Below are 72,089 nucleotides of genomic sequence, written 5' to 3' on the forward strand. Positions count from 1 at the left end.
GACCGGCGTGCGTGGTAGTTCCGTCGAGTCGAAGAAAAGTCAGTAGTGACGTGTGGGCCTGATGAAGCAGTCTGAGATCTCGGCGCGAAATCATAATCATGTGGCCGCATGTCGTCATGTTGCATAAGCTCACGTCGCCGGCAAAACCGCGCGACGTGGCCCGGGAACCCGCACGCGTAGCATATGGGGCGGTTGTCTGGAGTGCGCCATGGGTTTGGAAAATGTGGTGCCGGTCGGGAGAGCGGACGAGTGGTCTGGTGCACAGGCTGAGGCGATGAGACAAACGGGTTCGGGGGAACGTAGGGGTTCGCAGCGGGCAAACGTCGAGGTGTGACCAATGCTTCAGCGTATGTAAGCGGAGCAGTCACAGGTGGTGCAGGGGCTGCGGGTTGCACCTCGGCGACTTGCTCCCGAACGACACGTTGTATTGACGTTGGTAGCGTAGATGGGGCCCGATCAGGAATACATGGCAAAAGGGACAGCTGGCGCGCGACCTCTTCACGTACGAACTGCTTGATCTCTTGGAATAAAGCAGCGTGGTCCTGAGCAAGGCCAGTAGACGTCAAAGCGGCAATGGTTTCACCCACGGAGAAAGAAGTATTTGAGGAGGAGAATCTCTCGGCCGCGGCAGCGCGCGAGGGCGGCGCGATAGCGTCACGGCGGAATGCGGTTACGCCGAAGCACGACAGATGACGCTTTCGGCCTGTTGCCATCTTTTACATGCTCTTCTATGGGCGCGACGCATAAAAATCGTGATAGCGCCTCATACATTATAAAATTTCTAAGATTTCTGTCTGTAACATCAATAGGTAGATATGTCAGATACTTTAGCTGCAGTTACTAATCGATATTGCCGGAATTATAGGCCGTACAGCGCTTGAAACGAACTGCTAGTAGCGGCCCATGAGCAGACGACGTCTGCCGCCGCATGCACACGCCCCTCGCTCCTCGCTCGCATGTTCTGCGCGCGCATGCGTAGGTGGCCTTGGGAGGGAAAGTTCCCTTGGCGATTTGCTGGTTTTTTTGTTTTTTTTTTTCTCTTTAGCGCTCTCAGTGGCTTCCGCGCGTTGCGCCGGCGGAGCCGACTCCTCGATGTTTGCGCGCGCTTTTCACGCCGCGAAAAAGGAGAGTGCTTTGCAGATTTCGACCAGTGCTACTTCAGGATGGGGCGGAGATGTGTCGTGCCGAACTGCAGCAGTGGGTACGCGTCCTGCAAGGAGAAGGTAATTACCTTCAAAGTTCCTAGAGACCCAGTGAGGTTGGAAGCGTGGGCTCGCGCCATACCAAGAAATGACCGACAGCTGACGCCTCGTGACTACGTTTGCGAGAAGCACTTCTCGGACAGTGACATAGACAGGCGGCGCTATTATGGAGAACTTGGTGGCGAAGTTCTCCTTGACAAACCGAAACGGCCAGTGTTGTTTCGAGACGCCGTGCCCTCAATCTTTCCGCGCGCTGTCCCAGATACTTGTCTGCTGTTCTAAAAAAAAAAAGACAATGTGAAATTTCAACCACCTGGGGTTTTGTAACGTGCACCTAAATGTAAGCACACGGGCCTTTAGCATTTCGCCTCCATCTAAATGCGGCCGCCGCAACAACCTAAATCTGAATTGATGGCATATAGTCCCATCATTCGTTGAAATAAATTATACCTAACTCATTGAGTTGACGTTATCAAAAATTATAGATTTCACGTTGTACAAAATATATCACGCTGGTAATTTTCTTGTATGTGACGCCATTTCTCTCGTTAATTTACCGAAAAAACTTGGAGTGCGCTTGAGCTTCGCCTTTGAGAGTAGAACGCGATAGCGTAATCGGGCCCTGTGCGCATCGCCTTCTCAATTGCTAGCCACGCCGACACCGACGCCGACACCGGTATTTCTGCGAAACGGGCTCGTTAACGCTGTCGCGTTAAAACACATCCATTCGGGCGCGAACGGCGAATCGGTGACGAATGGCCTTGAACCGACGAGCTTCGTCGGAGAGCGCGGTGAGAGGGACGCGCGCATTTTTCCTTCTCCGCTGGCGGACTCTCACGACAGAGGGCGCGGGAGCGCTGTGCCCGATTTCGTGACTTTATTAGGGCGCCCGAGCGAGCGCAGTTTCGCCTCCTCAAGAATTCTTGCTCCGTGGTTTCACCTGACGCACTGGCGCGACGGGTGGTGTCACGTTGCTTCCAGAGTTCGTCATAGCTTTGGCACAGTTGTATGACTTCCGCTACCGTTTGCGGGTCCTTAGCGATGAGCATCTGAAAGGCATCGTCAGAGACACCTTTCAAGATATGCTTGATCTTCTCCGCCTCCGCCATTGATTGGTTGATGCGCCTGCAAAGGGCGACCACATCTTCAATATAGCTGGTGTAACTTTCACCGCTTCGCTGAGCTCGACCTCGCAGACGCTGTTCAGCACGCAACTTGCGAAGTTCCGGGCGGCCGAAAAGTTCAACGAAGGCCGTTCTGAAGGCCGACCAGGTAGTAAGGTCAGGGCTGTGGTTACGGAACCACAGCCTGGCGACGTCAGTTAGGTAGAATATGACGTTGGTAAGCTTGTGCGCATCGTCCCATTTGTTGTGCTTGCTTACCAAGTCGTACTCATCAAGCCAGTCTTCCGCGTCCTTGTCGTCAGTACCACTGAAGAAAGGAGGGTCGCGTTGCCGAAGGGGGCCGGAGCAAACAACAGTTGGAGGGGTCGTTGCCGAGGGGTCAGGCTGTTGGTCGTCGTCCGTGGCCATGAAGTCAACTGGAGGCAATGTTCTGCTCCGAAGTTCCAGGACGGTAGAATACCCCGCACCTCCACCAGTTAAAACAGGGCGTTTCGGCGCAGCACTTCTTTAATAAATAGTAGGAGCCGTCACGGCAGGCCAAGTAGCAACAGCCGAGCAGACGTGAGTGTCCCGATGCACCAAGCCGAACGTCGTCTTCTCTCTGCCTGAGAGTGGTACCCTCTACCTTTCGGAACGGCGCTGATCTTCTTCATTACAATATCCTTACATAGACACGAGAACTGCTGCTGTTTTGATTCCAATAAAATGTTACAACCACTGGTCCTTGTATCAATTGAAGTATGACTACTTGTCGTGCATGGAAATGAAAGAACTGAACTTGTGCATGCAAAAGAAATTGCTAAAACACTGTCTGCTCAATGGAACTACTCGTGTTTTATTACCAAACAAAGTTAACGGATGATTCACGCATTATGACACATTCTAGAGGAGAGATAGGCAACGGAAAGTTAGGCAGAAATCGTAGTGGCATAACTGAAGGTGCCTGTTGTATAAATAAATTTTAACGTAATATGCAGATGGACGAACTCATGTTTCTGTGTTATAAGTGTAAACTTCTGAATTGCGAACAAGCCAACCTGTCTGCTGCTGTCAAAATACCATAGTAGTAATTCAAAAGAACCATTATTTTCTGAATAACCGCTCTTTCATTGAGGAAGACGGTAATGACTATTTCTTAATTCGTACTACATCATCTGTGCAAGAGGAGTGCCAAGTACACATGGAAGTTCACAAGAGAGAAGTGCAAGCTCATTAACTTTTTTTTTACTTTGCAGGAGACCTGTCACTGGTAAACTTGGGGACGTTGTGCTTGATCTTGGGGCACGCGTTAGGCATTCGCTTTTACGCGAAGGCGTGCACCCTAACGAAAAAATTAATGAGTGAGATAGTATGTAGTCTTCGAGTATGAAAGTAACTAAATAGTATTATGAGTGCAAATCAGCGCAGCCGAGAGGAGGGGACAGAAGAGAGGACACAGAGCGCTCTCTTCTGTCCCCTCCTGTCGGCTGCGCCGATTTGCACTCATAATCATGTTGTACCAACACGCCCAATCCTACAGTCTTCTAACTAAATACTAAATATGAGTTATAGAGAACCAATGTATGCCGCGCTAAAGCGTCAATTGCGAATAAGCGCTAATTGCGGAAATAGATTATCGTTCAGCTGCTCAGAGCGAGCTGCTGCCCCTGCGTGCAGCTCGAGACAGTACGCGCGCATTAAGTGCACTTAATGCAGGCGCGTTACAATGTCCTTGTAAATCGGGCATCTGCGTGTGTAACTTTCATATCAGAACGCAGGCGGTCTTCGAACCGCTCAGAACACGCAGCCGCCTCTGGACGCGTGCAGTTCGGGGCTGCAGAAGTAACGAAAATTGCTGCACAGCATACGCTCATGGAATGTACATACGTTCGCTCATCTGAAGATACCTTTGTCACGCTGGTATTCACGAATTTCGGGTGAGCGAAGCATTGCCAATATATGGAGAAGCACTCAAGAGGGCACATGTTTATAATTTTTCTAGCGGAACGACACTATAAACCGAATAATTCGGAGCCGAAGGTGTTTACGTCGGCCTGCATGAAGCCCCACAAATTATGTATTGACCTTACGCAAGCGCAAGCACACGCCGATGGTATAAGTACAGTAGTTCGGAGTTCCGCCGACGGGTTATCAGCCGCTTTCTACATACATTGGTACATATATAAGCCCACGAATAAAGCACGCAAGCAAGTGGTGGTGCTGTAGTGTAATGGTTGTAGTGTTTGCTTTAGGTGCGTGTGGTCGCGAGATCGATTCCTCTTTCGTGCGTAGCTGTATACAAATGTCATGTTTGTACATAAATACATTATGTCTCTTTTGTATTATATCCTAGTGATGAATAGTAGCAGAAGTTGTCCGTGAAGCGATAATATAGTGCCTGAAATAAATTTTTTTTTTTCATTTCGCAAACGCTCTAGGGCCGCGTATAAAAGGGGGCTTTAAAAGCTCTCGAAAGAAGCAGAAAAACTCCCGATGCGCTCCGTTCAAGCCCCCGAAATGAGTTAAATAACACCCAATTTAACTTCTAAAGACTCCATTAATTCCATTCTGTCACTCCCTTAACAAAGCATACAAATAAAACTGCCTATCCATGCCCGTAGCCACGGGGGGGGGGGGGGGGGGGGGGGGGGCGTTTTTCTTAAACTAGGCGCTTTTTTCAAACATTCAAGGCTTTCAACTAGTAGCCCCCCCCCCCCCCCCCCCCCCCCGAAAAAAATTCCTGGCTACGGGCCTGCTCCTATCGCATTCATTGCTTCGCCCTTGCGGCGAAACTGAGACCTTTTTTTTGTGCCACTGAATTCAATTACTCTTTCGCCGTATGCATTGTAACACATTGGTAAGTTGAGGTTACCTTTTACAGCTCGCCCTGTCACAGCTCTGTAGAGATATTAAATACAGAGGCGTTTGAAATTTAAAAAAAGAAAGGAAGACCATCGGCGCTTCAGCTTCGACTTCGCATTCCCTTGATTGCTTTGCTTCTCTGCGTGCATCTCAACGTCTGTGACATTCGCCGTTCGAAACTCTCCTAGGGATACCCCCGTGATTACATAATTAAATGTAACTGCTACGCGTCTGCAAGGCAATAGCCACTAGCTGCACAGCGGCTGATGATGATGAGCGTGAAATGTTGTTCAGCCCTTTTATTGGGTGGGAGGCTTGACACCACTCACTCAGTGCGCAATTCACATGGTGTGACGCCTGCGCGATCCTACGCATCTGCCACTCAACATTGCGATCGTTGTGACGTGCAGGGTTGGATCACGTGATCTCGCGTTGCTCCGGCGAAGGGAAGCGGGCGGTTGAACGCATTGCTTCAAACTGCGATTTCTGGCGTTTCCCCTTTGAACAGCGTTGCTTTGCTCTCACTTCATGTGCGCGTACGCCTAGAGACTACACAATCTGGGAAAGTGCAGTCAAAGTTATCGGCGGCATGGTATTTTATACTGATCGGTACCACAATGCGAGCCTAGTGTGAGCTTTCACTTTCACCGTTACTCTGCTCTGCAAGAGCGTGATACCGTTGTCAACTGACATTCCTTTATTGTTATTTCCAGTTCATGGGGTTCCTTGATTACAGGGGATGTCTGTAGATCGAGCCCCTCCTGTGTGACTCCTTTATGTTGCGCTACAGGCGAGAACTTCGCCAGCCTAGGGATGGTAAAACCGATGAACGATTAATCGATTAATGGATTAAAGGTCCACAATTAATCGATTATTCGTCATCGATTTCCGCCTTTCGATGAATCGAATTAACCGATTAAAGCTATTCGATTAATCGATTACGGCATCCCCCACTCCCGCTGCCAACCTCCCCCCTTGGCCGGAGCGAATGACTTCGAGGCGCGCTATCCTGAGACGCAGATGCCGTGCACATCGCCTCTCTTTCACTGCTTTCACTACAGCGCATATTTCTGCGCTAGCAGAACGAGCCCGGAGCTGGCGGCGGCCATACCCCGTGGAGAAAGATATGAACTCGCCCTGAACTCCAACCATTCCCCAATGCTTCAAGCCCGGACAGGAGGCGGCTCTACCCCATCGAGCCAGAAATGAACTTGCCCGCTTCGCTCTGGCTCACAGTCTACTGCTGCTGCTGCTACTGCCTTCACGTTCTCTCCCTTAGGCTGGTTGAGCGTCGCCTGAGTATACGTGGGGCTTGCGTTGCTTGCGTGTTATATTGTGTAATTATTACACATTGGTGGTTATACTGCTACCTTTGGAATGCCATAATGCCGGGCAATCGGAAGAAGAGCGCAGTGTGGTCGTTGTTCGCTGAAGATGAGAAAACGAAGACTGCAAGGTGTAATAAATGTGGCAAGCACTTCTCGAAGCCAGCAACGGAGGCTCTAAGATATCACCAGCTGCACGCCCACTCTATTCACGTGCCAAAGAGCCATCTCCCAAAGAAAGGTGGTAACGACGAAGGTGACAGTGTTGAAGAACCCGATCCTGACGACAACAATCCGCCTCTTCAGGCAAGTTATCAGTATCTCGCTATTTAGCCAACAGCCATCTCCCGACGACGCACCCCTTGTGTCCAGTGTGCGAAATTGGGAATTTTCGCACACTGGACACAAGAAGCCCGTCGTCGACATTTTCGAAAGCGGGAATTTTCGATGGTCAGCGCGTCTGATAAAAAGGTTTGGATCCATATCAAGCACGAACGATGCCTCTCAAGCAAAGAGATATCGGTTTTAAAGCACCCATAAAAAATGTCAATTAATCAATTAATCAATTAAAACTTTCCACCGAAAGCAATTAATCCATTAAAGGCTAAATCGGTTAACGATTAACGAATTATCGATTAAAAAATTTTGTCGACCATCCCTAGGCCAGCCTCAAACATTGAATCACCTTCTATATCTGTTGGGGTTTCACGTCCCAAAGCCACGCTATGATTATGAGGGACACTGTAGCGGAGGGCTCCGGAAATTTCGACCATCTCCATTGGTTTCTTTAACGAGCACCTAAATCTAAGTACACGGGCCTCAAGCATTAATTCACCGTCTAACAGCATCCGCGAAGTGTCATACTGCTTATCAATGAAATTTTAAATGCTAGACACTGGTACGCTGAAACATAAAATTGGCAACACAGCTGTCTGACATAGTTGGAATCGGTTCATGCTTATCAAGCGCGAAAAAGAAAAGAAACAAAAAATACGAGGACGAAGCAGAGATACATACAGAACAAGCGCTTGTCCTGTATGTATATCTGCTTCGTCTCCGTGTTTTTCGCGCTTCGTAAGCCTAATATTGCCGTCTATAGACCATAATAAGCCACCCCTTGCAGCATGCTATGCATACAAATGCGCAAGGTAATACGGTTGGATGGCACACGGTGCATTTACTATCGCAATCGAACCCTATCGGGATCGTATTTTTAGATGGCGATTGACCCTTTTGTGCAAACTGCAGAACGGAGAATATTATCGAAAATTTTCACCCCGACGTGGCTCGGTGGCGATCGAAAATGCATCGATGCACCGTGTGACAAGCGTAGAAAATTCACTAAATGAGGAGCAACAGATAAATATTAAAATTGTGCCGCAGACAAACTCGTGCTCATATAAAATGTTGTCTAGCTACAACTCTCAATGAGGCACGCGCGTGCATATAGCTCTTGTGCGTGTGCATCCAATAATTTGAGAAAGGTTGCGGCTGCATCCAGCTCTAAGCATGTTGGGCTGCTTCGCACAAAGCGGAGAAACCGCTTGCATCGCGCTTTACAAGGCTATGCGTACTAAAGAGGAATGTAAATTTGCTGATGCCATTTTTTTCTCGTGTCAACCGCGACCCTTGTTTATGACGCGAACCTAAACGAATGAACTTACACGGTGGTGACGTTGCGCGCATCTCTTGCAGCCAAAGTATTGCAGCGGGTATGGGCCGAGCGAGAAGAAGAGGACGTGAACTGGTTGAGCCTACCGACGTCAGTCTTGTTAAGGCGACAAACAAAGAACCGTACCCGTAACAGTTTTGTGGTGGAGGTGCGGGATACATCGATCAAGACGACGGAGCCGCTGCCGCTAGGTCTACGCCGAAGCGACGCGTTGCTCGACTACCTCCGACACTACCGGATACCCCGATGTCGAACAACGGTGACCAACAGTCGTATCCGACTCCTGCGGCGCGGACAACCGGCGCCTGGATGCGTCGGATGGAGCCACGCCCTTTCTCTGGGAAACCCGGCGAGGACGTGGAGGAATGGCTCACCCACTATAAGCGTGTAAGCAAGTGCAACGTCTGGAACCCCACGGCTCAGCTGGAGCATGTCGCTCTCTTCCTGACAGACACTGCGCTGGTGTGGTTTGAGAACCACGAAGAATCATTAACAACCTGGGACCGCTTCGCTACTGAAATCACAGAGTGCTAAGAATAACAGAGAGCTGAGCTAGTTGGCAAGTATTCATTCTAAAAAGACAGGGCGTGCAAACACGGACACAAGAAAGAAGTCAGGACACCACAAACGCCGACTAACAACTGAAGAGACGCACAACGGCTGAAAAGAAAGAAGGCACGAAAACTTATCCGCGCATGCCCATGCAACAGGCGAACCTATCAATCCGGCACGCGTGGCGGTCTACGTGGAAGATAACTGCTAAGGCATTTGATTACATCTTTATGCAAGTTAATCGACGGTTGGCTCACGCATGCGCTACCACTATTCTCGATATGCCAAGCTTCAATCATCAGGCGCGTTTCTTCATTTCTATGCCGATACAATACTGCGCATTCATCAAATTTTGGCGTGCGCTTACAATCTCGACAATGTAAAGATAGATTAGAAGGTGAGCCTCCTGTTAGCGATCTCTTATGTTCCAACAATCTCTGGTTGATGCATCGGCCCGTCTGTCCTACGTAGAAGCGGTCGCAGCTGAAAGGGATCTTATACACCACACTCGTACGGCAATCAGTGAATTTTTTGGTGTGTTTTACGAAACAGATATAGGTCCGCTTCTTGTCTTTTACTCCCTCATTCTTCCTCTGCGCAGCGGCACAAATCTTACCCAGCTTATTGGCAGCCGTGAAAACAACATTAATGCCGTATCTACTTCCTACTGGAAGTTAGTCGGCGTTTGTGGTGTCCTGACTTCTTTCTTGTGTCCGTGTTTGCACGCCCTGTCTTTTTAGAATGAACAGAGTGCTTCGGAGATTCTACCACGAAGAGGAAGCGGGCGGAGCAGACATTGCTTTAGCGTGCTCAAGTGCCAGGTTAGACCTGTACCTCGTACGTAGAGGCGATCCTGAAGTTGTGCAAGACGGTAAATCCTCGAATGTCCGAAGAGGCCAAAGTTGGGCACCTTCTCTAAGGTATTGCCGAGGATGTATACAACTACTTGATTGCCTAGGAGAGTCTCGCCTCTGTCGCTGATGTCATGAAGCATTGCCGCACATTTGAGACATTGAAGCTACGCAGCATCACGCCCAAGTTCGGCAAGTTAGCAAACGTTGCGACTGTAGCAAGCGTTGAGGACAGCTACAGTTTTCAATTTAACTTTGCAGCAATTGTAAGGCAAATTGTCTACGAAGAACTCGAAGGACACATCAAATCGGCAGGTGTCGAACAGCCTGATTGTGCTTTTAACCAACACCGCGAACCTGCCTCGGCTGTATCCACATTGTCGACCATGTCAGGCGGCGCAGACTTTCGAGTCGACCCGCTGCGACAGCACCGAAGTTCCTTGCCTAATGACATGACGCACGATCAACGCACTCGTAGGGATACTACCACGAATCGGCATTCAGAAGACCGTGTTTTCTACACGCAGCGTCCCAGAGCTTATCACGAAGCCTACAACGTCGGTCGCCCATCGCCTGTCTGCTACAGCTGTGGTGCCGTAGGTCACATCTCTCGTTTTTGTCGCCGGCGATGCCATACACGATACGGCCCACCAGACTTGGCCTAACCTTGAACAAGGAATTTATGACGATCATTGGCCGACAGAACTTAAGGAAGTAAACACCACAGGCTCGCCACCCAGGAATACCTTCCGTCATTACAACAGGAGTGACTCGCCAGCTTCAGACCGTAGCCTGACGCCACCGACCAGACGCCAACGCCGTTCACCGTCACCATGGCGACGTTCTACGTCACCACCATCGTCGGGAAACTAGCCGGCACGGCCGATAGAGGTAAGGTCGCCGGCCAGTCTCCGTCTCTGCGAACTACTCCTCTTCCTATTATGATGGTCAAGAACAAAGTGTGTGTTAATTGATAGTGTACCTGCCACTGCGTTAGTCGATACTGGTTCTACGGTTTCCGTCATGAGTGTGACATTCAAAGAAAGGCTTGGTCGGAAAGTTATGTTCCCGTGGAATGGTGGTGTGACATTTCGCGGTGTCAGTGGAGTGTCTTGTTTCCCTTGGTATTTGTGTTGCAAGTGTTTTATTCGGCGAAGAAGATCTCATGACGGAATTTCTTGTTCTACCACGGTGCACTCATGGTGAGATTCTCGGGATCGACTTTCTTCAGGACTGTGGTGCTTCCGTTAATTGTGGCACAGGCGAAATTACGTTGAATAGCGCGCTTCTCTCTACTCTTGCCGACACATCCTTACCAGAGGAAAACTATTTTGTCGTATCGAACGATTCGCTTATAGCACCGTGGTCTCTATCGCGTGTTCCTGTTAATGTTGCTGCGTCCGACCTTTCATCGTTCGACGTGCAAACCCAACCACTTGTGACGGGTTGCGTGAAGAAAGATGTACTTGTGCCGCGTTCTCTCGTGACAGTTGTGAATGGCGCCTCAAATTTGTGGGTTTTCAATTGTTCTTCGGTGCCTGCTATTCTCCCGCGCGATATGAAGCTCGCTAAATTTGACGAAGTCACTTACAGCTTCATCACAGTTTTAAGCGAGGAGGAGAAGTCTCAAAGAAGCGACCCCAACGAAGCAGTTCCGAAGAACAGGTGTTAAGGATGATCAGCAAGTCGCTGCCCTCACATTAACGCCACGCTCTTGCGCGAGTCCTTCTGACACATCTTTCTGTGTTCGATTTCACACAAGGTGACACGGAGGGTTCACTACCACGTTCTCGTGCTCACCACAGAATTGACACCGGATCTGCACACCCCATTCGTCAAAAGCCATAACGCGTGTCTTCGACAGAAAGGACAGTTATAGCTGAACAGGTGACCGACGTGTTACCGTTACGGAAGGGTGTTGTGAAAGAGTCATCTAGTCCGTGGGCAGCACCAGTGATCTTAGTAAAGAAGAAGGATGGATCGTGGCGGTTCTGTGTTGATTACAGAAAACTAAACTTGGTCACCAAAAAGGATGTGTATCCGCTTCCTTGAATTGATGATTTCATCGATTGCCTACATTCCGCTGCCTACTTTTCGTCGCTGGATTTGCGATCAGGGTATTGGCGGAAACCCATGCATCCAAACGACAAGGAGAAAACGGCCTTCGTGACACTGTCACTGATCCCGTTAATCGGGTCAGCAACCGCCGGGCGGATTCTAAGGGCTGGCGACACGGCCCTCCGAAAACGCACCACGAAAGCGCGGACAATTTACAGTTGGTCCTTTGGTGCGCCAGCGAACGCCGGTTGTGGTCCAAAGACCGAGTCAGAGCCGAGAGTCGACAACACAAACGAAAACGAAATGTATTCTCAGTTAAGGCAATACAAATAATACAAACACATGCACACTCGGCTGGTACCAGTTACAACTTCACAATATAACTCAGATGGTGTTTACACAACGGGATCTAAACAAACAGATCACACGCTACAAATGCAATCGCATGCATTACAACTATTCACCGACAGTTAAAGTCCTGAATAGATAATGGCGTATCCAGTCCACAATACTTGGACGGTAATCGAATGCTTCTCTTCAAGGAAACACTCACGCCAGCTCCAGCGTTGATCGTCGTAGCTCAACCGTCGTCGTGACTTGTCACGGCTCACACGGTGTCGTTATCGGATTCTTCCAGATCCACGATCGACTGACCGCACACCATCATAAACACGTCTTCTTTGGCTAACGGAGCCACACTTAGCGTAACTTCACCATCCGGGCCGACTGACTCGCTCACTCCTTCGCTGACTGTCTCGACTGCCCTCGTCGTTTACACGCTTTTATCCCTTCTTCCCCGGTTTCTAGAAGCGTCGGGAGGGTTCTTTGGCGTGCAGTGCAGCTAAGGCTAGAAAAAGGGCGAGAGCTTTCTCGTATGTTCGAACCGCGGCGGCATGATCGGCGATGCGTCGCCCTTTCCTTCTAGATGTTTCCAGGCATTGCTGGGCGTTTGATCGCGCTGTCTGCTTCTGGCTCGAGTGTGTGAGGAGGATGCGGCGCGCCGGCGTCTTTTGATGCTTGTCTTTTCGCCGTTCGCGCTTCTTGGGCGATCGGCTCGCGCCGCCTGTGTCGCAGCCGCTTGAAAGCGGCCTCGCGCGCGCTTTATTACGCGCTAATTTGTGACAGACACCCGACGGCCTTTATGAATTTAATGCTATGCCGTTCGGCCTTTGTAATGTGCCAGCAACGTTCGAACGATTTATAGACACTATACTTCGTAGACTTAAATGGCAAATTTGTTTCTGCTACCTCGATGATGTGGCGATTTTTGGCAGCACACTGAACGAGCACAACAGACGCCTCAGTCTTGTTCTGGATTGCCTCAGTGTTGTTCTGCAAAGAAATGTCGTTTCGGCGAAACGGAGACGTTAGTACTTGGGCATCTCGTGGACAAAAACGGTGTGAGGCCAGACCCACGAAAGATCGAGGCCGTCAGCTCTTTCGAACCACCTAAGTCCGTGCGGGAGCTGAGGAGCTTCTTGGGCTTATGCTCGCATTTTCGCCGCTTCGTTCCAAGGTTCGCAGACGTGGTTCATACCCTAACATGTCTTCTCCAAAAATACGTGTCTTGCAAGTGGACTTCGGCTTGCGACGAGGCGTTTCGCCAGCTGAAGTTTCTGCTAACGTCGGGGCCTATATTGCGTCACTTCGATGCGTCTTCGCCGACAGAAGTGCACGCTGATGCTAGTGGCTTCAGCATCGGCGCCGTACTAGTGCAGCGTCATCAAGGGGCTGAACACGTAGTGGCTTGCTGAACATATCGTAAGTGGCGCGAAGCTAGGAACATGAAAAAGGGCCGGAGGAAAGAGACAGAAGAGCGCCAAACTACCAACTGTTTATTGCCAGCGCAGGCTGAAAAACAGGTAAACTTCCACACATGCGCAGTGGAGTGGGATAGTTACCCCAAACATGACATCACGTGAGCAGTTCATTAAAGAAGGACAACTCAGACTGAAAGAGAACAATCGATGTGTCACTGACACAAGCGGACCCTTTACTTCTAATATGATACGCCTCTAGTAATTCCCTTGCTGTTTGATCTCTGCTTTTGCCGATAATCCTAGCTTGCGCAAAACGTGGCACACACGAGCATGACCTGACATGCGCGGGAAGGTGCGCACCATCACTCTTACCTATGCTGTTGGCATGCTCCCTGAGGCGGTCGTTGATACACCGACCCGCTTGACCGATGTAGGTCTTGCCACAGCTCAGGGGAATTTCATATACAACCCCTTCGGCACAACGCCTGAATGGTTTTACGTGCCTCTTTTGGCACCCTTGCTCCTTAGCACGAGAGATTCGTCGGCACAAGTGCGCCAGTTTATTCGGAGCGGAAAACACAACAGGGATTGCTAACCTGGCGGCCACCTTCTTGAGGTTGTGGCTCAACTTGTGCAAGTACGGCACCACCTGTGGTTTGACGCGCTCCTGTTCTCTCGAGTGCTCTTCCTGAGTGCTGAAGTTCAGCTTCCGTAGCAGAGATTCGGCAACGGCATACAAGACCGCCCGAGGAAAGCCAGCCTTTTCCAGTCTGCCAATCTGATTACACAGGCTGGTCTGCATCATGTGCGGACACGATCTGCGCAGCGCGGATTGAAGGCAATGCTGAGCAATACTACGTTTTACAGTCTTAGAATGCGCGGAATCAAATGGCAAAAGCTCTTTTTTACTGCGAGGCATGTAAGCACAGCAAACATGATCGCTTTTCACGGCCAGGTTAATGTCTAAAAACTGCAAAGCATTGTCGGTAGGAAGCTCATGAGTGAAGGTTAATCCTTTGGAATTTGTGTTAAAGGCATTTAAAATGAAGTCCACCATTTCATGGTAGGGCACAGGGCACGTCTTATCTAAAACAATTAAAAAATCGTCAGCATATCTAAAAACATAAAAAGGATGTGATGAATTAGAAACACATTGTAGTGCCTGGTCAATAAGGGATAAAAAGATGTCACATGAAATAGGTGCTACACTTGACCCGATGCAAATGCCTTTCTTTTGCAAATAAATGTTTGCTTCAAAAGTAACGAAAGTACTCTTGAAGCGTACCTCAAGCGTACCTCAAGAGTACTTTCGTTACTTTTGAAGCAAACATTTATTTGCAAAAGAAAGGCATTTGCATCGGGTCAAGTGTAGCACCTATTTTATGTGACATCTTTTTATCCCTTATTGACCAGGCACTACAATGTGTTTCTAATTCATCACATCCTTTTTATGTTTTTAGATATGTTGACGATTTTTTAATTGTTTTAGATAAGACGTGCCCTGTGCCCTACCATGAAATGGTGGACTTCATTTTAAATGCCTTTAACACAAATTCCAAAGGATTAACCTTCACTCATGAGCTTCCTACCGACAATGCTTTGCAGTTTTTAGACATTAACCTGGCCGTGAAAAGCGATCATGTTTGCTGTGCTTACATGCCTCGCAGTAAAAAAGAGCTTTTGCCATTTGATTCCGCGCATTCTAAGACTGTAAAACGTAGTATTGCTCAGCATTGCCTTCAATCCGCGCTGCGCAGATCGTGTCCGCACATGATGCAGACCAGCCTGTGTAATCAGATTGGCAGACTGGAAAAGGCTGGCTTTCCTCGGGCGGTCTTGTATGCCGTTGCCGAATCTCTGCTACGGAAGCTGAACTTCAGCACTCAGGAAGAGCACTCGAGAGAACAGGAGCGCGTCAAACCACAGGTGGTACCGTACTTGCACAAGTTGAGCCACAACCTCAAGAAGGTGGCCGCCAGGTTCGCAATCCCTGTTGTGTTTTCCGCTCCGAATAAACTGGCGCACTTGTGCCGACGAATCTCTCGTGCTAAGGAGCAAGGGTGCCAAAAGAGGCACGTAAAACCATTCAGGCGTTGTGCCGAAGGGGTTGTATATGAAATTCCCCTGAGCTGTGGCAAGACCTACATCGGTCAAACGGGTCGGTGTATCAACGACCGCCTCAGGGAGCATGCCAACAGCATAGGTAAGAGTGATGGTGCGCACCTTCCCGCGCATGTCAGGTCATGCTCGTGTGTGCCACGTTTTGCGCAAGCTAGGATTATCGGCAGAAGCAGAGATCAAACAGCAAGGGAATTACTAGAGGCGTATCATATTAGAAGTAAAGGGTCCGCTTGTGTCAGTGACACATCCATTGTTCTCTTTCAGTCTGAGTTGTCCTTCTTTAATGAACTGCTCACGTGATGTCATGTTTGGGGTAACTATCCCACTCCACTGCGCATGTGTGGAAGTTTACCTGTTTTTCAGCCTGCGCTGGCAATAAACAGTTGGTAGTTTGGCGCTCTTCTGTCTCTTTCCTCCGGCCCTTTTTCATGTTCCTAGCTTCGCGCCACTTACGATATGTTCAGCAAACTAAGGCACCAACTCGCCCAAAAACAAGTTCTTCTAACGTAGTGGCTTATGCTAGCCGCTCTTTCAGTAAGGCTGAGCGCAACTATACCGTGACGGAACAAGAATGATTGGCAGCTGTTTTCGCGGTACACAAATTTCGACCTTATATCTGCGGACGCCCGTTCACAATCGTCACCGACCACCACGCTTTATGCTGGCTGGTGAATCACCGTGGCCCAAGTGGACGACTTGCACGTTGGGCTCTTCGACTACAGGAGTACGACTTCGTCATCTCGTACAAGTCTGGACATCACCACGCAGATGCAGACTGTCTCTCCCGCCTTCCTCTGACGACGACCGAGTGTAACGAGGACAGTTTTGATGACTGCTTTGCCCCGATTTCTGCCACATTCCCAGACTCGACGACTTTCAAAACAGAACAGAAAAAGGTTATTGGTTTGGAACCACTGTTCGTCGCTGCGACGCGTCCTGGAGCCACCGGTCGCTTTTGTGTCCGCGATGGCCTGCTTTATAAGACGAATTATTCGGCTAAAGGCGCACGCTTCCTTCTGATCGCGCCAAAAAGTCTGCGATTGGAAATACTGAGAGCCATGCACGACGATGCGACCGCTGGTCATTTGGGGTTCATCAGAACTTTGAACCGGATACAGGAGCGCTTTTACTGGCCCAGAATGCGAGACACCGTCAAGCACTATGTCGCAAGTTGCAAACAGTGTCAACGCTACAAGCGCCCTTCGACTTCTCCACCAGGTCTTCTCCAACCACTGTCACCGCCTCGTCTACCATTTGAACATGTGGGTATTGATCTTTTAGGCCCATTTCCACGATCATCTAACGACAATCGATGGGTGATAGTATGTGTCGACCATCTGAACCGTTACGCAGAAACGGCGGCCATACCATCTTCGACAGCTGCGTTCGTTGCAATGTTTTTTTTTTGCTTCGATTTATCATTCTTCGGCATGGTCCTCCCCGTGTGATCATTAGTGATCATGGGTGTCAATTCGTCGCGGACGCCGTAGAAGAACTCACCCCTCTGGTGTTTTGTAAGAAAACTATCAAACGTGTGAATCATAACTGGTTCGTCTGTGCAATTCGCAGTTCCGCCATTCATCGCCTTATCACCCTCAGACGAATGGGCTTGTAGAGCGTACGAACGGAACTCTAACATGTTGGCCATGTACGTATCTTCCGACCACAAAGACTGGGATAATGTTCTTCCCTTCATCACTTATACTTACAATACTTCAAAGCATGAGACGACCGATTACAGTCCTTTTTACCTCCTTTACGCACGTCCACCGCTAAGCTGCATCGGCACGATACTACCGTTTGACTTTCATAGGGACTACTCTGTCGCCAGAACGCTGTGTCTTGCCGAAGAAGCCCGGTGGATTGCTCGCCTTCGTACTGTGGCATCGCCGCAGTGATCGAAGGAACGCTATGACAGCCACCATCAGACTGTCTCTTACTGCAAAGGAGACCTCGTGTGGTTGTGGACCCAGCAACGTAAACGTGGCTTATGCGAAAAGTTTTTACCCCAGTACATGGGCCCATTAGTCATCGTTGATCGCTTGAGCGATTTGACGTACGTGGTGGCACGCTTGACGTCAGCTGGCCGTCGGTCAAGTCGGACCCACCGGGTACATGTTTGTATCGTCATCTGGGCTGCCGAAGTGACACACCGGTACAGCAACAGAAGAGTGAAAAACGTTATTTATTGCCAGGGGTTAATATACTACGGTGGGGATAGGGTACAAGGGGTGTGTGCTTTGATAGCACCAAGGGTGCTGTGTGCGCATAAGAAAGTGCACACGTGCTGATATGATACATCTCCCTTCCTCAACGGAGGTTGCTGATGCTAAATCACCGTGTGTTTATTTGTTGAAACTTAGCGTCATACACTAGCCGCTCGGGTGGTCTCGACTGTCTTTGGGACCTCCTAAGTTCAGGGGGCGGCGGGCTTCTTCCGGCGGCTCCTTGTGTGGGAGCGGTCTCTGACGACGTCGTTGATGAGACTTGCTTATCATCGAGCTCGTCGTCAGTGTCGCTGAATGATACCTCTGGACTTGGGTTCTCCTTTGTTGCCAAGAGATGGCGTCTGTTTCGCCGCAACGTCGTTTTGTTCTTCGTTCTAACGAAGAAGGACCGTGGACCCGCTGGTGCTGTCACGGTGGCTTTCTGCAACCATGTTTTTCTGCTCACCCGCACAACATAGTCTCGTTCGAGAGTGGACAGTGGTCGATGGCTTCGGCTGTACTGACGGTGTTTTTTCACTCGAACCTCTGGAATCGTCTCCCTTGTAGCAGCTCGCCAGGCGACCGTCCGTCTTCCAACGGGCTTACGCGGTAATTTAGTAGGCCTAGCCAAAAATCTTCCTTTGCTTCTTTGGTCTTCTTGAGGATCCTTTTTACAACTTGGACGCCTTTTTCAGCTAATCAGTCTGAGCATGGATAACGTGGACTTGACGTCACGTGCTCGAAGTCGTACCGTGTGGAAAACTGGGCGAACTCTTTGCTGGCAAACTGCGGGCCGTTGTCAGTGCATACCTGCGACGGGATGCCGTATCTCGCAAACATAGCACTGAGCGTGTTGATGACGGCCGTGGCGGACAGGTCACGCAGCTCATCCATGTCTGGAAAATAGGACGTAGCATCATAAACACATAGATAGTGCTTGCCACCATAATCAAATATATCAGCTCCCACGCGATGCCATACTTGTGCAGGTGTTGTTCTAAGCATGAGTGGCTCGGCTGGTTGACTGTAGGCGTGCCGCCCACAGACCACACACTTTTGTACAAGCGATTCTATATCCGAGTTGATGCTCGGCCAGTAGACCAGCTGTCTCGCTCTTGCTTTACATTTTCCCATGCCAAGATGCCCTTCATGAATTCTTTGGAGCATTTCCGCTCTCATTCTGGTTGGTATCACTACCTTCACTCTCTTTAGGATTATGCCATTAACCACAGATAACTCGCACGCCATTGGAGCTAGTGGTCCTTCCACAGGGCCTCCTTGCATTATCTTTTGTAACACTAGTTCGAGGTAAGGATCAGAAGCAGTCTCACGAGTAAGGCGTTCCGACGTCTTTTCGGAGACGAGTGATGAGACGACGCTGACAGCGTGAAGGTGGACGTCGGTAGTGTCCACGGGGTTGCCGTCTCGAGGACCAGGGGATCTCGACAGCATGTCTGCCAGGGTCAACTGCTTGCCAGGAACAAAAACGAGCACGTAATCATAGCGTAACATCCTAAGAAAAAAAAACGCTGCACGCGCGGAGGCATTTCCGATATCGCCTTTTTTGCGATGTCGATAAGAGGACGATGATCGCTTTCTAGTGTCACTGACCCACCATAAACGAAGTGGTGAAATCTTTCGCAGCCGAAGACTAAAGCGAGCGCTTCCTTTTCTATTTGGGAGTATCGCTGGTCGGATGCTGTTAAGGCTTTAGAAGCATAGGCTACTGGCCTCCAACCATCATCGTGTAGCTGCAAGAGGGCTGAACCCACGCCGTCCTTCGATGCATCGGATGTAACCTTCGTGGCTCTGTTTGGGTCAAAGATTGCCAAACGTGGGGCTGCACTCAATGATTTGCAGACATCACGCCATTCGCGTTCGTGCTCGGGCGTCCATCAACTGCTTCAAAAGAGAGCGCAAAAGTGTAGTTCGCTGCGTTAGACTGGATACATATTTGCCAAAATAGTTAATCACACCGAACATTCTCTGAACGGCTTGTTTGTTTTGCGGTGCGGGTAAGTCGAATACGCTGGCAAGCAGTGAAGGGTCTGGCTTGATTCCATTACTGCCAATGATGTCGCCCAGAAACTTAATTTCTTGCACTGAAAAAACACACTTTGCAGGATTAAATGTTAGTCCCGCAGTCATAGCCGCTTTCAACGTGTCCTCTAGCCGCTGATCATGCTCTCCTTTTGTGGTTCCCCACACAAGCACATCAACATACACCCGCACACCAGGCAGGCCATCAACTATTTTGTTCAATGCTTTCTGAAATACTTCGCTGGCTGATGCTATGCCGAAGGGTAGCCGAAGGAACCGGTACCTGCCGAACGGGGTGGAAAAAATGCACAACTTTGACGATTCCTCGTTCAGAGGAATTTGATGGAACCCTGCAGTTGCGTCAAGACGAGAAAAAAATTTAGCGTCTGCCAGTTCGGCTTCAATGTCCTCGCGTCGCGGCATTTGATAATGCTCTCTTTTGATGCTCTCATTGATTTTTCGAGGATCTAGACAAATTCTGAGCCTACCGTCCTTTTTTCTTACAATAGCTAAGGGACTCACCCAGTCCGTTGGGCAGCTGACTCTTGATTATGGCCTCTTGTTCCATCCTGGTTAACTCGGCGCGAAGTGGCTGTTGGAGGGAGTGGGGCACTCTTCGTGCCGGTTGAACGATGGGTAGCGCATCGTCGCGAAGCACGATATTCTAGTTCCGCTGGAGGCATCCGGTTCCGCGAAACAGCTCGGGGAACTTTTTGGTCACATCACTTGCAGGGCTTGTAGTTACACTTTCAACGGTGCGTTGGATTAGACCAAAGCGCTCACAGGCTTCCAAGCCGAGGATGGCTTGGTGGTCCTTTCGGACGACGAAGAACCGAACTGAGCAGTGCTTGTTATTTATCACCACTGGTGTTGAAAATGTTCCGCATTGCTTGATGATGCGCAGGAACGCAGTAAAGCCCCACTAGGTTGAAGAGCTTCAACGCTTTCGATACAGAGACAATGGTATCAGATTTGCTTGAGCTCCGGTATCAACCTTGAATGTTACATCCTGGCCCCTTACTTTGGTGTTAATCAGCCAGTCGCTGCCGTGACCGATATTGCTTACGACTACGTCCAGGACCTCAAACTCATCTTCCACTTGGTGTATCCTCTTGATGTCCGCTCTACGGTTGCAGCATGAGGCAAAGTGATTTGGCCCTTTGCAGTGGTGACACTTCTTGCCATATGCCGGACAATTCCTTGGAGCGTGACGTCGGTCACATCGGTAACACTTCGACATTGTAGGACCGTGTCTTGTCATCGCGTTTACTTCCGATTCTTCCTTGCTCTCGTTGTACGACTCGGTTTTTCCTTTATCCCGTAACATATGCGTCATTGTGGGGGCTGCTACTGTGTCTATTTCATGGCTTTCTTTTCCCTTCTTCCAAACGTCGTTCTGACGAGCTGCCGTCTCTGCCGCCTTGCACATACTAAAGGCTTTTTCCAGGTTCAGTCCTTTGTCCCTGAGCATTTTCTCTCGCAGTCGTGCCGAATTCGTGCCAAACACGATCTGATCACGCACCATACCATCTGTCAAGGAGCCGAAGTTGCAATGAGCCGCCTGCGTCTTGATATCTCGTAGAAATTGTTCGAAAGGTTCCGCCTCCGCTTTTTTACGTGTTCGGAGCACATACCTTTCGTGTATTTCGTTTTCCTTGTCGACGCAGTATGCCTCAAACTTTGCGACTACCGTCTTGTAGTCGTGCTTGTACGCTTCTTCAGCAAACGAGAAGTAGTTATACACCTCTATTGCTTCTTCGCCAGCGATGCTCAGCAGGATCGCTGTCTTTGCCTCCTCAGATCTCGGCTTGTCAGGGCAGGTTGCTTTAAGGAACAGCTCAAATCGTTGTATGAAAGACTTCCGTTGTCTTCCGCCGTCTCCGGACAAGCGCAGTGGTTCCGGTGGCTTGATGTAGTCCATCTTTAAGAATTCGCAGCTGCTTGTGGCCTTGTGGTCATCCATCCCGCTTCTGACACCATGTATCGTCATCTGGGCTGCCGAAGTGACACACCGGTACAGCAACAGAAGAGTGAACAACGTTATTTACTGCCAGGGGTTAATATACTACGGTGGTGGGGAAAGGGTACAAGGGGGTGTGTGCTTTGATAGCACCAAGGGTGCTGTGTGCGCATAATAAAGTGCACACGTGCTGATATGGTACAATGTTGGCCCTGTAAAGCGATTGACACATCGGTAGTCAAATGACACATCGGTAGTCAAACAAAAATGGTCGTTGTCTGGTTTATCAACCAAGATAAACTAACAACCTGATTTTCGCTCTTTCCAAGAGCCAATTGACCAACATACCACGATAACAAAACCCATAAATGGACACTTATCAACACGTGGCTAACAGCAACATCACAATGCTCACAATGGTACAGTTATTGAACACGCTGGCGCAAGAAGGAAAAGAAAAAGAAAAGGGGCAAGAAATATGAGAGAAAGCATGCAACAACAACATGAACACATGCATTGGTGAAACACTGTAGAAGCTAAATAAAACCATCAAAATACTCAATCTCGGCGTCATTCAGTAAAACGGAAGGCCTGCTTACGCAGTTTTCAGACCATTTGTTAATAAAGAAAGCTTCAATGATTTCCCGCTCCGTCCTGTCACTTGGTCTCTTTAAAAACTTTGTAGCGGGAAAAGACGGCGAGCAACCGCACCTCCTGCAGTGCTCCGCTAAAAAGCCTCCGCACTTATTGCGAACATTTAGGTTATGCTCCTTGGCGCGCTCATTGAAGCACCTTCCTGTTTGGCCGATGTATCGGCGACCGGAGCTCAAGGGAATCTCATAGACTCAGGAGGTGTGGTCGCTCGCCGTCTTTTCCCGCTACAAAGTTTTAGGGGCGAAGCTCCTTAAGGCGGCACCCGTTCGTCCCTCGTAGTCGTAGTCGTAGTGAGTAACCAGTCTTACGCTTTGACCTCCAAGGTGGTGCCGGTGGGAGATTTTTCCTGTGCGTTGTTGAACAATAAAAAATTCGCAGCGTTAGCTAAAAGCCGACTTCTTCTGTCTCTCATTCCCATTAGCAGCCATTCTTTACCTCCAAGGTAGTGCCTGGTGAGATTTCTCCTGTGCGTGATTAAACAATAAAAATTTTGTTCAAAACGCCGTTGATTGATGAAATAAACCAACGAAAGATGCCAGATGTTTTGTAAAAGAAAAACGAAAGAACGCCAGATGTTTCTAAAGCAAAACGAAAATACGCCAGCTGCTTAACGAAAGACGCCAGATGTTTTCTAAAGCATTGGTTTTCTAAACAATGAAAATTCACAGCGTACATGTAAAATTAAAGTGAGCTGCAAGTCGTCATAACTCATCGAACCTTTAGTATAAACGCGCCCGATCTCACGTCGGTGATGATGTACTGGGCAGAATTCACGGAAGATTCACGGTTTACCGGTGAACCTCCGCAGCTTCGCCCACTCATCATCATTCACTCCGTGGATATGCTGTGATTTTTAAAGAAATCAAGTGACCGGACGGAGCAGGAAATAATTGAAGCTTACTTTATTAACAAATGGTCTGGAAACTGTGTAAGCAGGCCTGCCGTTTTACTGAATGACGCCGTGATTGAGTATCTTGATGGTTTTATTTAGCTTCTACAGTGTTTCACCAATGCATATGTTCATGCTTTCTCCCATTTTTTTTGTCCCTTTTCTTTTAAATGCGAATGCATTTTTTAGTCGGGCTATGTAAGGCATCCGGCGTTGTCCGCACGCCGGCAGGTGTTATCTCTCCGCTCTCACTCCCTCTTCCATAGCAACATCTGCGGGCGCGCGCGCTTATCCTCGCCCCTAGCAGCCGGAGCATGTGGTGCGAGAGAGCGTAGGAGAGGGTAGGTGCAGTGCTTCGCCGCTCCTCTCGCCGTTCGCTCTCTCTCCTCCCTGCGCCCCACTCTCCCGTCCGCTCGCGCCTCACTCTCGACCGTTCGCTGGCTGGGCGCCTCTCAAGGCGATGGCAGAAGTCGGTGAAGGCGAATGTCTGACGGCAACGGTACGGAGTCTTTGTGGTGACCGTGTACCTCGCGCGCAACCTCACTCGTGACGCCGTTGCCGTGCAACTGGACGCGGCTATGGAAAGTGTGTGTGCGCTCCAAACTATCTGACCCCGTCGTCTTGGTTGGTGACTTTAACGTGGACGTGAGAAAGAAGAGCGGCGAGTGGTTGGTGGAGTACATGCGGACAAAGTACTCTATGCAGTGTGCCTCCGCCGAGTGCCCGACTACCATTCACGGAAGTTCCATTGATCTCGCCTTTACCCGAAACTGTGACGTGCGCATGTTTCTCAAAGACCCTTTGACTGTACACTTTAGCGACCACAAGGCTGAGATTATGGCCGTCAGGTACAATGACAACACAAACAGCTGCTGATTAATGTGTAAATAAATGGTTACGGTACAAATCCTCGTCTTGTCATTAATTTACGCCATTAAAATTACTACGCCGTGTACTCTCTGCGCAAGAAATGCATTCGCATTTCCTCACGATTCCCTTCGGGGAGGTGGGGGCATTTTTTTCTTTTCCTTCTTGCGCCAGCGTGTTCAATAATTGTACCATTATGAGCATTGTGATGTTGCTGTTAGCCACGTGTTGATAAGTGTCCATTTCTTGGTTTTGTTATCGTGGTATGTTGGTCAATTGGCTCTTGGAAAGAGCAAAAATCAGGTTGTTCGTATATTTTGGTTGATAAACCAAAAAACGACCATTTCTATTTGGCTACTGATGCGTCATTTGTCAAGTTTAGGCGCATTTATAAAGTAGTTTGGTGGAAAATAAATCCCTTTGTAAGTCAGCGCTCGTGTGTGTTGCGTGTTCTTATCCATTGTCTGAGCTGTGCTGTGAATTCCCATTGCTATGAACCAACTCGCCCAGATCAAAGTCTTACTGATATTGGCGGCCGTATAGTAGACGACGCCGGCAGTCAAGGTGGTGTCCAAGTCATTTTGAGGAACGTATTATTTTTTCGGAGCAGTTATTTCGCATTTCATATAGTCAGTGACGAAGCCACAGCAGTATTTTACTGTTTTCGTCGAAGTGAAGTGCTACAATAATAATAAAAAAGAAGACGCGAAAACGGCTGCGGGCTGAACGGGAGAGGGCTGGCGTAAAGCCCCTCCATGCGTTTTCCGCCGGCTAGCGGCAGTAGACGCGATGGAGGGGCTTTAGGCTGGCGCAGAAATCCAACCTTGCACGTCACACGGACGCCACCGCATGGCGGCGCCACGGTATGTCCTCGCGCCCAATTTTGATGTTATCTGGTGTTACCCGGCAAAACTGTTAGAACCGCTCGGCCCAGGCCATGCCGCAATGTCTGGGAAGCTTCACGATTGTTTTAGATTGTTGTGTTGAGATTACTCGCAGGACGCGACTGTAGTCGGCGACAACCCAAGTAGAAAAACTAAGCTGTATCGCCGTCCATCTTTAAAATGCGCCTCCAATTACGGCCGCTTTTTGCTGTGACCTAACGGTTCCGGCGAACCAATGAAAAACGCAATATGGTGTGGTTTGATGTGATGAGAGCCAAGGCACCGCTGCACCGAGACAGAGAGCCGTCAATTCGAATTTCCCTGTGACGTTTCTTTCTTCCCAAAGAAACTATTTCGTACTGTTGTCCGCACGTACCCAGCACAAGCCTTGCCGGTCGTCATTCGAAGCAGTAGGCGTTGGGGACTGTGCCGCTTTCAAGTACACCGAAGCAGCAGGAGCTCGGAGTGTTTCGGCCGCGGCTACTTACAACGCGGCATGTGTTTCCTGTATCCCGTGGATGCACCATGTATATTGCCTTCGCCACACTCACAGATTGTCGTCGTGCGAATTCGTGTGCAGTGACATGAAGGTGAAGTCTGAATGTACACATCTGTGTACCATTGACCGACCGTAAAAGTATCGCTATTGTTTTGCCACATGTGCATGTGTATTAGGTGTAGCTCACAACGTGGGAGTTTTGGTGATCGTTTGTGACATATGTTGTGCAGTGTGCCCAAATTTGTGACGTTAACAAAGCGGGAAAAAATAGCGACCGACAAAACCCGTTAGCGCGACACGCGGCAGTGGCGTGTGCAATAAAAGAACATAATTGAGGCAGTGGCGCAGCTAGGAGCTAGGTGGCACACCGGGTACGTGCCCCTCCCGAAATTTCTTTCTGCCTTGGGATAATCGACCACACTCGTCCGGCCGGCCCCCACTTCGGACCAGTAAACAATGTTCTGCCTACTCCATTGAATTGATGTCATCCGGTTCGATCATGTAACATATGCGTATTAGCACAGATGAGTCGTGGTAATGAAATTCAGCTCGTGCGCAGAATGATTTGCTAGGTTAAAGCGCCCGTTGCGTAAGCCGTTGTCTCGCGCTCAATACACGAATGCCTTGCTTGAAAAACGCCGGGCAAGGTAACCGTTCTCTACAAACCGCGAAATGAATACGACCTACATAATGTCGCTGTGACACGTGAACTTTCCATTGCGATCGATCGTGATTTGGTGTGATCTTAACTGAAGTGACGCCGCTGAAGGCACTGTTGAGGGAACATATTGCTTTTGTCTCTAACAGTGTTGTATTATACTTAACGGTATCGTGTTTGGAATCCTTACTTTTATCTAACACGCGCTTTTTTTTTATTTAGCGTGTATTGTGTACGTGCATTACGCGATGATTTTTTATATATTTATTTTTTTTATTTACACTTACTGGCAATCACCATTCGCTGATTTAAGCAGGGTAGTGCATAAAGTTAGTGGTGAACAAAAGGCAAGTACATGGACATATATATATCTATACAGGTTGTACAACGTAAAGATACAAAACCTCACGGGCAAGAAAGATACAATAAAAAGAGAAGATTACATTATACAAGCATGTACAGTAGAATGCAGTACAATTCAAGTGGTAAGTGCACCTTCTAATTCTGATTAAAACAATGCCGATGAAGGAGCTGAAACTATTGCATCAGTTAGTTTATTGCCGTCGACTGTGGTGCGAGGAAAGAATGAATACTTGAAGCAGCTATTGCGTGTGGTAAAGGGGGTCATGGTGAGGTCATGCCTTTGCCTAGTAGAGTCGCCAGAAAAAAAAAGAAATAAATCGGCTATATTGACTTTATATAGGCCGTTAATTAGTTGATACAGAAACTTAAGCCTTGATTTACGGCATTTAATGATAAGGGTGAAAGTTGAACTCTGTTTAAAAGGTCCGTAACAGAAGTTCTCGAAAAAATTGGTGTAAACAAAACGCACCGCACTTTTCCATCGATTTTCTAATTAGTTAATAGTGGTCATAGTCTCATATGATGGCGGCGTAATCTAATATTCGTAAGACAATTGATTTGTACGCTAAAAGGCGGACAGAAAGAGTGGAAAGCTTGAGTGCATGACGAAGAAGAAACAGTTCGTAAGTTGCGTTTCTTGTTAGGTATGTTATGTGTTTGTTCCAGCATGGATCTGTGGGTCTGGCAGCGGCATGGCAGACGGTTCTTGCAAACACGTGTGCTTCTTATTGCAGATTGCAGCAAGTATCGCTGGCCCGTACTTTCTGAGCTACGTTTCTCCTTCAAGTTTCCCTCTCAACCGCTCTGCTTTTGATGGCCCTCCCTTCAGTAAAGCCTGTTATCCGGCAGGTGGCAATGCGGCCGATCTTTTGACTGACCCTGGTTTTGCTTCACCGGACTGCGCATGGCACAGCACTGGAACGTCATCGGCATGGACACAGTATGATATAAAGTCGACGCTACGGTCAATCAGGGCTTAAAGTCAGGGGGGGCGGGCCCCCCACCCCCCTCTAATTTTCAAGCAGGGCCTCGACTCCTCCTTGAAAAAGTGCCGCAGTGCTACAGTTGACCCCCTCCGCAGGTCAACTGTAGCACTGCGGCACCCATTTGACAAGCACTGGCGTTGCCTTATTTAATGCAGTAGTGCTTTGTGGAGGTGAATTATAGCTCTCCAATCTTTTGATTAATGATTTCATCGTAATTATTCGGTTGATGGGGTATCATCAGAAAAAGAAAGAAAGAAACAGGTTTCATCGTACTGCTGGATGCAATTGCCCGAGACGCTGCACACCATGGGTCACCACCATGTTCGACTGAGCTTCTTGGCACAACGCACTTTTCAACCAGGCACCTGTGCGTGAGGCTACCTGTTCGTCAATCAGTGAAGGTTCACCTTCGTCTCTTTAGGTCAACAGTCAATCTTCATTCGTTTAGTTGTGTATGACGAGTCTGTTGCAATGCGAAATACGCATGTATTTTGCCTACCTTTACCTGTAAATAAAATATAGCATTGTGGTGCCTGCGGTTCTCATTGCAGTGAGCGAACTAATGTTCTGTTTGCAGCTAGACTTATTTGGTTTGAGTTCGCATATCGTTATCCTTTGGCATCCCAAGTTATTCCTGAAAAACTATTTCTAAAATGCCCTCTTGTTAGTGGTTGATTGGATAGGCGCATTGAGCAAATACGCGAACTAGACGCTGAATGATATATTTCTTTCTGTAGCATTCATTAGCATTCGTTCAGTTTTAGAGAAAGTTGGCTTCACAACACTGTGGTCGCACCAAACACAACCTAATCCAACCTAAACGCACAGAAACATCAAACAGACGCGCCTGCGAAGCAATTTTCATGTACGTTTCGTTCGGGGTCTGAGCTTCATCAGATGAAGCTCGGACCCCGAGCGAAACGTAAATGAAAATTGCTTCGCACGCGTGTCTGTTTGATGATTCTGCCAGGACTGGGCAAAGATACTTTGAAATTGTATCGCGATACGATACAAGATACTCAGGCAAGAAGTATTTGAGATACAGATACAAGATACCACAACGCGGATTGTATCCGACACGATACATTCCAATTGTATCTTAGCATACTTCGATACATTCGGAAATTTATTTTTATATATCTATATTTACGGTAATGTAGCACTTAACGCCGGTGCACAAAAAATGTTCGCTTGAAAATTTATTAACTGCTACCAATCTTGTTTCATTTGAATGAAATGTCTGTTAGTATCTCAAAAGTTTTGTATTTCTTGCTCAAAGTATATCACTTTCATTCTGGGACAACATCTTGGGGTTGCTTTAGCTGCTTAACAGGGCAGCTCTTCATACACTTCGCTGATAGCGGTTTTTGCTTATCACTTTTGTAATTTGGTGGAGTCGCCGCTCTGCTTGCCGACCAGCTAGCGGGTTGCCATATAATCACAAAAAATCACAGCATATCCACGTGGTGAATGATGATGAGTGGGAAGAAGCGAACTCGCGCTGCAGCACGGCCATGGCATTGGCGCGAGCGTGGTCCTTCTTGACGGAGGATATTGTGACTAGATTGTTTGAGAACCACAATCTGTTGCACACAGCGCAACTATGGCCGAAACTGTTATCAAGGAAGTCCCGCTGGAAGCGCGCGTCGGCGCCTTCGGGCAGAGCCCGCCTGATGCGTTTTGCAGCCACTTCACGTGCTCGCACAGCCTCGGGCTCTGCCTGCCGGTACGCGCGCTTTCTCGCCGCTTCACGGTCCTGCAAATTTTGAAGATCCGATTCGGCCGCAGCCGTGCAGGTTCGGCCTCGCGGGCTCGAACGGCGGGGTCTTCTCGCCGCAGCCCTGCAGCTTGTCGAGCAGCTTGGGCCTCGCGGGCTCGAACGGCGGAATCTGCTTCGCGGCGTCGACGTGCAGCTTCGGCCTCGCGGGCTCTCACCTCAGGATTCTGTCTGCGAGCGCGCGCTGCCGCCGCCTTCCGTGCCCTCCGTTCCGCAGCCTTGTCTTCCATCTGGCGACTCCGAGCTAAAGAGAAAGCGTGCCAAGAGTGTCACTCGTCAACGTCGTCTTCTTCTTCTACTGCATACCAGAACGCGCGCTTCTCACGAGCTAGAGGTGGCTACTACAACGCTACAAACGGAGGATGGACAGACCCACGGCATAAGGAGCTTCGCCCCTAAAACTTCAATAAGAAGCTTCCGCACATAGTGCAAATACCGCCGTGGAGTTCTACCTTGCCCGTAAACGTATCACGGTTTTCGCAATGCCCGATCACCGCGGACAGGTAACATCAGCAACAACGCTAGTAGGTCGATTCCACGAAAGATCAAAAAAAGGTGTATACTTGATGTTTCCGATTTTCCTGATAATTTTGTAATTTGTGCACATATGACTGCGCAGCACGAAATCGCAGTTCGTTTTCAAATAAGATTTTTTTTTTTACACAGGAAAATTCGACTGACGACGACCATTTTACGAAGAGGGCGCTTTTGTAAATTCGGAACTTTTTCTTTACAAAACAGTTCCCACTTTCGGACAATAGATCATTACTGTTTGTAATGAATGGACGAAATTTGTAACAGACATTTGTGTGTTTGGAAACCTTCAAGTGAATTTTGAGAAATTTTGTGCGGATGTGACTATGAAGACGACGGAGACATGAAGGCGAGCCAGGGGCAGGCGGCACGCGCGGCGGCGGCACAAGAGAAAAGAAGGCGAGAAAGAAGAGAGGCGCGTGTGGAACGCGCAGAGGGCTGAGCGAAGCAAGCCGAAGGACACGCCGGACCAGGGCGCTGTCCGAGAAGTTGTCGTGGCCGTGCTCAGAGAGGACTGGTGCTTGCCTGGTGTTTCGGGCGTTGGCGGTGGCTCCAGCGAGGACGTGCCGGACCAGGGCGCTGTCCGGGGAGCTCCTCCTGCCTGTTCTCGGTGAGACCGGGGAGCCGAGCTACCTGCCTGAGGCTACCGGTACAGGGCGCGGCTCCTGCTGTGTCGGCGGGCAGGCGTCCTGCTGTGTCGGCGGGCAGGCGTCACGAGTTCCTGAACACCATCGCCACCTGGGACGGCACAAGGCCGTGATCAAACGGGAGGCCTTCCGGAGGCCTTGTATTCCTGCTGCAAGGCACACGGGACGTGTCACCTGCGTGCCTGGGCTTGCCTTCAACGACACTCGTCGCCGCATGTGGACTGACCCTCGTCAAGGCAACGTCGTCTACGAGTCGTGAGACTTCGTTTTCTTGCTACCTTGAACGGACATTCCGCGGTTAAGACTTTCAGATTAATTTATGTGTGTTTAGCTCCGTGCATGTTTTTTCGTCATCGTCCCTAGCATATCTTGTCCCCATAAATGTTGATCTAAACTCATTAGTGCGTATTCTCTTGTCACCCGTCCCGTTGAGCCACGCACTCGCAAACGTGACGAACCACCACTCGGTCCTTACAATTTTCTGGCGTCCGCGAGACAGGACCAAGCTCTTCCGTACACCTTAGAGCCTCACGTTGCTTGTGTGTGGTGGGCGGCAATGGACGAAAAGAGAACGCTCGTTGAGTTAGGGAAGGAGATGGGACTCAGTGGAGAGGCCTTGCAGGCATGGGTCAGTGCAGAACAGAAGGATATGAGGGATCAGCGAGCTAAGGAGCGCGAAGAAGCGAGGGTAGCGGCGCAGGAGGAACACGCGCGAGAGTTAGCGCGTATGGAGGCGGAACGGGCGCTCCTCGAAGAGCGAAGGCGTGTGTTAGAGGCAGAGCGGTTGAGTCCGAGAACCACCGTAGGTAGCGAGACAGGTGGTGGTCAGAGTTTTCGCAGCCCCCATAAGATGATCCCTCCCTATAACGAGGAGAGGGATGAACTAGATGCTTACATACAGAGGTTTGAGAGAGTAGCGCCTAGTCAAGGTTGGCCACAAGACAAGTGGGCCTTGTCTTTGAGTCTTTGTTTGACGGGCGAAGCATTAACGGCAGTAGGTCGGATGTCCGCGGAAGACGCTACCAATTACGCCAAGCTCAAGCAGACCTTGCTGCAGCGGTTCCGCTACACGGAAGAAGGGTACCGTGTAAAGTTCCGGGATGCGGAGCCTGAAAACGCTGAGACAGCACGACAGTTTGCCGGTCGTCTTCTAGGCTATTTTGACCATTGGCAAGTGTTAGCCAAGACACCGAAGACGTATGAAGCGCTGCGAGACAAGATCGTGTCGGAGCAGTTTCTAGGCAGCTGCGAGGAAAAGTTGGCGATCTTTCTGAAGGAAAGAGCGTGTCATAACCTAGATACACTGGCCACGACAGCCGATCAGTACTTGGAAGCTCAAGGCATCCTTAATCTTGCTAAAGGCAAAGAAACCAGAGAAGAGAAGGGAAAGCCGCCTGGCCATTATAAAGCAGCTGTGACGACAGAGAGCAAAGGAAAGCCTCTCTGCTTTCTTTGCAAAAAGCCGGGACATAAAGCATCCGACTGCTGGACGAGATCTAGAGCACCGAAGCCATCACCATGCTTCAAGTGCAATAAGCCTGGTCATAGCGCCGACACGTGCTCTGTTGGCTCTGGGAGACATGGTGAACCTTCATGCGCTGTTGTAAGACAGGAAGAATTGCAGGATGAGCAGGAAAAACAACGGAAGCCTGCCCAAACCAGTGCATGCAAAAGTCATGGTATGCTGGACGTTGCCCAGAGCTGTACAACGTGCTGTGGAGCGCTGGAAAAGATGCCGACGGTAATTGGTCGTCTTGAGGGAAACTTGGTGACGATCTTGCGAGACACCGGCTGCAACACGGTTGTAGTGAAACGGTCCCTCGTTCCTGACTCCAAGCTGACTGGTAATAACCGCGTTATACGCCTACTCGACCGGTCTGAAAAGAGTTTGCCGGAGGCTGAAGTATTTATTGATTCCCCGTTCTTCAGAGGAGTTGCTCGTGCCGTTTGCATGGAGAACCCTCTGTACGAGGTCATTCTTGGCAACATCGAAGGTGCTGTCCCAATGGGGGATCATGATTCCAAGCAAGCCACTTCATCGAAAGAAGCCAAGGGTACAGATACAGGGCCTAAAGTACGGAGTGAGGAAGTGACGGCCGCTGCAGGAAAGACGGGAAAACTGCAAAAATTACCTGCACCGCAAGTTGACCCCTTAAACGTCAGCCGGGAAGAACTTCGGCAATTGCAGAGCACGGATCAGACACTGGAGGCTTGTTTCCAAGCATTGGACCAAACAACAACGTCCAAGAAACGAGCTACTACCAAGTTCGTGCTGGTCCATGGCATCCTTTTCCGGCATTATCAGACTGCGGAACAGCGACACTTCGAACAACTGGTGGTTCCGAAGAAGCTACGCGCCACAGTTATGAAGATGGCACACGAGGGATTGCTCGCTGGACATCAGGGGCAAAAGAGGACCACAGACCGTGTCCTTGAGGAGTTTTATTGGCCTGGAGTGCAAGCGGATGTCAAACGCTTTGTAAAGTCATGTGGCATGTGTGAACGAACAGTGCCGAAACACCTCGTGGGTCGTGTTGATCTGGGTAATATGCCCATAATCGAAACTCCATTCCATCGAGTTGCGATTGATCTTATCGGTCCTTTTACCCCAATTTCAGAAAAAGGAAATAGATACGTTCTAACGATGATAGACCTTGCCACGCGCTACCCAGATGCGGTAGCCTTGCCGAGTATTGAAACGGAGCGAGTAGCGGAAGCGCTACTAGAAATGTTCGCTCGCGTTGGGGTCCCACGGGAAATAGTGAGCGACCATGGCAAGTCTTTCACATCTGGCCTGATACAAGATCTGAGACGACTACTGTCATTTAGACAACTTCCCACGATGCCTTATCACAGCATGGTGAACGGGCTTGTTGAAAACGTCAATAGGACACTCAAGCAGATGATTAGGCGAATGTGTCAGGAGTGCCCTAAACAATGGGACATGTATTTGGCTCCACAACTCTTTGCTTATCGTGAGGTCCCACAAACGAGCCTTGGCTTTTCACCATTTGACCTCCTGTACGGAAGATTTGTACGTGGCCCAATGTCCATCCTCAAGGAACTGTGGACAAGCGACAACCTCGATACTGAGACCAAGACGATATACGAATATGTCACCAAGCTACAAGAGAGCTTGCAGAACACCTGCAAGATTGCCCAAGAAGAGGTCCAGAAAACAAAAGCTTCACAAAAGAAGTATGATGACAGGAAGAAAAGACTTCGAGAGCTCTCTGCAGGCGATAAAGTGTTGCTGCTCCTTCCATCGGCCAAGAATAAGCTAATACTCACGTGGAAAGGTCCCTTTACAGTCCTAGAGAAACGTAGCGAGAATGATTATCTATTAGACCTAGGTTCGCGAGTTAGCTCATTTCACGCTAACCTCCTCAAAAGATATGAGGAAAAGGAAACACAACCCCGTTACCGATAGTGCCTGTTAGAATGAAGGTGTGCTGACATTTGCTCAGAACTATCGCAAAGGAGGTGCAACATTATGTAAATTGTGTCCTTGTGTGTTGTTGGACTTCATGATTGTGGACAAGTTGTTGTACCGAACAACTTTCTTGAGTGGGGGGATAATTGTAATGAATGGACGAAATCTGTAAGAGACATTTGTGTGTTTGGAAACCTTCAAGTGAATTTTGAGAAATTTTGTGCGGATGTGACTATGAAGACGACGGAGACATGAAGGCGAGCCAGGGGCAGGTGGCACGCGCGGCGGCGGCACAAGAGAAAAGAAGGCGAGAAAGAAGAGAGGCGCGTGTGGAACGCGCAGAGGGCTGAGCGAAGCAAGCCGAAGGACACGCCGGACCAGGGCGCTGTCCGAGAAGTTGTCGTGGCCGTGCTCAGAGAGGACTGGTGCTTGCCTGGTGTTTCGGGCGTTGGCGGTGGCTCCAGCGAGGACGTGCCGGACCAGGGCGCTGTCCGGGGAGCTCCTCCTGCCTGTTCTCGGTGAGACCGGGGAGCCGAGCTACCTGCCTGAGGCTACCGGTACAGGGCGCGGCTCCTGCTGTGTCGGCGGGCAGGCGTCCTGCTGTGTCGGCGGGCAGGCGTCACGAGTTCCTGAACACCATCGCCACCTGGGACGGCACAAGGCCGTGATCAAACGGGAGGCCTTCCGGAGGCCTTGTATTCCTGCTGCAAGGCACACGGGACGTGTCACCTGCGTGCCTGGGCTTGCCTTCAACGACACTCGTCGCCGCATGTGGACTGACCCTCGTCAAGGCAACGTCGTCTACGAGTCGTGAGACTTCGTTTTCTTGCTACCTTGAACGGACATTCCGCGGTTAAGACTTTCAGATTAATTTATGTGTGTTTAGCTCCGTGCATGTTTTTTCGTCATCGTCCCTAGCATATCTTGTCCCCATAAATGTTGATCTAAACTCATTAGTGCGTATTCTCTTGTCACCCGTCCCGTTGAGCCACGCACTCGCAAACGTGACGAACCACCACTCGGTCCTTACACTGTTGTTTTGCGAAGCTCAGAGAACAAATAGACGTGTTACTGTATTTTCTTGTTACTAGAGATGTCCTTTACGCAGTAGCCACCACGCTCTGTAAACATAATGTTTGACATTTTCTACTTTTGTTCTAATAAAAATGATGCAACATGTTTTTTCATAAGATCATTCTGCAGTCCTTTGAGAACATTTTGGGGGACTTTGAACAAAATTGAGATTGGTTTTTTTTTTTATTATAGATTTTTGAATCGAAGAGCGCTTTTGTCTTTTTGGTGTTTCTAGCATGAAAATTTACTACTTTGAAAATTATTAGAAAAATACAAATACAGAGGTTCTTTATTCACATAAAGGCGTATTCATACTGCAAATATGAACAAGCTAAGATGTTCACAGAAGTAGCCATAGCGTCCCAAACTTGACTGATTTTCAAAAACACAGCGTTTTTTGTGAATTTTTAAAAATACATAATTTGCTCAGAATTTTATGAAATGATAAGAGCTATTTCCTCTTTACTTCTACTTCCGCTAAAAAGAAAGATATTTGTAATGTATAGCTTCAGTAGCTGCCAGCATGGTTGCGAATTTACGAAAACGCACGCTTCGTAAATTGGTCGTCGTCAACTGGCGACGCTTGCAGAATTTTCCTGTGTTGAAAGAATATTTTATTTGAAAACGAAGTGCGATGTCGTGCTGTGCACTCATATGTGCACAACATACACAATTATCAGGAAAATCGGAAACATCAAGTATCCACTGTTTTTTTATCTTTCGTGGAATCGACCAGTAGCAACATTCTTTGCGACGTACCGTGTTTACGTAGAGGACATAGAACTGCAATGCCTTTTATATTCTACATATCTGCAGGCGTAGAGCTTTAGTTAGCGACGTACTCATGAATGCGTGACGTTTTAACGATTTGTCTTCTATGAGAGGACATCTCCAGCCCAGAAATCGTGTCAGACGTAGTTGCCCAAAGCGCCGCAGGACACCGCCACTATTCACCCTCTATTGCCATTTAGAGCTCCGATTAATTGGTGATTAGTGAAGACTAAAAAAAAACGAATGTAACTAGGTAAAATAGAAAAGCGGTTCCGTATCAAACACAGTGAATAAGTATAGAAGCACGATACAGGCGGCACGCCCAAGAGCTAATAATAATTGTTGCGTTTTATGTCCCAGAACCACGATATGATTGAGCGACGCCGAAGTGGAGGGCTCCGAAAATTTCGACCACGTGGCGTTCTAAAACTTGAACATACGTACACTTGCATCGAAATGCGGCCACCGCGACCTACGGGTCAGCATTCAAGCATCATAACCACCACCGCGGCGGGTAACGTCTAATAGCTATGGCAATTACGCATTTAAGGTAAGACTACAGAAAACACAGTGCCTATGTACAATAGCGTAAACCCGTTCGTTGGCACGCTCATTAGAAAACGGAGCATTTTGTATAACAATGTTTCTCCAGCCCCTTTGCTAACATCTTTGAGATCGTTTCTAATAATTTACGTTCTTATCATGAAAACTCTGTTTCGCTGTTTTACTAAGCAGTAAGTAGAATTTTCGTTACTGTATACTCTAAGCACACGCAGATTATATATTTGTTCTCAACGTCGCCTTGACATAACAGTAAACTTAAGTGGAATATAAGTATTTAAACAGTAGCAGGAATGATGCAGACAGCTAAAAGTAAGAATAAAGCAGAGAGCTTACCTTGCTAGCACGTTAAAGGAATACTGCCGTAAGCAGACCCGAAAAAAAAGCAATACATAGTCATAACTAGGTAATGTATGTGTTGGAAAAGGACAGTTTTGAAAGAACTGGTGCTAACAATCAAATTATGATTTTGCAAACTCATTGAATAAAAGAAAAAGAGACGTACGCCAAGATAGCTTAAGTGAATGCTTGTTCTGTTAGGTCCAGCATCTGTACCGGTGGTGCTATAGCTGTTCGAATCTTGTCTGCGTATAAGTCAATTTCATTGCATGTAAGTCAAACTTGCAGTGACGAGGTCCTTCAAATCACCCATTTGTGAAAGCCACGAGACGCAAAGAAACCCTTTTCTTGCATTCTTCAGACTTGTGCATCGCGAGAGAAACTTCGATAACGACACTACAGCGGCATCAGAATTTGTACGCGGAGTACGCGGCACAGGACAGTGGCAAAGAGCCAAGTATATTAGCGCTGAGGAACCTAAAAAGAAAAAAAAAAAGAAACCGTAGACACAAAGGTTGTCTGGGCGTACAAGTTCGCGCGTTTGTCTGTCGAGACGACGCGAGCGCCACGTGACTCAGTTCCCTCAGTAGGGACGCTCAGAGCTTATCGTTCGCCCTCGCTGAAAAACTCTGGCGCAAAGATCAAATAATGTCTCCGTCTTCAGTTTTAATCTGGTGGCTTAGTGGGAACAGTACCAGCTTGAGAAGCGGAGTTCAACCAACGTTTATTGTTGCTCATCGTGGGGTTGCGATCGCAGTTTCTTGTATCTTAAGATGCACGATACATTCTTCGATGTATCGGAAACACAAATACTGGTACACGTCTTCCGAGACGTATCGCGATACGGATACAAGGTACCCAAAGAGTGTCTAAGATGCATGTATCTTCTATACTGCCCAGCACTGGTTTCTATGAATATTTCACCAGACCTAAAAACCCTTTGTTGTTTTGGTATATATATATATATATATGTGTGTGTGTGTGTGTGTGTGGTTATGGGAAGTATCACGCAGGCCCTGGTACTGTAGGAAGGTATTTGAGACCCGACGTACGGAGACAGTTTATTTCGACGTTTCGGCCGTGGGACCAGCCTTCGTCTAGGAAAATTTCCTAGACGAAGGCCGGTCCCACGGCCGAAACGTCGAAATAAACTGCGCTCCGTACGTCGTGTCTCAAGTACCTTCCTAAATATATATATATATATATATATATATATATATATATATATATATATGGGTGCCGCATAAGTATGAGAGGTGGCACTTCAAGAAAACTTCATTTATTACGTCGACGTTTCGGTCAGAGCCTGACCTTTCTGAAGACGAAATTTTCGTGTATATTTCCGTGTTTATATGGACACCAAATGAGAGGGGAAGAAAGTGAGAGCGGGAGGATGAAATTTTGCTCGGGTGTTATCAGGAGAGAGGACCAGGAGTAACACGCTGCCGCCGACAGCGGAGCGCTTCGCGACAGAGCTTATGCGTATGCGTCGGCTTTTACTCATCGTTAGAAGTCGTCGCTCTATTCTGTCCCTGAGGGCTGGACGAAGAGCCGGCTCAAGTTAAAAACAGCCGGTGTGCGACTCAAACCGGCTGATTGAAAAAAGGGGTTAAAGTGGATGCAGCTGCACACGCGGCATCGAAAAGTGGGTGTCGGTGAGCACTGTTCACGCGGCGTATTGCCCTTTTGGACAATGCGGAAAGAGTCTTGGCTACCGTCTCACTTGCCGAGCCTGCTCGTTTGTCTGATAAGCGACGCCCGCTTCTAAAGCGAGAACGAACACGATGAGTGACGTTAGCGGCTTCCGGTGAAGGAGCCACTGAAGGAAGGAAAAAAAAAAAGAAGGTAGGGGCAAGAAAGGAAGGAAGAGGGAGGGCGGCGCTTCTGCTTAGAGTGATCGATTGCTGCTCTCTCCAAGAGCTGCACAATACAACGCCGGGCAAGGTAAAGGGCGGCACACATGAAAGGGTGAAAAACACTGCAGGTACGATCACCGAAGGCACTGGCTCACACATGCATCTTTGCTGCGTATTTTGCTGGGTTGATGTTTGTGTCATTTAGAGTACTATTTGCGCTTTAAAGGGGTCATGAAGCACCCCTTGGGCTGATTGAAAAAACACACCCTGCGGAAAGCTGACACGGCTATGAACTGCTCTGCCAAATATTACAGTCGTGCGCGCCGCGTAATGGCCACAAGCGGAGCGCGAAGTTGCCGTTTCCCCAGGCACCCTCTTTTCAAACAGAGGCCGGTTCTCACTCTCGTCGGTGGGCGGGGCGTCTGTCCGCTGTACGTCGCAGAGACATAGCACGCTTATTGGCCGATAGCCGACGTAAATCGAGAGCGGCGTTCGGATCAGATGCGCTTCTTGCCGCGGGGTGCCGTCACTTGCCGGCGCCCTCCTCAGTACACGGTAGCCGCACTCGCGCAAGCGAATCACAGCGGGAGAGCGATCGCGTTTCATGACGCGCGCTGGCGTAACTTCTTTCCCCCATGCCATCCCTCCCTGTCTAGCTTCCAGTGCGCTCGTCGGCACGAGAAAAGAGAGAAAGCGCTGGGAGCGTGCGCCAAACCCCCGTAACTCCGCTGATTATTGACGGATTCGAGAAATTTTTGCGGCAATCGATTCGGGAGGCAGTACACTCCGATACTGAGGCCATTAGATCATTATTTGGAAAAGTGGTTCATGACCCCTTTAAGGCACGTAAAACAGGAAGAGCACCCGGATGTTCATTTATTCCATGCTCAACGGTGTTGAATTTGTGTATTAAGTACGATTCACGCTGTTCACGTTCTGTCTGATAGCGGAAATGTTTTGGAGTAGTGTTATTTTAATGGAATCAAAACTGTGACCTTCTGACTTACATGTTTGGAAAGGGGAAGGTTCGGTAGTGTGTTCACATGCGAGCGGTGGTTGTTGAAGCTGATTCGAAAAGGCATATCAGTTTGTCCAACGTATCGTTTGGCGCAGATTCCACATTCCAATAGGTAGACAACGTTTGAGGAGTAACAATTAAGGTCACCCTGTATGGTGTGTGTAACATTACCATGCGTACTTTCAGCTATCGTGGTTGTTAGCATGTGCTTGCACACCTGACATCTACTTTTTCCGTAGGGATGACAACCAACTTGTTCTGTTCTGTTTGTTTTAGAATGTACTACATAGTCCCTAACATTTTTCGGGTGCCTGTATACCACCCACGGCGGGATAGTAAATAGCTTTTCAAGGCGATCGCTTTGTTCAATGATATTGAAATGCTTTTTCAGAATTTTGTTAATATTCGGCGCGTTACTAGTGAATGTAAGAATTAGGTTGCTCCGTTCCCCTTTACTTTCTTTGTTCTGATTGTGTAGGATGTGGTGGCGGTTCAGATTCGCAGCTTTTTGTATTGCGTCTTCGACGACTGGAGGTGGATAATGCTGCTTTATAAGGACGTTGCGTAGGCGGTCCGTGTTCTCTTTCAAGTCCTTTGTTTCAGAGCATATTCTCCTAAATCGGTGTGCCTGGGAGTATGGGATGCTGGTTTCGCAATGCCGCGGATGACAGCTCTTGAAGTGCAGGTATTGCTGCGCGTCTGTAGGCTTCCTGTAAACACTAGTTATCAGTATACTCCCTTCCACCCTTACGTTAACATCAAGAAAGTTAATCTCTGTTCTAGAATAAGTATGCGTGAAAGAAATGCTTTTATGGACGTTGTGAAATGCATCGGTAAATTTAATTAGTTGTTCTTCAGTGCCCGTCCAAATAAAAAAGATGTGATCCAGGTACCGCTTATAGAAGGCGGGGCTCGTGGGATATGTTGACAGAAAACTCGATTCGATCTCGTGCATAAATATATTGGCATAGTTCGGCGCCATCCTCGTTCCCATCGCCGTTCCATTTATTTGAAGAAAATATTGGTTGTCGGATTCGAAGCTGTTTAATTCGAGGACGATCCTAGCTAGAGTTTCAAGGGCAATCGGGTGTGGAGAAGAGGCTGGCGCGTTTTCCCCGTAGGACTTCACAAGAGCCTGAATGCCATCATCATGTGGCATGTTTGTGTATAGTGACGTGACGTCTAGTGTGACGAGAAAAGCACCTTCCATTATTGTAAGATTTTCAATTTCTCTCAAGAAGTGGTTTGTGCCCAGCAGGTACATACAAACGAGCAGGCTCGGCAAGTGAGACGGTAGCCAAGACTCTTTCCGCATTGTCCAAAAGGGCAATACGCCGCGTGAACAGTGCTCACCGACACCCACTTTTCGATGCCGCGTGTGCAGCTGCATCCACTTTAACCCCTTTTTTCAATCAGCCGGTTTGAGTCGCACACCGGCTGTTTTTAACTTGAGCCGGCTCTTCGTCCAGCCCTCAGGGACAGAATAGAGCGACGACTTCTAACGATGAGTAAAAGCCGACGCATACGCATAAGCTCTGTCGCGAAGCGCTCCGCTGTCGGCGGCAGCGTGTTACTCCTGGTCCTCTCTCCTGATAACACCCGAGCAAAATTTCATCCTCCCGCTCTCACTTTCTTCCCCTCTCATTTGGTGTCCATATAAACACGGAAATATACACGAAATTTCGCCTCCAGAAAGGTCAGGCTCTGACCGAAACGTCGACGTAATAAATGAAGTTTTCTTGAAGTGCCACCTCTCATACTTATGCGGCACCCATATATATATATATATATATATATATATATATATATATATATATATATATATATATATATATATATATATATATATATATATATATAAGGGAGACTTGAAGCTCTGCGGTCAATCCTCTTCAGTGGGTCTGGCAGCAGCATGGCAGACGGTTCTTACAAACACGTGTGCTCCTTCTTGCAGGTACGCCGGATATATTCTTCTAAATGTTATTGCAGCCATGACCGTTTCTTATTGCTGCTGCCAGACCCTCAGCACATTGTGTATGTTTTTTCATGTCTCATGCATTCCCTGAGAATCTTGTTGCAACTCTCTGGCGATGTTGAGTTAAACCCCGGCCCAGATAGAAAGTAGAAATTAGGTTCACAGAACTGATAGCCGGACAGAAGCGAATTGGTGAAGAGCTTTCTACGCTCAGTTCAAGAATGACTTCTTTCGAGCAGCGTCTTGAAGACATTGAAACGCTGTCTTCGACTGTAAATGATGCCCTTCAACGCGTTCACGAACTAGAAGTAACGGTTGCAAACCTCAAAGATGCAATCAAAAAACTTGATCGCAGAAATGATGACCTTGAAAATCGATCCCGCAGAAATAACTTGATTATTTATGGCTTGAATGAATCAACGGATGAAACTTCCGAAAGATTGCTGGTTTCTGTGACAAAATTGCTGTCTTGCAAGATTGGAATTCAATGCGATGGCATTGAACGCTGCCACAGACTCGGCACGCGAGGAAGTGAAAAGAGGCGCCCTGTCATCTTTAAGTTGCTGCTCTTCAGAACCAAGCTTGAAATTCTTAAGAATGCCAGAAAGCTGAAAGGAACCAGCATATACATTAAGGAAGATTTTTCTGCAAGCGTAAGGCAAATCCGCAAAAATTTGTGGGATCATTCGGTTGATATCCGTAAACAGGCATCTAAATACAGATTACGATTCCTTGATAGTAGACAGCGTTCGCTACACGTGGGACAGTGTTCGCAAAACACTTGTTCAGGCTCCTCGCGCCACCGTTTCTAGGGGCACAGAGTGACTTAGTAGTGAACGGAAACTAACCCCTTTGAACATAAATGCTCGCAGTCTGCTTAACAAGGTTCAGGATTTCAACTGGCTAGTAGAGTATCATCACCCCTCAGTTATTTGTGTTACGGAAACATGGCTGAACAACGCTATATCAGATTCCGAATTTTTGCCGCCAGCTTATTCGGTCACAAGAAATGACAGACAATTTAGCAAAGGTGATGGTTGTGTTGCTGTCTTCATTAGGAAAGGCATCGAATTTTTAGTGCTACCTGAACTTCCGAATACTGAGTTTGTTTGGTGTCGTATAAAACTTTCTCTTTTTGTGAAGGTAATTGGTGCTGTTTATCGTCCACCCAGTTCTGAAGATGTATTTTTCCATATTACACAATATATAGCCCGTAACCGAATTATTAGTTATGAAATGATCATCGCAAGTGACTTCAATGCTCCTTGTATTGATTGGGACTTGCTAACTTCAACAGGTCGTGAAAAGGCAATATGCGACTCCCTCATTAACATGGCTGTTTCTTTTGACTTAAGCCAAGTGGTTGAATGTCCATCCAGAGATAACTCTGTTCTGGACCTTGTGTTCATTAACAAAGATCTGCTGCAACATGGCTTTGAGTGTGATATTGTCACGTGGTGATGCTTTATCTGATCACAAGGGTGTGTTGTTGCAGCTGAACGTGACTCGTGAACCTTGTAACCCGAGATTCAGCACCGTTACTGATTTCACGCATGCTGACCATCGTGCGATTGTAGAATTGTTAGCATCCTCTTTCGGGTAGTTTCATGGCGAGCAGTGAATCATGCAGTGTTGATGCATTGTTAGAGCAGTTTTATAATTTGGTGCGGACCTGTGTGACACAGTTCGTCCCTCAAAAATGTGTAAAACATAACCCGAAGCGTCCTTGGTACACACGTGTTATAATCCATCTCATACGGCGCATTAAGCGCATACGCAAGCGAAACCACCTCGATCCATTCCTTTTTTCGCTAAAGTCTGAGCTAAGGACAAAAATGACAGAAGCGAAAAACTTTTATTACAATACGACGTTAGCAACGTTCATGAAGGACAACCAATCTAAATTTTGGAAATCGATACTTCCCTCTTCTCATCACTCTACAGCATTCATTATCAACGATCAAACTTGCACTCATCCTGTCACCATTTCTGAAGGCTTCAATAGATACATTCACTCCGTCTTCAGCCAAGATGATGGTTCTCGTCCTCCTTTTATACGTATCTCGGAACACGCGTTGCCTGGTCTCGAGGTAACTCACGCTGGGGTTCATAACCTGTTGCTAAAAATTCACACGACTAAAAGCGCGGGACCTGATGCCATACCCAACATGTTTTTTGAAGAGATACTCAGAATGGAATGCCCATTATCTTACAGTGATCTTCAATAAATCTCTGGACACTTCAGCTGTTCCCAAAGCTTGGAAAATTGCCAGCGTCGTTCCAGCATTTAAATCTGCAGCTTATAGTAAAATATAGACCAATACCCCTTATTTCGACTTGCGGTAAGCTTCTTGAACGCATTATTCACAGGCATATTGTACAGTATTTAACTGTCCACAATCTCCTCTCACAAAGCCAGCTCGGCTTTCGCTCTGGTTTTTCCACCGTCACGCAACTCATAGAGTTGACACACAACATAGCTTCTGCGCTCAATAGTCACGATAAACTAGACGCCATTTTCATTGATTATTCGAAAGCTTTTGACATGGTCTGCCAGGAAAAGCTTCTATGTAAACTGCGAGCTATATTAAAAGGGTCTAAATTAATAAACTGGATCACTGACTATTTACACTTCAGATCTCAGTTCGTTACTTTTAATCGCACGCATTCTTCATCGGTACCACTCACATCTGGAGTGCCTCAGGGTTCAGTGCTCGGACCTCTGTTATTTTTCATTTTCATTAATGATGTAGTAAGCGTTATTAATAACACCAACTTTCAGTTGCGCCTATTTGCAGATGACTGCGTCCTCTACCGCCCTGTTTCTGATGCTAGTGAACAAATAGAAATAAGGAAGTGTGATGAAGAAGAAGTGCACCCTGAAGAGCTAGCTGGCTCGTGCTGAACGTTGTTGGTGTTTGCGCTGGCTAGGCTTACGGTTCTATACTGTCATATTACAGTTTCTCTTGTCCACGCCGTGTCTCAGCTCTTTATTATAATTGGTGGAGGTTGCTAGGTCTTCTGACAATCCAGGAGTTGCGCAACCGGACTCTACCTGCCGCCATGACCACCGAAACTCACACAAGCCTGCCGCTACCTGCTCCGCAGGCCACCGCATGCACCGGCGCGGTTCGTCAGCGGGACCCTCCAATATTCAGCGGCACTGATGACCACGACGTCGACGACTGGCTGTCTACCTATGAACTCGTGAGTGTCCTCAACAAATGGGACGACGCCATGAAACTGGCCACTGTCGGTATTTACCTCGCCGGCATTGCTCACTTGTGGCTTCAGAACCATCAATCCGACGTTCCCACCTGGACCGCGTTCAAGGCTAAGTTCAGCGAAGTCTTCGGCCGTCCTGCTGTCCGCAAGCTTCGCGCGGAACAGCGCCTGCAGTCGCGCTCTCAACAACCTGGCGAGACCTTTACCAGCTATATATTGAGGACGTCATCGACCTGTGCAAACGCGTCGATGCGACCATGGCCGAGGCGGACAGAATCAAGCACATCTTGAAGGGCATAGACGAGGACGCATTCCAGATGCTGATTTCGAAGGGCCCGAGTACTGTCGCCCCAAGTCATTGAGCTGTGCCAAAGCTATGACGAGCTCCGCCGGCAACGCCTCGTCACCCGCCGCCCTGTCCAACATCAGGAATCGTTGTCCGGCTTGACTCCCTCGCCAGATCCCGTACTTCTCTCGCAGATTCAAGCTTTTGTGCGCGAGGAAGTTGCTCGCCAGCTCTCACTAATCCCCAACCTGCCGGAGCGAAGTACGCCGCTCAATCCCGCACTACAACGCCTCATACAAGACCAAGTGCCTGAGGTTCTTCCACCAGAGCTGCCGCCACCAGTCACCGCACCGTTGACGTACGCCGAAGCAGCAGCACGACCACGACCACAGACTTTCCGCGTGCCGCCTCCGTTGTCTACTCCTGCTTACGCCACGATGCCGCCACGACCTCCGGTCCATCGGGTCGCCAATCCTTGGCGCACAGCCGACAACCGGCCAATCTGCTTTTCATGCGGTCTACCCGGACACGTTGCACGCCTGTGCCACCGCCGACCACTACATTCACGTGACGACCCCCGCGCACCTGATTACAGCCACACGTTCTCCTACGCTTCAGACCGCGAGTTGCCCCTTCCACGACCAAGCCTTCGACCAGCTTCTGACCGTCGTTCTCCTTCTTCTCGTCGTCGCTCGCTCTCCCCGATGCGTCGACGTCCATCTGCAACCGACACGGAAAACTAAATGGCGCAGTTCCCGAGGCAAGAACTGCGTCATCGTCGCAAAGTACAAGCCCTCTTCTTCCACCGCCGAATGTTATTAATGCCGTTCTCTAAGGTGTATCTGTTCTTGCTCTCATCGATACGGGTGCCGCAATATCTGTCATAGCCGAAAAATTGTGCCGCTCAATCCGAAAAGTGACGACCCCCTTCTACGGTCCGTCTCTTCGCACTGCCACAGCACAGCCCGTCCAGCCTGTTGCGGCATGTACTTCCAGACTCCTCATTCAAAAAGTACCCTACACAGTCGAGTTCGTCGTACTTCCGCACTGTTTTCACGATGTTATTTTAGGTTGGGATTTTCTGTCCCGTCACCAAGCCGTCATCGATTGCACCCGTGCAGAAGTCGCCTTCTCATCTCTTGCCGATGCTTTACCTGCCGGCGATCACCTTTCCTGCGCGAAGTTGGTCATCACCGACGACACCCAGATCCCTCCGCACGCTACTGTCTTGGCACCTGTGGCATGTTCCGCTGCCTCCGAAGGTATCGCGCTCTTCACGCCTTCCGCTGCTTTCGTTCATCGCCACCTCTCACCGCTCCCAACCGCTCTGCTTACCCTTCAAGGTGGTACGACCGACGTCCCTGTGGGCAATCCATTCCCATTCCCGATTACATTGCTTCGAGGTGAATGTATCGGCACAATGGAGCCTTGCGACACCATCACGTGCCTTCCTGATGGTTCATCAGAGGTCAACGCCCTCTTCTGTAGTCCCTTAAGTGGCGCATCGGCCGGTGACGTTTTCAGCCATGTCATCGACGACGATCTAAACCCGCAGCAACGCCGTGACCTTCTATGCCTCCTTGACAAATTTCGCCCAGCTTTCGACAGCCACAGCACTTGTCTAGGCCGAACATCAACTGTATGCCACCGGATCGACACAGGTTCTCACCCACCACTACGGCAGCGACCGTACCGTGTGTCGTCGACTGAACGCCGCGTCATTGATGAACAAGTAGGTGACATGCTAAAGTGCGGCGTCGTTCAACCGTCAGACAGTCCATGGGCATCACCAGTTGTTTTAGTTAAAAAGAAGGATGGCACGATACGCTTTTGCGTAGATTATCGTCGTCTAAACAAGATAACGCGAAAGGATGTTTATCCTTTGCCCCGGATAGACGACGCCCTAGACCGTTTACAAGGTGCAGAGTTCTTTTCCTCCCTCGATCTCCGCTCTGGTTATTGGCAAGTACCTATGGATACAGATGATCGGCCAAAAACCGCATTTATCACACCGGATGGCTTATACGAATTTTGCAAAGGCCGAATGCCATTCGGCCTTTGCAATGCGCCTGCGACATTTGAGCGCATGATGGACACTATTCTACGAGGCCTCAAATGCAACACATGCTTGTGCTACTTGGATGATGTGGTGGTATTTGCGCCTGACTTCCCAACGCACCTTCGTCGCTTGGAGCAGGTTTTACGATGTCTTGCTGAAGCTGGCCTTCAACTAAACTTAAAGAAATGTCACTTTGGGGCACGCAAGCTGACCATTCTCGGACATGTCGTATCGAAAGATGGCGTACTCCCTGATCCCGCTAAGCTACGTGCCGTTAAAGAGTTCCCGAGGCCTGCGTCTTTAAAAGAGTTGCGCAGTTTCATCGGCCTTTGTTCATACTTCCGCCGATTCATTCGCAATTTCGCCTCGATTATGGCACCTTTGACAGACCTGCTTCAAGGAGACCCCAATCTGTCCGCGTGGTCCCCGGCTTGCGATCATGCGTTTGCGACGCTACGTCAGCTACTGACCACATCACCCATACTGCGTCATTTCGATCCAAGTGCTCCCGCAGAAATCCACACTGATGCTAGCGGTGTCGGTCTTGGAGCAGTCCTCGCCCAACGAAAGCCCGGCTACCAAGACTATGTTGTTGCGTACGCAAGTCGCACACTAACAAGAGTTGAAGCAAATTATTCAGTAACTGAAAAAGAATGCCTAGCGATCATCTGGGTCATTACAAAATTTCGGCCTTACCTGTACGGTCGACCCTTCGATGTCGTTACCGATCATCGCGCACTTTGCTGGTTGTCCTCTCTCAAAGATCCCTCCGGCCGCTTGGCAAGATGGGCTTTGCGGCTCCAAGAGTACGACATCCGGGTTATCTACCGCTCAGGCCAGAAGCATGCCGATGCCGACGCTCTTTCGCGTTCGCCTGTTTCCACTGACATTCCGAGTGTCTCCATTCTGGACAACTTATGTTCGCCATTAGGATCCCTCGACATGGCTTTGGAGCAACGCAAAGATTCGTGGATTGCGTCTTTGATGAATTACCTATATGACGCGCTCGCACGCCCGCCATCTCGAGCACTACGCCGACAAGCCTCTCATTTCGCCATCCGTGATGGCATTCTTTATCGCCGCAACTACCAATCTGACGGCCGCAAATGGCTACTTGTCATACCCAGGCAACTCCGCGCCAGCATATGTGCTGCTTTTCATGCCGATCCACAGTGCGCACACGCTGGTCTGTTTAAGACCTATGCCAGACTACGTCTTCGGTTTTACTGGCGCGGCATGTACATATTCGTACAAAAGTACATTCGATCTTGCACAGAGTGTCAACGCCGCAAGCCCGATCCTTGCCGCTCTTCTGGACCAATGCAGCCGTTGCCGTGCCCAATGCGACCATTTGACCGGGTTGGAATAGACCTTTACGGTCCTCTACCATACACATCCGCCGGAAATCGCTGGGTTATTGTGGCGATAGACCACCTCACGAGATATGCAGAAACAGCCGCTCTGCCAGCCGCAACGGCACGTGACGTTGCGTCTTTCCTGCTTCAACGCTTTGTTCTGCGTCATGGCGCTCCTCGTGAACTCCTGAGCGACCGAGGGCGCGTCTTTCTCGCGGATGTTATTCAAGAACTTCTCGCTGAATGTCATGTGATTCACCGCGGTACTACCGCATATCACCCTCAAACAAACGGCTTGACCGAGCGTTTCAACCGAACTCTTGGAGACATGCTTTCTATGTATGTCGCCTCTAACCACACCAACTGGGACCTTATTCTTCCCTACGTAACGTACGCCCACAATACGGCACCCTAGGCAACGACCGGCTTTTCTCCCTTCTTTTTACTCTATGGCCGAGAACCATCGTCTCCGATCGACACCATTCTTCCCTACCGACCCGACTCATCAGAGGGCACGCCAGTTTCCGAAGCTGCTCGATATGCAGACGAATGTCGGCGACTAGCCCGCTCCCTTACAACTCAAGAACAGGGGCTACAGAAATTTCGACACGACGACGGACGGCCCCACAATCAATTTTCGCCCAACTCTCTTGTTTGGCTCTGGGTGCCTCCCACTCCTGCGCCAGGTAACTCCTCGAAGTTTGTCAGCCGGTACCATGGACCCTACCGCGTGCTACAGCAAACTTCTCCCGTCAACTACCTCATCGAACCCCTCACGCCCACTACGGACCTGCGTCGCCGAGGCCGCGAAACTGTTCACGTGGATCGCCTTAAGCCATATCACGAACCCCTTGTTCTTACGACACCTTAGAACGCCTACTGGGCTCCGTCTTCAGCGAGGGGGAAAATGTGATGAAGAAGAAGTGCACCCTGAAGAGCTAGCTACACAGTCGTATCGTCAGCGCTACACAGGAGCGGCTCGTGCTGAACGTTGTTGCTGTTTGCGCTGGCTAGGCTTACGGTTCTATACTGTCATATTACAGTTTCTCTTGTCCACGCCGTGTCTCAGCTCTTTATTATACAAGGTATTTTCAATGTTTTGCGAATGGAGTGATATGTGGCAAATGAAAATAAATTTTACCGAAACAGTTGCCATGACTTTCGGTAACAAAAAGAAACCGCTGAATTACTCTTACAATGCCAATGGTAGTTACTTGTCCCAAGTTAGTGACTTCAAATATCGTGGTGTCATTTTTTCACATAACCTAAAATGGCACGCCCATATCAACCATATCTCTGCAAAAGCGCTTAGGAAACTTGGTTACATAAAGCGAGCTTTAAAAAATGCAACGTTGGACTGTAAGCTGACTGCCTACAGATCACTAGATCGTCCGATACTAGATTACGCTTCAACTGTATGGTCTCCTCACTTCAGGTGTGACATAATGCAGCTAGAATCAATCCAGAAAAAAGCTATCAGATTCATCTTCGGTCGTTATGATCGCAGCTTTTCAACTTCGTCACGTGCTCATATCTTATCGCTACAGACTTTGGAGCATAGGCGCAAACGCGAACGAGTAGTTTTGCTGCACAAGATTGTCCACACGTAATCTGGTATTCAGGCACCCTTCTCTTTTGTATCCGCTAATACACGTGTCACTAGGCAAACCGACAGACTAAACATTATTCCTTTCAGGACACATATTGACTGTTTTAAATTTTTGTTTTTTCCATTCACTGTTGAACCTGGAACAACTTGGATGGTTTTGACTCATGACGAGTTCGTTGAGAAACTACGAATACCCATCTAGTTTTAATCTGTTTTTCATTGTCTTAGCGGTTGTCTTTTTTCTGTATTCCCATCAACATCTGCACTCGCACCTGATGAAAGATTTTGTTGTACAGCTATGTAAGCATATCATACTTCATCTGTTTGCATAACTTCAGCGTTTCTTTCTTTTGTTGTTTGTAGCAAAAAATATTGTCACGTGGTCGTGACGTCGACGAAGGCAGCAGTCGGCCTTTGCAGGGTGAAACTGTTTATTTGGCCGAACTTGTGGCCGGAAAATGAGAACTAGAACTACAGCAATACACGCTGTACAATGATAGCGGCGAACAGCTAGGGCGTCGTCCGTCGATCAATATGAAACCGTTAAGCGCACAAAGACGGGAACAAGAAGACGACACACAGAGCGCTACTTCCAACTGATGTTTATTGCAACACAGAAACGCCATATATGTAGTCTCTTCACTCAGAAATGGCTACTGCGCATCTTTGAGAGCGGAGCTATCAGCTTCTCTCCTATTCCTACACTCTCCTCTCTCCCTTTTTTTCTCTTTTTTTCGCGCTAACGATAACAGGGTTTGTTAGCGCGCGCATGGTAACTGGGCGGTACAGAAAGAGCACTTGAATCACACAAGCATTTCTTTAACAAGAATCATAAAGGCAAAACCAACAGGGTGAAAAGGTGACGTACCAAAAATGAACAAGGGTATTACAAATGCTGGCCAGCATAAATGAACAGGAAACAAATGCGGCTAAACAATGGAAGTCGTCAAAAGGGAAAAACGGTATGAAAACAGAAGTCGTGAGAAGGTAAAACAGTATAAAATGATGTAAAAAGATATAAAAAAGGACCTTTAAAAGGTTAAAAACCTAAAACGTAAGAGCAAAACTAAGTAAAGTCACTGGTTTTGCAAAAACGCCAGCTCTTTCCTCGAAAGCGATACAGATGGCATGCTAACACAACTGGGTCCGAGGTGTTCTATGCATGATGCCTCATGAATTTCCCGAGCAATCTGGTCTCGGTATTTCCTGAGCACGACAGTTTGGTCAAGAAAGGCAGAACAACCGCAAGTTGCATAATGTAAGGCCATGTTGCTGCCTGACTTTTGCTTCAAATTGTTGGCATGTTCTCGTAAGCGATCACTGATACATCGGCCAGTTTGGCCGATGTAAACACGTCCACATGAGAGCGGAACCTTATACACGACTCTGCATTTGCAGGACACGAACCTCGTGGCGTGTTTCTTGCTGCATATGTCAGGCTTTTCGCTTCTCACGTTGACACGCTTGCACAGGCCTCCAAGTTTGTTGGGGGCGGAGAACACCACCCTGACACGATTTTCTTGTGCTTTTCAAGAGGACCTCCGAGAACGCCACACAAGAAATAGAAGATTTGTTCTGCTTCGAGGTTCTGCAAGGCGTTCCCAGGACTGACTCTTACTAAGGAACTTCCTGAGGATGGTCGCATCCGCTTCCTCGACCTCGAGCTTCACTTTACCCCAGGACATGCCTGTTGGATTTACGCCCCCCGTTCTAGGAAACGCCTACTTCCCTACGCCTCCAACCACTCGAAGCTAGTGAAACGTGCCGTCGCTCTTGCCGCCATGAATAACGCACTCATTAGGTCGTGTTCCCATCAGATTCCCCAAAGCTTTGCCTCTCAAATCAATCAACTAAAAGCAGCTGATTTCCTGAGTTTCTTCTATGTGACCTTGCTGAAACCTTGTTGCGCAAGCTCAAGAAAACCAATGATGTGCCTCGGAAAAACACCGACAAGACAAAAACTGCTGTCATTCCGTACGTACACCAAGTGTCCCATAGGATAAAGAAGGCAACAGGACGCGCAGGTGTCAGGGTGGTGTTCTCCGCCCCCAACAAACTTGGAGGCCTGTGCAAGCGTGTCAACGTGAGCAGCGAAAAGCCTGACATATGCAGCAAGAAACACGCCACGAGGTTCGTGTCCTGCAAATGCAGAGTCGTGTATAAGGTTCCGCTCTCATGTGGACATGTTTACATCGGCCAAACTCGCCGATGTATCAGTGATCGCTTACGAGAACATGCCAACAATTTGAAGCAAAAGTCAGGCAGCAACATGGCCTTACATTGTGCAACTTGCGGTTGTTCTGCCTTTCTGGACCAAACTGTCGTGCTCAGGAAATACCGAGACCAGATTGCTCGGGAAATTCATGAGGCATCATGCATAGTACAGCTCGGACCCAGTTGTGTTAGCATGCATCTGTATCGCTTTCGAAGAAAGAGCTGGCGTTTTTGCAAAACCAGTGACTTTTACATAGTTTTGCTCTTACGTTTTAGGTTTTTAACCTTTTAAAGGTCCTTTTTTATAACTTTTTACATCATTTTATACTGTTTTACCTTCTTACGACTTCTGTTTTCATACCATTTTTACCTTTTGACGACTTCCATTGTTTAGCCGCATTTGTTTCTCATTCCTGTTCATTTATGCTGGCCAGCATTTGTAATACCCTTGTTCATTTTTGGTACGTCACCTTTTCACCCTGTTGGTTTTGCCTTTATGATTCTTGTTAAAGAAATGCTTGTGTGATTCAAGTGCTCTTTCTGTACCGCCCAGTTACCATGCACGCGCTAACAAAGCCTGTTATCGTTAGCGGAAAAAAAGAGAAAAAAAGGGAGAGAGGAGAGTGTAGGAATAAGGGAGAAGCTGATAGCTCAGCTCTCAAACATGCGCAGTAGCGATTTCTGAGTGGAGAGACTACATATATGGCGTTTCTGTGTTGCAATAAACATCAGTTGGAAGTAGCGCTCTGTGTGTCGTCTTCTTGTTCCCGTCTTTGTGCGCTTAACGGTTTCATAATGTCAGTGTACCAACTAGCTCGGATCCAGCCTCTTATTCCGTCGATCAACTGACAAGCGCTGAAGCGCGTCGGCATTTAAACATATGCCGTCGAATATTCCAGCGTTATCGCTGGCCGTCGTGCAAATTCTAGAATAAGCTCGAGTGTGCGCGTCTTGCGCGCAATCTTAACAAATCGATCTACAATGATCGCGAAGGTTCTCGAACAATGAGGCGCGGTTCGCGCTGAGCGTTGCTGACAGTCTTTGTGGCCGAAAACCGAATACAGCAAAAGTGATAAAGAAACGCACGTGGCAATATGTACTCACTCCTGGTATGTCTCGAAATCGAGACAGCAGTATTTGTAAATAAATGTATAAATAAAGATCATTTGATATGTAATGCCCCAAGTATTTATAACTAGTGAATTCAGACAGAAAAATATTTTTAGCGTTGTACCTGAAATGCAAAGGACTTTTCTTGCGAGTAATCGATATCACGGCTGTTTGTTTTTTTTTCCTCGAAGTTAATGACCATTTGCCATTCCTTACACCAGGAGGCTACTTTTTGAAATGCCTGGTTTAACAGCAGTTCATCGGATGTGCCGTCTACACCAGAGTACAAAACACAGTCATCTGCATAAAGTTTCGCTTTAACAAGAATTTCTTCCTCAATATCATTAATAAACAAAAGAAATAGTAGAGGTGCAAGAACCGAGCCCTGGGGAATTCCAGAATCAACCGTTACCTATTTTGAGCTACAACAGTGAAAAGAAACAAATTGTAGTCTTTTGGTTAGATAACAACCAAAACATCATTTTATACTATATATATATATATATATATATATATATATATATATATATATATATCTTGAAAGCCGCAGCAGGACGACCGGACCAGAGAACGCCAGCAGCAGAACAGTTTATTCCGCCGTGTGTCCCTCGGCACAAAACACGAGGAAGCGGAAGAACAAGGAAGAACAGCGATGATGATGACTATGTACAAATGAGAAAGTTGAAGTACGTTAAATGTGCTTACAATATATATATATATATATATATATATATATATATATATATATATATATATATATAAACTAGAAAGAAAAATAATTCAGAAAATTTTTTTCCGAACCGAGGAATCGAACGGGCGACCTCTCGCTCCGCAGGGCGCAGCGTTAGACGGCTAGGCCTCGAGAAATACGTCTTTCAGCATGCTAACGGCGAGCTATTTATATACACCATTTACTTCAGCATACTTTCTTGGTCGCCAGTGAGATGGCGCGAAGTGCGCTTAAAGGTCGTCGCCCCGCTCGTTACGATGCGTGCGCTCTTCCTGCCACGCGCCGGTGCTTTTCGCCTTATCCCGAGAGATGTCTGGGGGGGGGAGGGTTGTCTTGTGCTTTCCCCGCGATGTCCGCGCTGAAGTTACAGAGCGTACGAGGGCCTCCGTCGCTGCAGCGGCCGCGTTTGCGAAAGGAGCGCACTGTTCAAACAGAAATAAGTGACAAGTGTGACATTTGTTAGTTCGCGCTCGTCCTGTGTGTACCTGTGCGCTCGTTTCGTGCGTCCTGGGGTGCTATGCAGGATGGGCCGAGTTCGGCGAAACTCGGAATCTTTCAGAGCTCTGGCGACACCCCCTTTTGAACGAGCCAACAGTACGAGAAGGCCAAAAACATCCCTCAGTGCGCGCTGCGTTCCATTGGTTACGTCAAGGGCGGTCGACAAAGTTGGGTGGTGTCTTCAAACCAGAGATATCTTCATTTGTTTGTCGTTCCACTGAGTGCAGACGCGCACCCACGCAAGAAAAGTGTCCGAAACTTTTACTAAAGATATTATTGCGATAGCAAACATATGGACACTCTCGGCTGGTTTTTGCCGTCGACGTTACCGTCATGTCCCGTATATGTATATGTATTTATATATAAATAAAAGCCCCAAAGAAAAATATAATCTGAAGAAAAAGATTTCCGAAGCGCGCCACCGGGCTTCGAACCCTCGCTCCGCAGCGCGCTGTCTTAAACAACTCGGCCGCGCGCCACCGCTTGTTTAGCATACCAACGGCGAGATATTTATATATACCATTTAACGCTAACGGCACGCAGAGCTCGGAGGGGCTTCAGTATGAGTAGTATCACCCGCGAGATTGCCCGAAGGGCGCGCTTTAAAGCGACGCTCCTACATTTCCCTTCAGACGAGCACTAGAAGGTGGCCCATTTCTGTACCCACTGGCGATCTGAAACGCCGAGTACACGATGCGTCGAACGCCACCGCGCGGCAGGAGACGCGGAGGAGTCACTCCACGCGCCGTAGTTTTAAAAAAAACATGTGTAAGAGTGTTGGGTTGCAGCGCGCTGCTTAAACACGAAGTACGAGAACAATTAGTTCGCGCTCGTCCTGTGTATATCTGTGCGTTCTTTTCGAGTGTCCTTCCTTGTGTTTGAGCAGTGCGCCGCAAGTGACGAGCTGTGACCGTGGTTAGTTGGCGGTCGTCCTGTGTGTGTTCTTTTCGCCAGTCCTTTGCGCTCGAGTGGCACGTTGCAAGTATCGAGCTGCTTGCCGTTCTTCGTGCGAGATTCTAATTTGTTGCTATCGCATGCATTGCTACTTTTTTTAGAGGTACGGGCTGTTTAAATTAATTTTCAATCGTGTAATGCCTGCACTATCTCCCGTATTCAGAAACGCTCCTTCACTTGTACTTGACTTGCCACCGCCTTTAACGCGTTTCGAACGCGCTGCCTTTAGGCTGTGCCAAGGCAGCACAAACGCGTTTCGAACGCGATGCCCAAGGCGGTGGCAAGTCAAGTTCAAGTCGAGGAGCGTTTCTGAATACGGGGGTAAGTATCGTTTCGAATAATCAACACCGCGGCCTCTGAGATTAGCTCCAGCCGAGCGCCTTACAACACCGCGGCCGGAGCTAATAGCCGAGGCCACGTATGTAATTATCATAAACGGCCTGTACATTCTATCCGCCTCGTGCATCGGTATGGTGGCGCCACCGCTCGGCTAAGGCGGTTGTACCCTCTCCTAACCCCCCATAGGATCCCATGCATTTTGAATGAAGTTTGCGATTTCGTTGCGCAAAAACAAACTAGCGCCATCTCTCGACAATACGCCACACCGACGACGCAACACGTCCTCTTGCTTCCACCGACTGGCCATACTCCAAGCTAACTCCTCTCTCCACTTTCTTTTATTTCTTTCGGTGGCCGTGAGAGCGCGCGCTGTGCACTGTGCTGTAGCGCACCCGACAAGACCGGCTGGGCTCGTCGCGTCTTCCCTGAACGTTGCAACGTTAATATTGTGTTAAGGCGGTGGCCACACGTCGGACGATGAGCCCTGATTTCGTTCAGCTGCCATCTCATCAACGGCAATGTTTCAGACGCCTCAGTTGTGTACTTTTGTCCGTTGGTTGCGGGACAAGATGGCCTCCGCGTTTTTCCAAGTCAGCTGTGTGCGTAGTTCTCGGCGTCGTAGCAGTTTGATGACGCGAGGACGTCAACTGGTGCTACATCGTGGGAACCGCTGAAGTGACTGCAAGCTTGACGACATTGTGCCAGAATATTCTAGCGTACTGTACGCGCACGATTGTGCTACACTTAAAATACCGCGCTTGGCCTCGCGCGTCAAACCGGATACGACTGTGTGCAACATGTGTGTTGTTATCGTTGTTGCGTCGGTTAATATTGAATTGCAATTGGAATACCGTTTTTGCAAAGGTAAGTGAAGCTGTAAGTAGTTGCCCTTCTATATGCTCGCTACTCCACGAACATTACTTCTAGAATCGCATTTTATGTTGAGCTGCACGTACCAAAGGAGAATCTAGCATACGAGATACATTGCACGCGTGCGCATTTCCTATATAAATCTGAGTAATGCCACGCGTGCGCATTTCCTATATAAGTCTGAGTAATGCCATGCTCAATTTAAAGCGCATGTGTTAGAGGATTGTGGCTTCAATGGTGAAAGTGATTAGATATTCCGAAATATGTGATTGCAATGCAGTTAGAACTTCCTCATATGTTAATACGGTCTGTGAACAAAAAAAAAAACGCTGTGTGAATGTTTGTTCGTCATTTGCTAAAGTACTTTCACGCATTATTATGCAGCTGTGTGACGGCTGTAAAACGTTCAGCAAGTTAGATTTCTGTTTTCTTGGCCCAGTTGAGTGCTACGAGTGTTGGGCGAAGATACAATCGCGCGTCTTTTGTGCGTGTCTTAAGCATGCATACAGCCGTAATAGTAATTGTTGTTGTACTGTTTGGGGTGTTCAATAAAACAAGAATGCTGTTTTGTACTGCAACAATTTTTATTTCATCTGTGTTAACAGATCACGCAAACAACTTGGACACATGCACGTAAGAAACGTACGCAGTGCATCGCGCGCACGCATAAAAAAACGGGCCTGTCATTTTAAAACAAATAATATAGAACAATGGACGTAACAGACGGCATGGTTGTCTAGTGGAGCAGCGTCGGCAGTACAAATATCAAACCAGAATGAAACATGAATAGAAAAACGGAGAGTAACAGGCGCTTTGCCCACGGCTTCTATGAGCCGTGCAGATCCACCTATCGCCACCGTCCGCCGTTGGTGGCGCCACCAGTACCACTGAAAGCAGCAGCGCACGAGGCGGATGGCGCGTTGCTCGGCCGGCGCGCGCCCTCTTCTTCCTCTTCTTAATCGTCTGCACGCTCCCCGAGCACGTGCGCCCGGCTGGTTAGCTAATTGGCTTATCGGTATACCTAGCTAATTAAGCCAGGGCATCCTATGACCAAGCTAATTAAGCCAAGTCATGCTAAGACCGAGGTAATTAAGCACCATCTTACTAAGATCATGCTAATGAATCCGTGTGAGACTAAGACCGAGCTAATTAGCAACATGCTAATTAGCATGACGCTAATTAATTGGGCGCTAGTCAAGACGAATTTAGTTACGAGCTTAATTACTAAGGCCACGCTAATTTGGATTGTAATAATTAGGCTTATGCTAATTAGCTCAGTGCATGGTAGAGCATCGGACGCGTTATTCGAAGGTTCCAGGCTCGGTCCCTGCCGGCGGCAAGTTATCTTTTCGTCCACTTTAGTTTCTTCAGATTTATATCCTAATTACTACAAAGAACACCCCCTATACATTCCTTGGCATTATTGTCTGTTAGTTCTCATTATTTTGTGTCTAACAAAGAAAAACGAGCCCTTAAAAGTCACCTTCATTCATAGATAGGGTACCTCTCGTTCGGGCAGACTTGAGGTAGCATGCGAGGGATTATTGGTCAGCTGCGGGCTCGTAAAGATGATGATGTGCCACTTGACGCCAACAGGCAGAAAAAGAGTGTTCCACACTCGCCGAGATGGCTACGATCGGCGCCGACTAATACTCCTAGATTTAAATGCACATATATACCCCATAAAGTGGACGAGGGGATGACCGCCGCCGTAGCTCAGTGGCAGAGCATCGGACGCGTTATTCGATGGTCGCAGGTTCGGTCCTTGCCGGCGGCAAGTTATCTTTTCGTCCACTTTACTTTCTTCACATTTATATTATAATTACTACAAATAACATCCCCTATACTTTCCTTGGCATTACTATCTGTTACTAGAAGAGAAACTTGGGCTAGTTGGTGATTCAACATTGTGAAGGAAAAATTTGGCAGATCCCACGTATCGTGGGAATCGATGTTATGCGAAGCATGCGCGGGATGGTGATTGGCGTAATTTTTCACATTTAGCGAAACGTTACCGAATGACGCCATAGAAATATGGAAGGGGTATATGCACACTCATATGTTGAAGAGTCGCATGTCTATTATACAACCAGTTGTTTACAGTGGCGTAACGATGGCAACAGCAACATGGGTGTTACCAATACCAGATGCGGTAAGCTGATATGTAGTGCTTATATTCTTCAAAACTGGATAGCGCGAATCCGAACAGGACAAAGAAGGAACACAGATGCACGGACAGGCGTTACTCGCAACTAAGCTTCATTCAGGAAAGTTTCCCTACATATATGCACAGCCGAGTGGCACGCGCAGGCGCACTGCACGTACGTTACTGTCACAATTACAGTTGTTATGTTTATACTTCTCCGTTACGACGGAGAGCGCAAGCACGTTTCACGAACTCGTGTGTATGTGTAGAAGGGGTTCTTGACAGTTCTTGAACAAGGTCATCATCACCGTGATCAGTGAGCGCCGCTGGACCGAACTTGTTAATCGGATCCGTTCGTAATCGCGGCTATGAGGAGTCTAAGTGTAGTGAAGTGCGAGGTATAGTGCAGCTGGTGGAAATCCTGGATGCCTCTTAATTACGATGAAATGGTCTATTATGCCTCCTGTCGTGGACGTGGCAGCGAGGTCTCTTGATGCCCTCTCCACATCCAATCTGTCTTTTACCCAGTATAAGCACCAAGCATTGTTGGGTCTTGATAAATCAATGTTGAAGTCACCGGTAATGATGAGAGGCTTGGCTCTCTCAGCAGATTTATTGTAGGAAGCATTGATGCTGGTTGTTGCGTAATCCACGTGGTCCACATTGCGGACCACGTGGACGAGTGGATGATACTTGAGTGTCTTCCAGGGGTGTTCTGTCTTCAGTTTCCTCACTTTCCTTGCGTCCACCGCGGTGGTGTAGCGGTTAAGCTGCTCGGCTGCTGACCCGAAGGTCGCGGGTTCGATTACGGCCGCGGCGGCCGCTTTCCGATGGAGGCAAAATGCTAGATGCCCGTGTTCTGTGCGATCTCGGTACATGTTAAAAAATACCCGATGGTCAAAATTTCCGGAGCCCTTCGCTACGGCGTCTCTCATATCATAGCGTGGTTTGCGGACATAAAACCCCAACAAATATTATTATTATCACTTTTCTTGCGTGTCAATGTATGTGTTCGCAGTTACTGTGTTGGTTGAGACTATGTATCACCTGTGGCACATATACGCATAAAGTTAACTCTGGTTTACGGGTATGTGCCACACGGGACTGAGAGAAAGGGTTTCGTGACGTACGCGACAGGTATTTTGCGTTATTCATTTCATGACCAGTGACTCGTGTTCGTCATACACTGCTCCCCTGCTATGCCAATTTTGGTATTGCGGGAATCGAGCGCGCCCTCCCCTTTGGCGCCTCGTTCCCCAGCTAGCGCGTGTGTTGGCCCCGCACGGCTCGAGCGCCGGGGACCGCCGTATATCGGCAGTATGGCGACGACGGCGGCAGCGCCAGGCCTCTTTGTCTGGTGCGAGCCATGCGTCGGCTTCCCGGCGCGCGGGCACGCGTCCGGGCATGCCTCGACATGCTCACATGCTCACGCCACCAAGCTAGCTTACGTCACTGCGCAACGCCTGTCCTCATTGGCCGCCAGTGACAACCTCCTTCCCCCTTGAGCTTGCTTCTGTCTGGCGCGGGCTTGCCCGCGTGAGATGCTCTCAGGCTGGCACGAGAGGTTGACGCGCTGCTCTAGCAGGCGGCTTCTCGTTCGTGTGCTCGACTGCTGCCCTTTGTGTGATAGCCGTAGCGCCGCTGGCAAGCGTACTCTATCGGTCTTGCGGAGTTCCCCTTACGGCCTGCAAGCCCGTGACTGTCGTACTGTGCTGCATCTTGGGTTAATAAACCCGTGTTGTTTGTTGACCTCCTGCCTCGAGTGCCTTTTCTGCGCCGTGCCAGAGAATCGACGAACCCGGCCGTAGCGTCTTCGTTCGCTGCGGCAGTGGAGAACGTCGCGTCCCTTGCCGGTCGCCTCGTAGGGTAAGCTTTGTGCTAAACCTATCTCTACATAACTGGCGCCCAACTTGGTTTCGGCATGGCAGCGGAGCAGTCCCTCTCGAGGCACTCGTTCCTGCTCGATCCCGTGGCGACGGACTTGATCTCGTTCGATGCGGACGACGCCGGCAGCACGAGGTAAGCTCGCCTTAGCGGCCCTCGGCTTTCGGCCACCGGGAGAGATCCCGTATTTGGGGCCTCCTTTGGTGATAACCGCTCGAATGTGGATTATAGTCCTAGCCCAGCCAGTTTCGGGTTTTCTAGCTGGTCGAGACACACGCGGAGCACGTGCTTTCGGGCCCTTCCAATGCGTCGTCTCCGCTCGCTGGCCTTCCTTTGTTAGCGGCGCAGCTGAGTGACCAAACAGCCGCACCGGAGCGTCCCTACTTAGGCCACATGGTGCTGGCATTCACACGCTCGCTGTCCCATCGTTGTCACGAGCGTGAAGGGTTGACAGTGTCGTCCGCGAGCCAGCTCGCATAGGCAACACCGTCGCCGCGTTTTCCGTCGATCATGTTCCTCATGCGCGCCTGGGCGACGTTTTCGGCAAATGTGAGTAACCGCGCTCCGTCGTCGATTCCTTTGCCTGTCGTGTGAGGTATCGTGCATCCGTCGGTGCGGAAACCCTTCTCTTCTCTGTGCCGTTTATTGGCCCCTTTGGGTCTGGCGTGCATGGCGGAGAACAGGCGTGCGACCCTCGAACGGCGGCGCCTGCCTCGGAGCCGCTGCACACAACTGCGGCACAGCTCCAGGCAAAACGCTGCCTTCCATCTCGCGATCAGCACCGCTGTTTCGTGCGGCGCTTCGCGGTTGGTTGTGCGCTGGGAGAATCGCGCGCGCCGACAGCGCATTGTGCATCTCCCTGGTCTTTCGCTGCCCGTGATTCTCGGTCGCGTCTTTCTCGCGCGCACGGGTATCGTGAATGACTTCCCAAGCGGTGGCTATAGGGTCGTCCCTTTCGGCGCCCTACAACCATTTGCAACCTTCGTAGTGGCTACCGCTGCCTTTTAAGTTCGGGACGCCACTCGGGATTTCGCTCGCCGGTAGCTTGACTGCTATGTCAACATAGTGCCATTGGTGGAGGAAACGGACCCCATGGTGCTCGTCTGGCTTAAGCGCTTGCGCGAGCCCTCGGGCCGCCTCGCGCGCTGGACGTTGACTTTGCAGCGATACAACTTTGTTGTGCGCTACCGGAAAGGGAGTTTAAACGTCGTGGCTTACGCCTTGTCGCGTGCCTCCGTTTCGGTGTGACACTTGTGTCCGCCTCTCCCGAGAGCAATCGCACCGAGTAGACTCCGGGGCCCCTGGCTCCTATCGGTCGAAAGGCGCGAACCCCGACGGCAGATTGACTTTCGAGTCGACCGCCTCGGGTGAGCACGTCACTTCAGCCGGTATCCTGTTAAGCAGAGAAGAGATACCAAAGGCACTGCAGTGCGATCCGTTTTGGGCTCCAAAAGCCGTGCCCCCAAGGAGCGGCCGCGTATTGACAGTCTGGTATTGCTGTCGGCGCCGTGTGCCGTTTACGCAGTCTGGTATTGCTGCGGGCTCGTTGGATTCGCATCTGTTTGTCGCCGGCGGAGTTCTCCTGCGCTCCACATCCTACCAGAGGAAGCTCCCCAGGAGTCTTTTAAGGTGGAGGTACCCCGCAGTCTAAGGAAGGCCACCCTCGGCTATTTCCACGACTCGCGGTTGGCCGGACATGCGAGTGGCCGTAAGACTTTCCAAAAGTTGTGCCGCTCTGCTACCTGGCCAGGCATTAAACGTGACGCTCTTCACTCCACATGTGACAATGCGTGAAGTCTCGTGCGGGCAAACCCCCGGGCTCATGCAGCCGCCCTCAAACCCTTTCGTTGCCCGCAGCAGCGACTTGGGAGAGGGGGAGGCGGTCATACAACCGCAGGAAAACCGTAAAGCTGGCCCCAAGTCACGCCACCGGTACAACCTGCGGAAAAGCACCTAAGCAACCTTTCTCCCACTGACAGGTAGCTGGACTTTATTCCATACCTTGACAGTGAATGGAGAATAACCGCTAAGTTGCGGCGGCACACGTCTGGAAGTGGTAGAAGGCCCTCTTGGCCGAAAATACCCTCTGACGTGTTGTCGAAGCCATAACCTGGCAAGCGCCCCCTTTCGTTGGGCAGCACTGTCAGGCAGGCACCCCTTTTTGGCAAACCGCCTATTCCGGGGGCATTTCTGTCCACTCCTGCGTCGCCCCGTCGTCTCCCTGCGCCTACCGTGCCACCAGCCTGTTCCAGACCTGATGGCCTGCTGTTCCCTGGTCCTCCCAGCTGTGGCCTGCTTCCTGCCTTCTGGCCTGCAGCCACCACCTCCACCCAGCCTTACCCACCTGGCAGCTTCGGCAGCCGCCCTCGGCGGCTGGTCCGCCCACTCAAGATTTGGCCCAGGCCCGAGCGTGGTCGCTCCGGCTTCCGTTCCTGGCTGCCTGCTGTTCCGGCCTGCCGTTCCTGGTCAACCCCCGTCCCAGCGACTTCTGGCGGTTGGCTGCCGCACGCAACTTGCAGCCACACCTCTTACGTTCCCGGCTGTCAACCTCTCCAGACCGGCGAACTTCAAGCGGGCTGGCTGCCCGCCCTTGTGCAGTCTTGCCCCCGTTCCTCTTGGGCTGTGGACCTTTTCCCGGCAGTGGACTCTCCCCAGTGGTGGAACTTGTGGTGCAACTTTTGTGTTGCCATGGCCGACTTATGGACTTGTACCTTTGGGAAGACGACACGCCCCTGTTGGACTTTGCCCCTTTTGCCAGCCCCCTTGCGGCTGAGCTAACCTTGCCACTTGACAGTCTCTTTCACAGGCTGGCCTCGGTCTTTAGGAGGGGGGAATGTGGGAATCGAGCGCGCCCTCCCCTTTGGCGCCTCGTTCCCCAGCTAGCGCGTGTGTTGGCCCCGCGCGGCTCGAGCGCCGGGGACCGCCGTATATCGGCAGTATGGCGACGACGGCGGCAGCGCCAGGCCTCTTTGTCTGGTGCGAGCCATGCGTCGGCTTCCCGGCGCGCGGGCACGCGTCCGGGCATGCCTCGACATGCTCACATGCTCACGCCACCAAGCTAGCTTACGTCACTGCGCAACGCCTGTCCTCATTGGCCGCCAGTAACAACCTCCTTCCCCCTTGAGCTTGCTTCTGTCTGGCGCGGGCTTGCCCGCGTGAGATGCTCTCAGGCTGGCACGAGAGGTTGACGCGCTGCTCTAGCAGGCGGCTTCTCGTTCGTGTGCTCGACTGCTGCCCTTTGTGTGATAGTCGTAGCGCCGCTGGCAAGCGTACTCGATCGGTCTTGCGGAGTTCCCCTTACGGCCTGCAAGCCCGTGACTGTCGTACTGTGCTGCATCTTGGGTTAATAAACCCGTGTTGTTTGTTGACCTCCTGCCTCGAGTGCCTTTTCTGCGCCGTGCCGGAGAATCGACGAACCCGGCCGTAGCGTCTTTGTTCGCTGCGGCAGTGGAGAACGTCGCGTCCCTTGCCGGTCGCCTCGTAGGGTAAGCGTCTCGCAAACCTATCTCCACAGTATATGACAAGTTATGGAGGCGACCAGGAGAGCGCCCAGACGTAGGCGGCTAGATAGATAGATAGATAGATAGATAGATAGATAGATAGATAGATAGATAGATAGATAGATAGATAGATAGATAGATAGATAGATAGATAGATAAAGAATAGAACCAGACAGACAGACAGACAGACAGACAAGCAGACAGCAGACAGACAGACAGACAGACAGATAGATAGATAGATAGATAGATAGCATAGATAGATAGATAGATGATAGATAGATAGATAGAGTAGATAGATAGATAGATAGATGAATAGAGAGATAGATAGATCAATAGATAGATAGATAGATAGATAGATAGAAATGGCCACAAGTGCCTGAGGTTTGCTAAGAAATGCTTCGCATTTAAAAACAGCGCTACAAATGGACGAGGACTGTGTCATGTTTTCTTCCTTCGTCCTCGTCCATTTGTAGCGCTGTTTTTTTCCTTCACAATGTTACTATCTGTTAGTTCCCAATAATATTGTGTCTAACAAAGAAAAACGAGCCCTTAAAAGTCACCTTCTTTCCTTCGCGTGTGTGAACTGTCATTTGTTCACCGTTTTTCATGCTGTTTTTGTGTTCAAAGGTTTCTTTACGCCATTATTCTTGCGCACAACACATGCTCACAAAGACATGACATGCAGTGATTGTTATGTCACATCAGCTTATCCTTCTGTTCATACTCTCCAAGAGTACAAACTATGTAGGCCTAATTTTTCTCTATTGCACCCAAAATTTCAACGCCTGCCAGTGTATGTGTGTGTTCCGAGGGCATGATGGTGCACATGCGTTCGTGAATTCGTGTGTGTTGCCAATAGTATTCACGTCCAACAACACCTTTTAGCATGTACAGTAGAGGCATGCATTCCTGAAGTTTTTGTTCATGAGCAGTTTTTCCTATCTGTATTTCTTAGGTGACGACCTACGATACATGGCCGCTTGAGATATTAGGGGACCTCACACTTAGGTATAAGTGGCTACATATCCAATGTGATCGTAAGTTATGTGCCTAATCGTGCATTCCGTGTTCGAGTGGGCAATGTTTTGTCGCGAACATTTTTACAAGAAACCGGAGTGCCACAGGATGCGGTGCTCAGCTGTACGCTCTTTATTAAAAAAATAATGCCCTTTGCCTGTACATCAACCGTAATATCTTTTATTGAACATATCCCGGTGATGTGCAGATAGGGTTTAATTCGTGACACGTGCAGCTTGGCCTCAACAAGGTCCCCAAATGGGCTGATGACAACGGGTTCAGACTGAACTCCCAAGAAAGCACCAGCGTCCTTGTCTCTGGAAGAAGCCTGTACCCTAATACTGAATTTCTCATGCAGGATAAGCAAAGAACATAAATTTCTAGGCTTAATTTTAGACGCTAAGTGTACATTTCTACCGCGCGTCAAGTATGTTAAAAATAAATTGGTGAAATAATAATTACCTTAAAGGTGCTGTCACGCGCAATCTCGCGTATCGATAGAGAGTGTCTCATGAACGCGTATACGCACACGACTAGACAATGGACCCATAGTGCGTTGGCGGGCTAGTTGGTTGTTCGTGCTAAGTTTCTACGGCGCGACTGGACGCGGACGGAGAAGGGACACGCAAACACACACACAACAGCGCTGACTTTCAACTGGAATGTTTAGTTTTCATATGCACTTGACGCTTATATAGACACACGCGAGCAGGTGCACAGAAAACAAGAAACAAAAGCAAGACCCAAACGCGCATGTTTTGCCGCAATCACAACCATTTGCTACCTACCTAGAGTGCCGGATCCAGATATCTCTTTTCCTTATCTGACAGTGACAAGGATGGCATGCTGACACATGTATCATTCATTTTATCTATTTCATATGCTTCAATAATTTCTCTTGTGAATCGATCTCTTGCCCTGTTGAGAATGCTAGTTTTATCAAACATGGGAAAACAGCCACATCTTTTACAGTGAATAACAAAGTGTTCGGAAATAACTTTTGTGGCATTGTACTTATGTTCCCTCAACCTTTGATTCACACAACGGCCGGTACACACGAGAACATGACAGCGGGACGGAATAAATTACGCATTTAACGCAGGCCACGAACTCCTCGCTATGTTTAGTGGAACACGAAGTATTTTCTTTTTCAGTGTTCACTCGCCTGCAAAGTCCCTGCAGTCGCACGGGCGCAGAAAAAACAACGTCCTGATCGGACCTACTAGCAATCCTTTTCAGATTCTGAGATACGGTGTGTATGTAGGGCACTACTGCGAGCTTTTTCCTTCGAGGACCACTCTGACGCTCATTCGGATTTGACCGGTACTTTTTGCTCAGGCGTTCCGCCACCGCTGACAACAGTCTCATGGGGTAACCGGAGTCGCACAGACGCTTGGCCTGTCCCCACAAACGTTCCTCAATCATATGCTCACAAGACTTGGACAAAGAATGGTCCATGGTCAGGCAAGCGTCCGAGGAAGTTCCCGAAGCCGAGTTTGATAGGAGCGTATCCGAAGGCGTGGATGCCCTGTGTCGTACCCGTCCTTCAGGTGAAAACCTTTCGTCGGCTAGTACTGTTAGGTACATGAAGGATAATTCTCCGTCATTGTTATATGCGGACAAAGAAGGTGGCTTCGCGGTAATGCCCAAGTCCGTGTACTTGACAAAAGCCTCGGAGTCTGTATCCGCCGTGTTCAATGCGCATGACGACGTGTCGCTAAGGAAACTTCGAAATGAGGCAATAAAGTTGTGGAAAAGATATAATCTCGAAAGCCTAGCTAGGTCGATAGGAAATAGCAAAACGTTGCAGTTAGAAATATTTTTTACAGCTAAAACGCATAAAAGTGACTGTCCTCTCCGTGTGATTTTGTCCGAAAACGACACATGGCAGAAGTGTTTGGCATTGTTTTTACAGAAGCACTTGAAGATGCTTCCTGTTACGATCCTTATTTGGTAGTTAAGTCGGAGCAAGTTGAATTCTTTAGAAAAACTTGGCAGTAGGCTAGTTGGTTAAACATTATCGAAGATTTTTGCGCAAACTTGAATTGAATTCTTTAAGGTCAGGCAGGATCAGAACCTAGTCGTCTTTCCGATCGACGTTAAAGACTTGTTTCATTCACTTCCCCAGGCGGAATTGATGACATGTGCTGCAGATAGCATTGACAGGTTGGGAAGTGTCAATTTCCAGAGCGCTTCCGGCTCGCCCTGTGGTCAGTTTTTAGAGCTCCTCCACTTTTATGTAAACTCAACCTACGCAACTTCGGACGACCACATTGTGAAACAAAAAAAAATGGCATATGCATTAGGTCTTCCATCGCTCCCTGTTTGAGCGATCTATTTCTGGCTCACCGCAACAAGCTCCATCGCGATCGTTTGACAAGTACTGACGTCGTCAGCGTCTTCAGATTCGTTGACGACTACCTAATTGTTTCACGCCTTGACTCTAACAACTTTGACGCGGCGGTCACTAGAACCCTGATCATTTTTACTGACGTGTTGTCCCCTCTCTTACTGACGCATGAAGTCCCGAAGGACAATTTCATAAGATTTTTGGACATAGGGCTGTATTGCTGTCTAAGAGGTGTTTGTTGGAGCTACGAACCCAGAGGTAACAAGCCGGTGTTGCCATTTGCATCTACGCACTCCAAGTTAGTCAACTGTACTGTGATTCAGTCGTGTTTTCACAATTTTTGTCCAAGTCTTGTGAGCGTAAGGTTGAGGAAAGTTTGTGGGGCCAGGCCAAGCGTCTGTGCGACTCCGGTAACCCCATGAGACTGTTGTCAGCGGTGGCGGAACGCCTGAGCAAAAAGTACCGGTCAAATCCCAGTGAGCGTCAGAGTGACACTCGAAGGAAAAAACTCGCAGTAGTGCCCTACATACACACCGTATCTCACAATCTGAAAAGTATAGCTAGTAGGTCCGGTGTGGACGTTGTTTTTTATGTGCCCGTGCGATTGCAGGGACTTTGCAGGCGAGTGAACACTGAAAAAGAAAGTACTTCGTGTTCCACTAAACATAGCGAGAAGTTCGTGGCCTGCGTTGAATACGTAATTTATCCCGTCCCGCTGTCATGTTCTCGTGTGTACATTGGCCAGACCGGCCTTTGTGTGAATCAAAGGTTGAGGGAACATAAGTACAATGTCACGAAAGTTGCAGTGGCAGCTTATAGTTTATGACACATCTATAGTAGTTGTCACAAACGATGCCCCTCATACACATACGGATATACTTCCTCGCGCTGCTGCATAAATATAGCTGCCAAGAATATTATACTGGTGCATCAAAGTCCCATGCTAGCGCGTCCTACCCAGGGTTGGCCCATCCTTCTCGGATGCCGGCATTCTGCCCGCCAACACAAGCATTTGCACAGCCGAGGCTTCAGTGTTATTTGAAACCGCTAAACACATTAAACAATTAAATGTGCCAAGGGCAGTTATATAAACCAAGGTTATATACACCAACTCCATAAGTGTCGTAAAAGTTTTGAAAACCCTGAAAACCTCCAGAAATATTTTAATCATATCGCTCTATATATTCAGTACTATGCACAACCTCCGCGTCCAAGCATTATGTCTTGGTGTGCTGGATTCCAGAGCACCGCGAGATCAAAAATGTGTTGGCTGGTAGCATTCATCCATGCTGTCAATTCTTCAATCATTGACTCTGTAATGGACTAAAAACCACTCATACGGAAAAAGCTCAGGGCTTAATGGCAGAGATTATGGGATCTAGAAACGCATAATAAGTTACACGTGATTAAACCATGCCTCCGCAACTGGCCACTCACACCAAAAACACGCCTTACTCGTCCCGGTAGTTGCGCTCCGGTTCAGTACGCCTTAGGGACTATACACGCGCCATCCGCACACCCGCTCCGCACGTGGCGGGACACCTGCCGCCCACAAACGGAGGGCGAAAAAGCGGAACGACACCCAATCGTCGCACACGCGGTGCCCGCATGAGCGGCTCTGGGGCGCATTCTGGTTGGACGACATTATGACTGTTGAGGCTGGCAACCGTTCCGCGAAGCTACAGTTTTCGAGGTCGGCAACCATTAGCAACAGCACACGACGCTGGCATTTTCTTGAACATGTGGGTTTAAGTCGCCGCGTTTATGACGAAAACGAGGCTATTGCATTCTAAGATCGTGTTTTTCGGCCGCATGTGGTGCGTCGCCGCTGTCATCTGTGTTCGAGGGATTCTACGCGCACCACTTTTTGTTGTTGTTATCATTGTTGTTACCGCATACAACTCGTATCGCTCGGTTGCATTCGGCACGACGGCGATCTTTTATTTATGCTGTTGACAGCCTGCAGGAATGTAGCCGCAAACGCGTAGAAACACATTTTATAACAATGAAGAAAAGGCATACAGCGGCAGCGGCATTGCACGCTCTGATACCGCCATGTTATCTACCAGCAGCCAAAGAAGTTCTGGCCTTGCAAGTTCAATTGTTGTAGATATATAGGTTGTATGGTAGTACATAGATTGACTGATCAGTGCTGTTTATGATTGAGCGCGGGTGTGTTGATAGCGCGTGGTTTGATGACGTACTTTTTACTTTGCTGTTTACCAATTCCTGTTTGATCTTTAAAATATCAAAGTGAGCTCGATACATGAAAATTTAAAGTATTAGAAGTTTCAGCAAAGAAGAAAAAGTTTGTTGGCAGTTGTAATGAGATTCATTACAACAGGCATTCAAAGCTATGTGTATATGGAGTAGTGCCTTATGAGAGATGCTAGGTTATGAAATATTTTCAAAATCATGCAAATATGAAGCATACATAATGTTTGTTTAGATTGCTCACAATACACCTTATTGTGGCTGAAAACACAAAATTTCTGCTTTTTTTGTTGGTGTTAAAAATGCCGCCCCAAACAGCTGTTGCATATACACATCTGACGGTTTCACTTTTTCTTTGGTACAACCCATTCATTGCTGCATTCCTGTTGCTAACCTCATCTTCTTGTCACTCTGACGATATGGACCATGACATACCTCGACTGTCTAAGCCTCAGTGAGGAGAATATATGGTAGCACTAAGGGCACATAGTCAGGATTTTATTTGGGAGGGAAGAGTCAACAAACGTGCTGGACGTCTCCACCCACTTGGATGTCTTATGGATAATGCATGGCAAATTGTAGCTGTTTCAGCTCCACAACTCCCCCCCCACCCCCCCATTGAGCTCTTGGCAGGAGATAATCTTATGTTTGGCTGTGTTCACAACACAGTATGGTTGGCATGTTTGGGTAAAATGCCCTTTTTGGACCCCAATCCATGAAAATTGTTCATTAAATAATTTTTGTGCTGCAGCTAAGGTAGCAGTTCTTTTTCAATATTATTCTATATCTCGGTCTCTTCTGGGAGGCCATTGTTACAAATAAAAGAAGACTAAGGGGTGAGGCTCAAGAGCAACTGCCACGGGCGCTGGCACGCTCAGTTGGTTCTAATCCTTCGATACAGCCAGACGGCCGGGTTCTGTTTCTCTCTTCGTCTATTCGTTACATTCGTTCTGGTTTCTGACGTAGATGTCGCGGCGCTCTGGATCTTGTGACATCCAGTGGATGGCAATCTGGGAGTCAGTCCAAAAAAATGGTCTTGTCTTTTGGAAACATGGTATGTTCTTGATGTGGTTGTAGATCCGAGCCGCTGTAAGACAGGCTAGCAGTTCCAACCGAGGCAGAGAGATAGCTTTCAGTGGTGCAATTCGCCCCTTGCTCATAAGAAGGTAAGTACTGCGTTCTTGCGAGTGCATTGACTCAGCACACACGTAGACAGCTACGCCGTACGCCCGCATGCTAGCATCTGCGAAGACGTGTAGCTCGGTGGTTTTAATTGGATGCCCTAGCGCCCTCTTGACTTGTCGTGGCAGGCGAACCTCGCTTAGCGTCGGGAGCTCGGAACACCAGGCGTCCCATGCTGTTGGCTGTTCTTGCGGTAGTGGGCAATCCCATGGATGCTTCATTTTCCAGAGATCTTGGAAAATCAGTTTAGCTCCAACAGTGAACGGCGTGAGGAAGCCGAGAGGATCGTACAAGTTAGCGAATCCTTGGAGCGTTGTTCGTTTTGTGGTGGGCATGGTTGATACAAATTTGACGACGTGGTCGGTGCTCACGATAACGGAATCATTGTCTCTTTCCCAGCAAAGCCCGAGGACCTTCATTCTATGTGGATCGCCGCCTTCATCTTCCAATGACAATAAGTCCGTCCGGAACTGTTCTCTTAGCAAGGAGCTGTTTGATGCCCACTTACGAAGCTCCATGCCGGCGTCCGCTAGAATGATTCTCGCCTCCGAGTAAATACGTTGAGCCGTCTGCAGGTTGTCCGCACCGACCACTAAAACATCGACGTAAAATGACTGTCGGAGGCATTCCACTGTTTCGGGGAATTGCTCTTCCGAGACTCGGAAACGGTGATGTAACGTTGCTCCTAGGAGAAAGGGGCTGGACTTAGCGCCGAAGGGCACACTGGTCATTCGCCAGTGAACGATTGGCATGGTTCGTGTTCCGTCGGGAGATGAGCAGCCCATAGGAAGCGCAGCGCATCTCTGTCCTCCGGGCGAATGCTTATTTGAAGGTACGCCTTCTTAAATCAGCCACCATGATTATTGGATGCATACTGAAGTTGAGCAAAAGTTTAAGTAAGTCGCTAAAGTGGTTGCTTGGGCGAGTTGGTACGACATACGTTACATAAAAAACAGCACTAAAAAACGGCGGACAAGAGAAAGAAGGACACAGACGGCGGCGCTGACTTGTAATAAATCTTGTTGTAAGTCAGCGCCGCCGTCTGTGTC

Source organism: Rhipicephalus sanguineus, chromosome 6, assembly GCF_013339695.2.
Source record: "Rhipicephalus sanguineus isolate Rsan-2018 chromosome 6, BIME_Rsan_1.4, whole genome shotgun sequence".
Classification (NCBI taxonomy): Eukaryota; Metazoa; Arthropoda; class Arachnida; order Ixodida; family Ixodidae; genus Rhipicephalus; species Rhipicephalus sanguineus.